Source organism: Hypomesus nipponensis, chromosome 7, assembly GCF_054491055.1.
Source record: "Hypomesus nipponensis isolate SF chromosome 7, ASM5449105v1, whole genome shotgun sequence".
Lineage (NCBI taxonomy): Eukaryota > Metazoa > Chordata > Actinopteri > Osmeriformes > Osmeridae > Hypomesus > Hypomesus nipponensis.
This window is the reverse complement of record NC_140367.1, coordinates 1,271,085-1,343,173: the sequence shown is the minus strand read 5'-3', so window position 1 is coordinate 1,343,173 and position 72,089 is coordinate 1,271,085. Positions and strand designations below refer to the sequence as shown.

Sequence of the window (72,089 nt, the reverse complement as noted above, 5' to 3'; positions counted from 1 at the left end):
AGACCCGTATCTGGCCCCACATCACAAATATGAACAAAACTGTCGATAACGCAGCGAGATGATTTATAGACGGCTGGTCGGTCGATACCCCTGAGGCCGTGGCTTAAGTCGTTTTGTAGGGTTAAGCAGGACAAGATCGTTTTGTTATAATAACAAACGAGCAGTTAGAATGAGCTTAACGAGAAGCTTATTTCGCTGTCATGTGTCTCATCTTGTTATCATACGATCCTCTAAATGCCCGTTTATTTCTGAAACATGAAGAAGAACGAACATTTTAAAAGGGATTTCCAATGGATAAGTTGCACGGTGTAAAGATATGATATTTATGAGCAAATCCCAACTGGTTCTAATGTTAACTGGACCGGCATGCAAGCGAAAGCAAGTACTTAAATTGAAGCTAATAGGCTAAACCACAATCAAAATCCACGGAGAGTAAGAAATCCACTTTTTTGTATAAATCGTCTTGACACGAGTGTAACGAAAAGATAAATGTGTTTTCCCTTTCCTAAATGCATAGAAATCGGATGGGTTAAAAGCAGGACCATATGTCTGGCGTGACGAAATTCAATGTCACCTTGAAAGCATTAGGCTACAGTTTAATATGATTGACCGCATGGTCTTTGCCAGGGATTAACTCTGCGATGTTTACCACACGCCGGTGAAAATGAGCGAAGCTAACTTTAGTTTGTAGATATAAAAAAGAGATGAAATGAGAACTATCAGAGGTGTTCTCGATAAGTAGCGCAAGGTCGTCGGTGTTGCGGTAATGAGTTAACGGTTGACGTGCGGTGCACTGGCAATCTGGCAAATGAGGAGCCCATTATAGGTTGAAAAACTCTGAGGTGAATTTGATGAGTTTAAAGCTCAATAATGCTGCCTTTCTCAACACCCCGCTCCACCCGGCGGGGTGGGAGGGGGGTTAACCACGGCTTTATACATGTCATCTGATTGCAGGGAGCTTCTCCAACGCCTCACATTCTACAGTGAAATTAATCTCTGACTAAAATATTGATGGTACACAGAACCAATCAAGTGAAGCAAAGCAATCAACCAATAAGGGAGGCAGTTCCAGGAAATAAAAAGCGCTGCAGATAAGCGCAATCAATTGATTTCACCCCTGGGTGAAGGAGTGGGGCGAGGACTGGGGCGGAGGTGTGTGTGTGTGTGTGTGTGTGTGTGTGTGTGTGTGTGTGTGTGTGTGTGTGGAGGGGGTTGGGTTGCCGGTAATGAAGTTTAAAAAGTAGAGTTACATGTGAAACTTAGAAAAGTGTGACGATATGAAGACAGTTTTGTTTCGTCTACCTTGATCATTAAAGTGAACGTGACGGCAATACGTGTGTGACCTTGACAAACCTCAACACAGTCGGATGGCAGTTTTTAAATACACTCCTCTGAGGAACATAACCTTGATTGAGTTTCTTCAAATACTTTGTACTTTTGATCATTTGTAGCCATTGCCTTTGAATAACAACCTTGACCATATAACACCCATTCTTTCTGCTTCTTCAACGCACGCTTATATCTCAAGCGTGCGTGTACAATATCAATAACATTATTTTTAATACACGTGACTCAGTTTTAATTCAATTGGACAAGCCTTAATCCCACACAATGACGGCCTACTTACAATCTCCAGTATACAATCTATGACCTCACGCGTTCACCTTACAGGGGTGAGGGGCGACTACAAAACAAACACATTTAATCTGCCCCCTCCCTTTTTATAACCCCTGAAGGGGTAGTCACAAAGGAGCTGTCAAAGCCCACTGTGTAAACCACAGGGCCAGTATAAAAGCATGGAAATAATATATTATAAAACATTCATCATTCATTTTGTAATGCCGAGTTGGGGGAAAGTCAGCCAGCAGCACACACTCTGACATAGAGTGACGGGGACTTTCATGTGGAAAAATAGCATTAATTCATTCCCTTGTAGTGAGGTTTCTGTGTGCAATATTCATGTCACCTGGTGCGATGGATGCAGGACAACCCTGGAGCAGCCGAACACTGAGAACCGACATCTCCTCTTCTGTTTGGGAGAGCAGAGGACTAGACTGACCCAGATAACACCGGGAAACTGCAGTCTGGAGGAGCAAACACAACTGTCTACAGAGGAACACGGAAGGAGAAGAAATGTGATAAAAAAATATCAAATGTTCTCCTGACAAAAAGTTAGCTGAGAAATGGAAGGGGGAGGGGACACATTGGGGAAGATGAATGTTTTAAGATGCGAGCTGTCTCGAAAGGAGAGATGGGGAGGATGGTGAAAGAGAGACAGCGAGAAATAAAAAGGGTGGAAGGGTGAGAGAAAGAAAAGGAGTGTGTAAGAGAGAAAGAGAGAGCAAGAAAGAGGATGGACAGAGAGCGAGAGAGTGAGAGCACAAGAGAGAGAGAGAGAGAGAGAGAGAGAGAGAGAGAGAGCAAGAGAGAGAGGAGAAGGGAGAAAGAGCAAACAAAACAACAAACAGTGCTTGCCTCGCTCAAAACGTTGACTTGCAAAACAGAGTTTTTTGGAGTGCGAGAGCAGCATCTGTTAAATCCTGCCTGTGTGTTTCGTTCTCTCTACCTGGTGGAATGCAACATCAGCTTATTGGAGTAATCATCTGAAAGAGAGAAAACACAAATATGGCAACCGGAGCCCGCTCCCTGACTCCTTCAGAACATCTGCAGTTGCAGTTCTATTTCCAGCCCGCGTTGCAGCAGTGCTGATTTCAGTGCTAAGCTGAACAAAGTATGCAATGCTATCCTAGAACTTGGCTCACACACGACCTTTGTCTCCTCAACAGGGTCAGGCCAGCGCTGTAGGAGGAGTTTGTGGTTTCAAGCAGGGTGCTTTTAAAATGTTTTACTCAGAGTAGAGCAGGCAAGTACAATGCTTTTGTAAATACAGACACGCTTGGGGTCGAGTGGATTCCCTGAGGATTCACGACAGCCTCAGGTTACATGCCCAGGTCTACAGAGCATTAGTGCATTTGGCACACTGTGCTAATTTATTCTGTGCTAACATGAGAATTGTGTTAATAAGATGGCAATGTGAGGCTATTTTATGCTCCTATGCTAATCCTCATTGAACCCCTCAGGTTTTCTCCTGCTAAGGCTGGGCCTTGTGAATCAGGAGCATCCCCACACTTTCCTGGGTCTCCTACCCCTTCTGAACACCCAGGGACATGGACTCTGGCTCTCGGGTGATGCCAGTGTTCTGGAAGTGATTATGGGCCCTGATGCTGTGGGATAGCAGTATTATGCACACACTGCCCTTTCTCTTTCTCACACACACACACACACACACACACACACACACACACACACACACACACAGCGCCCTTTCCCTAAAACACATTGGCTGCTTGCCACTCCCCCAAATCAGATTTGGCTCCTCACATTTCACACACTCACACTTCCACATACTCGGGCATGTAGAGCAGGCAGTGCTGCAGTTTATAATGTGTAAACCTTCATAACAGTTAATGGTGCCCCTCCACCCTGGAGCCCCTCCCCTCCACCCTGTAGCCCCTCCCCTCCACCCTGTAGCCCCACCCCTCCACCCTGTATCCCCCCCCTCCACCCTGTAGCCCCTCCCTTCCACCCTGTAGCCCCTCCCCTCCACCCTGTAGCCCCTCCCTTCCACCCTGTAGCCCCTCCCTTCCACCCTGTAGCCCCTCCCCTCCACCCTGTAGTCCCTCCCTTCCACCCTGTAGCCCCCCCCTCCACCATGCAGCCAGGGACCCTGAAAAACTTTTAATGAAACATGCTCCTTCTGCCTACACCTCTATTTTGTGGTAGAATTAAAGTGACTTTAATGAAATTTCTCACTTTGACTTTGTGGAGTGAAGGGGGGGGGGGGAGGGGAGGTAGGTGTCTGGAACCAGTCTCCAATAAATGATGAGACTGAGAGGAATATGCCCTCACCCCATCCGCTCCCCACCCCACATCGTCCTCCCCCAATTCTTTTCTTGCAATTTGGGAACTTGCCGATATGGTAACTTGGCAACATGGTAACTTGGCAACTTGGTGATATGGGAACTTGGTGACATGGTAACTTGGTGATATGGGAACTTGGTGATATGGGAACTTGGTGACATGGTAACTTGGCAACTTGGTGATATGGGAACTTGGTGACATGGTAACTTGGTGATATGGGAACTTGGTGACATGGGCACTTGGTGACATGGTAACTTGGTGACATGGGAACTTGGTGATATGGCAACTTGGTGATATGGGAACTTGGTGACATGGGAACTTGGTGACATGGTAACTTGGTGACATGGTAACTTGGTGATATGGCGTAGAGGGCCGGCCCTGTGCCAGGAAAACGTATTAGCCACTCCCCCCCCCCCCCCAAAAAGACAAAAAGATATTCCTGCAGCAGGCTGAGGAGTTACCGTGACAACAGGAGTGTGACTTTGGCGACACGTGGATTCATACTGTTCATACCTGGATATATGCCGTTACTTGGAACAGTCCTAGAGTGAGTCATGTGACCTTCCTGAGAAACTTTTCAGACTTACTGTCTGTCTGCGATACCAAGAAACCAAACCTAGGTCACGAAAACAAATTAAACCTAATGATCTAAGCGCTTCTGCTTTTAAACCCATCAAACTGTTAACATAGTCTACAAGTTCCAAACAAAAACAAGTCCATTATCTCCATCATAGTACACCCATGTTTCCACTGGGCGTCCTTGCACAGAACACAAGTTCCTCCATGAGAAAACAAAGTTAATGCGATTCTAAATCTGAATACATAACACGATTGTTTTCGCCCAATTGGTCTCATTAATCGTAGAGAGCTGAGGGGAAGAACAGCTCTCTGCTTCTATTCTCAGAGTTCAGCTGTGTGCGTCATCCCAGGCGGAGCCACGCAGAGACACTGAAGGGAGAGAGGGTGTGCTTGTGTCGAGGAGAGGGTGTATATCGAGGAACGTGTGTGTGTGTTGTGAAGTGTGTGTATCTTGTGGAGTGTGTGTGTGTATCTAGGGGTGTGTGTGGGTGTTTATATGTAGAATCTCCACTGAGAGGCCTTGAAGGTCTTGAAGGCTCTGTCCCATTTAACAGTGGTCTTTTGGTGATGAAACACATTCAAAGATAAAGATGTATTAATACAAGCTCAGACTAATCTGGACAGCACACATACAAACATATAGATTAACAATATAGGTAGACCAGTAACACTGCGGTTGCTCATAATTGACATTGTGTGGCAGCAAATCGGAAGAGAATACTTTAGCCATCTTAGCCCCTAAATGACCCTCCTGTATCCTCTGGTGTAACTGCTACCATACAATGTCACTGTGGCAAAAAAAACACACACACACACACGCACACACACACACACACACACACACACACACACACACACAGGCAAAAGCTGTCATCTACCGAGATCTTTTGGGAGAACATTTGGCCCCTCTTACCACGGCACATTCTCAAGAGATGGTAATGATCAAAAAAGGAACAACAAGCAAACTGATTCCACCGTCTTGGCAGTTGGGTAATTAAATATCAGCTCTTGGCTTCACACCAGTATGCAAATGCTGTTCGTTCGCTAGCCGCCATGTCCATATGCCCGCCTAAAACTCTCCCTCTGCAATCCGAAGCAGTTGAAAGGCTAACGCTGCCAACGACTTTTCTCAAAGACATTATTAACCTCATTTTGAAAGAAGACAGAGATCAGAGACGCCAGTGCATTGTGGCCTTCAGCTTAGCTTCAGCGCTAATGCTAAGGGTTGGCCTTGGAAAAGATACAAAGAGAACGGGAAAAAAGAGATTGAAAGATGAGGGGGGAAAGGGAGAACATTTTAATATACATGCGGGGATCAGTAGAGACTCGCTAGAATGAAAACGCGCTCGTAAATACTGAGGGATCATAATTTAGAAGCTGTCAAAGGGTGAACGGGTATTTTTTCTATTGGAAACGATAAGATATAGTGACAATACGAGGATAGGGTCTTATTAAAATTCCCATAAACCCTATCTTTGTGTGCCGAAGCAATGGGCTTTTGTTAACAAGCTGCTTTATGGACACGTGAATGGATGCATGGCTATGGCTTCGATATGGAGTCTGTCAAGAGCGATGGCGTGGGTCGTTTGTTTTGGTTTTCCTTTTTAACGAGTCTAAATTCCTGCTATATGTTGGGTTGTGTCAATTGCCTCCATGTTTATGACCTATAATCGCCTAGTGTGCGTCTTCTCAATGGACGTGGTCAATGAACAGGACGTAAACAGAGACCCACGACATTTCCCTCCGCATTTCTCACGGACAGACACTTTAAAAAAAAATCTCCAAACCGCTGACTAACGACAGCTCCTCCGAAACCACATACTCTCTAACCCCGTCCAGCCGCTCTGTTAGGATCGGGCTGGAGTGAAGCCCGCTCTCGGTGGCGGAGCATAAACACCAGGGTTTTCAGCCAATTTGGGCCATGATTGGGGCTGAATAGTCCCTCTTCATGGCGGCGAAATGACTTATCAATCAGAGCTGGCCTGGTGCTAGAGGCTTCTAACTCAGCAATCTTCTCCCGGGCAGAACGGAGAGGTGGTACTAGAGAACAGCAGAAAAATAGATAGCTTAGGAGGAGGAAGAGAGAACGAAAAAGAGGGAAATAAAGACGGAAAATGTTGAGGAGGCTAATGAACGGGGTTCACTCACAAAAACAACACAGCGTTAAGTAAGAAGTGGATTCCTTGACGTTTCAGAAAATTTCTGGGCTGAAGAAAAGACTCAATAATTCGTGTCTTCCAGCCGAACTGTAGTGAACATGCAATGACGCGTGAACTTTAGCATAACTTAATACGTGGTATAACAGGACCCGGCTGTCAGCAGGAACGGAGATCCAATTAATAATCATCACTTCCTGCTGTCACGCGACTGCATGAGTGTCCCATCTTTAGCATATTTTATGCATATGAAATGTTATGCATATGAATGCATTAAGACGTTCGTGCATAGATACATAATTTGTGCTGTATGTTAAGAGGGTTTAATAGGTGAATCCCTGTATTGTAATATTTAAAAAATATATTGATTTAGTGTCTGCTTCATTAATACGCTACATAACTTATTATAATATTACAAGCCAAAGTAATGTTATGTTGTAATGACCCTTATGAGTCAACCTGTTGGTGAATCAGAAGTTCTCAATGGATTAGACCACTGGGAAGTATTTATAAGAAAATGCTTCTCTATATCTACAAGGTGACACATTATGTCCAGTTATATTCCTCCTGTTTAGACTCAATTCTGTCGGTTGAGATACTTCTAATGGATTCAGATTAACCTTTAAAATGTGTCCGTGACTGTGGATTGGAGTGGCCTTTACACTGAACCACAAAGAGGCTTAGACAGGTGTGCAGTATAACAGCACAACCCTGTTAGACAGAACCACAAAGAGGCTTAGACAGGTGTGCAGTATAACAGCACAACCCTGTTAGACAGAACCACAAGGTCAGTTTTCTATTTGTTCCTTCTCCTTTGTTCTAAAGATTAGCTGGAAGACCTGATTGAAGGAGATGCTTAAAAACACAGCAATTTAATTCACCAGGCAGGGGGGGAGGGTCTATTATTGCGTAAAAGCTTTCAGACAAGAGGTGAACTTAAAAAATCAACAGCAGTTGGATTGATATTTTGAAGGCTTTTTAATTTTATTTTTTTGTTATTGATTGGACAGTTGGAGAGAGACCAGAAGGCAGGGAGAGAGAGAGAGGGAGGGGGGAGAGAGAAGGAGGGGGGAAGTGGAGCGAGAGAGAGTGAGGGGAGAGAGAGGGAGGGAGGAGAGAGAGGGAGGGGGGAAAGAGAGAGTGTGAGGGAGGGGGGAGAGAGAGAGTGAGGGGGGAGGGAGAGAGAGTAAGGGGAGAGGAAGGGAGGGAGGAGAGAGAGAGAGTGAGGGGGAGAGAGAATGTGAAGGAGGGGGGAGAGAAAGAGGGAGGGGGGAGAGGGAGGGAGGGGGGAGAGGGAGGGGGGAGAGAAAGAGGGAGGGGGGAGAGGGAGGGAGGGGGGAGAGAAAGAGGGAAGGGGGAGAGGGAGGGAGGGGGACAGAGAGAGGGGCAGAGATGGCAAAAGTATACACATCCTTCACTCAAGTAGAAATACAGATACTCATGTTTAAAAAAAACTCTGGTAAAAGTTAAAGTGCTGACTAAACTTTTTCACTCAAGTTAAAGTAAATAAGTATGGGCTCTGACATGTACTTAAATACAGTAGCCATTACTACTACCTGTTGGACCTCACAATATATGAATACATTGATACAAAAAGACACTGTAGACACGCAGCGCATTCGCCAGGAATCCTTTTTGACCATTTTGAACATGGCCATGAATCTTTTTTTCAACCTTGAAAAAAGTTTGTTAATCCTGTCAAAACATTTCGAAACATTTGTATATTTTTAAACCTTTCTAAACATTTTTGTGAAACCTTCCTCGAAAATATATTTTGAACCTTTAAAAAAGTTTTTTGGGGTGAAATATTTTTTCGAAAATTTTCGAAACTTTCTTCCCATTTTGCATCACGAGGCATTGCTGCCAAAGCTAGACTCAGTATTGTTTGGGAAACGTATAGACAGAGCGAGGCTTGGTGGTGCTCCCTGAGAGACCAGACCCCTGCTGTCGCCCGCGTTGACAATCCTTTGATGTGGAGGCTAAAGCCTCTGATATGTAAAACCCTGTCTCTGGATTTCGATCAGGTCAAGTCACCTGGATGCCTCCGTTTACTAAAGGCAGCGTTGTGGAGATGGAGAATGGGAATCACGAGAGAATGCATCAGTATTTGCCTGAACGCGTTCATTGAACGAAAGTTCATGAACTCGTTCGTAATTTTGGTGAACGTGAACTGAACGTACTGTATTACTGCCTGATGAACGATACTGTGAACGCGTTCATTCTGGTGTCTGTGAATGGCACGTTCACTCTTTTAGATTTTGTTCAAAAAGTTGCCAGATTTCTAGAAACTTCCAGGCGATTTTTGGGAGCTCTGAACTTTGTTCAAAATTTTGAATTATGAACTATGAACTGAACTAGTTCATGTAGAAAGTGAACTTTCCCAACACTGGAATGCATTATGTAGCAGCAGCAAAGAGAAGAGGGGGGACGGGAGGTATACAATAAAACCAGCCAGTGAAGTCCTAACTCCCTACAGGGTCTGTGTCCATTCAATATAGGAAATGAAGAAGGAGGTCAAATAGACCAGCCGTACCGTATTTCTAACTCAGACGAATGCCAGTCCCTGCCTATCGTGTTGTGGCTGAATGTTTCTGTATTTGACAGGCCGCAAATCGAACTCAAGCGAATACCGCACGTATAATCCAGTCATGGACAGATTCCCCCGAGGGATCCAGTCAGTCAGAACCAAATGTCTACAGAAGTCCCGTTCTTTAATGAACTTGTAGGCTATCAAAGACAAACCGAGGCCCCCGAGCTTCGGAACGTGAAGCTTTTGTTTTGCGTCAAGGTTTTAAAATAGAAGAAAGAGAAAATAGATTTTGCAACGCCGTGCGGAGACCACAAATAGTGCGATAGCAGAATACTGTTTCCGCTTTACAAAGAACATCATTGGAAACATGCTAATTAAGAGGACAGATATGAATAGAGATGAGGCCTGTTCCTCTGTAGGAGACGAATACATTTACCTCTCATCTGCATACATATACACAACACACAGTTGTTTGCCCATAGCACACCCTGCTATAAATCCTGTCAACAATGCATGGTGCCTGTCAATCAGTCGTATGGTATGGAAAACACTGTCCTTACCAACAGGTAGAGCGATCTGAAAAAAGATGTTGTATAAGGAAGTGAAGGCCAGACTCGAGAACCGTTCATACTGCATGTATGAGCAGCCCTTTGTAACATGTGTAAAACACAAAATGAAAGACCACAGAGAATTAGCTTCCTGTCAGTAAAGACGTTTATATTATGGAAAGGTGGAACAATAGAATCACAGGGCTGGTGACATGCTTGTGCAATATGAGATTAGCCTGTTGTTCTACACACATTCTCCTTATGGAGATTTACAGTTCGGCTGGAAAGTGATTTTGCTCGTGAAGGTACTGTTCACTTTAGAGTTGAGACACACACTGGCATGCAGACAGACACACTCGTTGGCGCGCAAATCAACCAGATATGGAAGATCCAAAATGTAGCAAAGTGCTTTATTCCTCCAGCTGCTGTTTCAGGTTCTTCCTCCAGGGCCTTGTAGCCATATTGAGCCATTTCTTTGTAGCTTCGCCCAGTCTGCCCAGAGACACAGGTCATCAGATGTTACTGTTGACTTTAAATCTGGTCATTTCCTCTCTCCTCTCCAGCTGTGGGTCCTGGGTCCACAGCAACAGAGAGCCCAGTCTTGTGACTGGGTTTTGAGAGCGAACAAGAAAAAAAAAATTGGGCTCAACTCACATCCCTGGGCTGCCCCCAAGCCACGATATGGTGGTGTGTGTGTGTGTGTGTCGGTGTGTGTATGACGGTGTGTGTGTGTGTGTGTGTCGGTGTGTGTATGTCGGTGTGTGTGTGTGTGTGTGTTGGTGTGTGAGTATTCAGTACACTGAAGTGCAGATCACACTAAAGAAAACCCACTGGAATGGTACCCATTTCTTTTTATGAATTTCCAACTGCTTTCACCGCGAGGCACAGAGGCCCCTGGCTGAAGGGCCAGGAACGTTCCAGAAGGGTTCGCTGACAGACACTCCACAGCTGCTTTGAAGGGTGAGTAGAACAAGCCCACAGATACCCAGAATCCTTTGAACCGGCAAACAGACAGATTGCCATTCTCACGCTACAGTGGATTATTTGCTTTACCTGGCTGGCGGTTTGGGCGGCAAGCCCATATTCAATTTATTTTCTGTTCGTCGTCGGTTGTTGTTTGTTTTGGCCCCGGAAGCGTACAGTGGGTTATTTACAGTAACGCTTTCGTTGGGGGCATTGGTATTCTGACTAAAACACCTCCGGCTATACTGCTGCATTCATTGGTGGAGCTCTTTTATTGTGTTTTATGCACTTTATATAAGCCAGTGTACTAAAGAGGACTCAGGAAAAAGCAATTCTTGTTGGCTGTAGTCTGTATAAAAAGGTAATTAATATTAAAAAATGCACAAGATAGTATATAGTCTCCATAAAACAGTAGTCGAAATAAAAACACTGGAAACAGTAAGGTTGAGTGCGTGCTACTAACCTTCACAGGTAGACGGTGAATGAAAACACCACTGAACGTTTGAATACCTCTTATCAGAGGCAAGCTGGGAGATGGGCCCATTGACATTGTCAGACAACCATGATAACAGGTTATTATGTTAACTCAAGCCATCTTTGCAAATCATGTTTCATAGAAGACATCTGACAGGTGGATATGCAACTTATTTCCTACATGATAGCCAAGTGGAGTAATGACTCTGGCTAGTATTTCCAGACTCATGTTCTTTTCCTGCTTAGTCCCTGATATAAGCACTTCAGAAAAGTAATCAGCCTAAAACGTTGATTCACTTCCCTCCATCAACATCGGCATTCAACAGGTGAGTGTGAATGGGTTGAGAGAAGGAAATGGTGGAGTGGAAAGAGGATGGGTGCCTGGAAGGGTCACACTGAACTGACTGGAGGTATTTTAGTGTCTGCTTAGAGGGGGGGGTGTCCATCCCTGCCGGAGCGAGAGCTGGACAGCTGGGGGACAGGAGAAGAGGATCGCTCTCTCAGAGCGACGGGGGACAGGAGAAGAGGATCGCTCTCTCAGAGCGACGGGGGACAGGAGAAGAGGATCGCTCTCTCAGAGCGACGGGGGACAGGAGAAGAGGATCGCTCTCTCAGAGCGACGGGGGACAGGAGAAGAGGATCGCTCTCTCAGAGCGACGGGGGACAGGAGAGGAGGATCGCTCTCTCAGAGCGACGGGGGACAGGAGAAGAGGATCGCTCTCTCAGAGCGACGGGGGACAGGAGAAGAGGATCGCTCTCTCAGAGCGACGGGGGACAGGAGAGGAGGATCGCTCTCTCAGAGCGACGGGGGACAGGAGAAGAGGATCGCTGCCGTCCTCCTCAGCAACTGTGCTGCAGGACGCCTGCTGGGGAAGCTGTTCAACTAATAACTCCCAGACACACACACACACACGCGCACACACGCACACACGCACACACGCACACACGTGTGTTTCAAAAGTCACTTATGGTTGTAGGAAGGCCTGTATGTTTGGATACAACACGTGTTTAATAAATTGACCTCTGTCCTCTGTCTTCATGTGAAGTTACAGGTACACTTGCACTTATAGCGTATCATGTTGTTTAATTGTAACACAACAATGCTCTTATGGTTCTTCCCTTTGGCACTTATTTTGGTTGTTCACAATATGTGCTTTATGTTTTGGCTAACTGCAATGTTTTTGGGGCTATCTTGTTGTTATCAGTGACCTATACACTTTGTAAAGCTCTCTCTTGGAAGTCGCTTTGGATAAAAGCGTCTGCTAAATGAATGAATGTAAATGTAAGTTTTATTAATAAGCCTACTGACTTGTGCTGCTCACTTGTTTCATGCAACCGTTTTACTGACTGAAATATATCTATAAAACTCTGAGGAGATATGAAGCTGCTGTGTCTAACTGCAGACAGGAAGTCTGTGTTGAACAGCACCCAGGCCCAGCTTGTGTTCGTTCCATCCAGACGAACGCACGTTAATATACATTATTCAACAATAAACTACTTGTCTGCATGTAAATAGGATGCTCTTATGACCTGCACATCAGATATGAATAAATAAATGAACATAATTTTACCTAAAGTACAAAAACACGGAATTACACCCTCCCCATCACCGTGAAAATGAAATTCACCCCCGAACACAGATGGTGCCCTCTAAACGTCCATCTTCAACAACCTTTGGTTATTTTCTGCCACAAATAAACAAACACTGACTGTCTACCTCTCTCTCCCTATTTCATCTCTCCCTCTCTCTTTTTTCTCTCTCTCTCCCTCCCTCCATTTCTCTCTCTCCCTCCCTCCCTCCCTCCATTTCTCCCTCTCTCCATCTTTCAGTATCTCTCCGTTCTCTCTCTCCATCCGTCTCTCTACTTATCTACCGTACTATCCCTCCCTTATGTTCCATGGTCTCTTCTAAGTATCCATCTGATTTAAAAAGTCTAATGAATATTAATGTTAATGTGCATGTCACCCTGTCTCTGTGGCAGGGGGAGTAAGGGGGAGGGGGGGCACGGGGGAGTAAGGGGGAGGGGGGGCACGGGGGAGTAAGGGGGAGTAAGGGGGAGCCAGGTGAGAGAGCTGGCAGCTCCTGCAGGAGGAGAGCATGTATAATTCACATCCTGAGAAGAAGATACGAGGGGGAGCTTATCTCTCTATCCTGAAAGGATGTGGGATATGGGAAGCAGATGGAAATAGTAACCAATTGCCACACACACAGAGAGAGAGAGAGAGAGAGAGAGAGACTGAATACAATGTTTCTACATTATGCAAACATGCAAGAGATTGCAGGCATGACAAATTACATATTCATGCACACGCATACATACATGTGCAAACACACGTGTGCAGAATTCACACCCAAACGAAGCATATCGATGACAGAGCCTGAGAAGGCTGATCCAGCCTTGTGTTTATGTTTGTGTTTCTCCACAGACAGTTGTCTCTACTCGATAATCAATCCAGCAGAAGACTGGAGCCGGGAAACACCCACCCTGTGCTGATCGATCCTGCTAGACAGGTGTCTCACACAGGAAATGACACACCTGTGACACCATGTGAGGTGGAGTGACATGGTGACATGTCCCAGCGTTGAGGTCTGGCTCTTTAACACGGGCAGAGTAATGAAGACTGGGCCTTCGTGTCACAAGGGGGAGGGTGTGGGTGTGTGTGTGTGTGTGTGTGTGTGTGTGTGTGTGTGTGGGGGGTGTTCTGGTTACATAAGACACACAGAGGACACGTGTGTTTGCGTGTGTGTGCCATGTGTGTGTGTTTGTTTGCGCCTTTGTGTTAGTGGGTGTGTGTGTTTCTGTGTGTGTTTGTACATGTGTGTGTGCATGTGTGTGTGTGCATGTGTTTTAACTCCTTCCTCCCATTCTGCCTTCATATCAACATCGATTGGAACCGACCTTTGACCCTGACATCTGACCCTGCAGTAGGACCCTGACATCTGACCCTGCAGTAGGACCCTGACATCTGACCCTGCAGTAGGACCCTGACATCTGACCCTGCAGTAGGACCCTGACATCTGACCCTGCAGTAGGATCCTGACATCTGACCCTGCAGTAGGACCCTGACATCTGACCCTGCAGTAGGACCCTGACATCTGACCCTGCAGTAGGACCCTGACATCTGACCCTGCAGTAGGACCCTGACATCTGACCCTGCAGTAGGATCCTGACATCTGACCCTGCAGTAGGATCCTGACCCTGCAGTAGGACCCTGACCTCTGACCCTGCAGTAGGACCCTGACCCTGCAGTAGGACCCTGACATCTGACCCTGCAGTAGGACCCTGACCCTGCAGTAGGACCCTGACATCTGACCCTGCAGTAGGACCCTGACATCTGACCCTGCAGTAGGACCCTGACATCTGACCCTGCAGTAGGACCCTGACATCTGACCCTGCAGTAGGATCCTGACCCTGCAGTAGGGCCCTGACATCTGACCCTGCAGTAGGATCCTGACCTCTGACCCTGCAGTAGGATCCTGAACTCTGACCCTGCAGTAGGACCCTGACATCTGACCCTGCAGAAGGGCCCTGATATCTGACCCTGCAGTAGGTCCCTGATATCTGACCCTGCAGTAGGTCCCTGACATCTGACCCTGCAGTAGGACCCTGACCCTGCAGTAGGACCCTGACATCTGACCCTGCAGTAGGACCCTGACCTCTGACCCTGCAGTAGGATCCTGACATCTGACCCTGCAGTAGGTCCCTGACATCTGACCCTGCAGTAGGACCCTGACCCTGCAGTAGGACCCTGACATCTGACCCTGCAGTAGGACCCTGACCCTGCAGTAGGACCCTGACATCTGACCCTGCAGTAGGACCCTGACCTCTGACCCTGCAGTAGGACCCTGACATCTGACCCTGCAGTAGGACCCTGACATCTGACCCTGCAGTAGGTCACCGTGCTGGAGGCTGTGCTGGATGAAGTGGGGGTCTGGCAGGATAGACAGACTGCTTCCTGGTTAGGAAGGAAACGTGTTCAGTGTTTTATACTGCGTTAGACCAAAACACACCACAGTCTGAAACACCTCAGAGGGAATGAAACATTTAGAATTCATCAGTAAACAGCTCTTCATGAAACAAGATTCACAGATATAGACGAGTGGATTCTGTGTGTGCGTGCGTGTGAGTGTGCGTGTGTGATTGATTCCATTAGCATATATTCGTTGTGCATGCATAATGCATGCGGACGTAAGTGCTGGCTCTGACAGCGTGTGTGCAGGTGTGTGTGTGTATATCGTACTTGCAGTTCAGCTCCACACATGAATCCTCCTAAATCTGCCGTCGCCCTTCGCTGTGCCTGTGGTGCCCCTGCAGCTCCCTAACCCAGAGGACAATCCTCCAGGCTGGGGATACGGGGGGCCAAGAGGGGGGCCGGGGGCGGAGGGGCCGGGGGGGGTCCAGAAGGGCCCGGGCAGGGGGGCCCGAACAGGGTTGACTGAAAGGTTCAGATTGATCAGAGATCCCTTCCCTCCCCCCAGGAGAGCCTCTGATGGAGCTGTCACCCTCCCCCCTCCTCCCCCCTCCCTCCTCCTCCCCCCTCCTCATCCCCCTCAGTCAGCTGGGAGGCTGTCATGACGACTCAGCAGGATGAGCTGGTTCACATTCTCTGCTGTGGTCAGCATTTCCAGGGGGCGGGGCTTCTAGGGGGCGGGGCTCAGAGTCTGTGCTCAGGTCTGGGTCGGGTTAGTTTAGTTTTTTTCCCTGATAGAAGGAAGTTTGTCTCTGTGTGGTCTGAACAGAAAGTTGGGTTTAGCGGTGTGTTCCCGTGTAATGAAGACATCTCGAGGCTTGTTCGCTGTGCTGAGCAGGAAGTCATCTGAGACGCCCAGGGTCGTGTTTGATGACTGAGTGTTTCTGCGGGGACTGAACCCACAGCTGGCAGTGCAGAAAGAGGTTTTATAAACAGCCGAGGAGATCTCGGTATGGTATTTAGCCCAATCCTCTGAGCTTGATTGCAGTTTAAGAAGGCTGTTTATCCTCAGCTTCCTGATGGTAAAGCATGTTAACCTTCCTCTGTCCTAGAAAAGTACATTAAGGGTTAGACACACTCTAATGTGTGTGTATATGTATGTGTGTGTGTATGTGTGTGTGTGTGTGTGTGTGTATATGTATTTGTGTGTGTGTCTGTTCGACCCTTTGTCCTTCAGGGTAATGAAGAGTCGACTCACCAGGTTACATGAACCTTCCCCCTGAGGACTCCAACTGTACTTTCTCCCACTCTCCTCCCTCCCTCCCTTTCTCCCTCCCTCCCTCCCTCCCTCCCTCCCTCCCTCCCTCCCTCCCTCCCTCCCTCCCTCCCTCCCTCCCTCCCTCCCTCCCTCCCTCCCTCCCTCCCTCCCTCCCTCCCCTCCCTCCCTCCCTCCCTCCCTCCCTCCCTCCCTCCCTTCTCTCTTCCTCTCTCTCTTTCCCTCTCATCATTAAAACGTGATCGCTAAATTTAAGTGTACTTAATCGCCTGCATATTCCCATATTACTAATTACAGGAGCCCAATAGACTATGAGGGGGAAATCTGTCCGGTAATGTCACCAAGTCATCTGTCTGTATCTGAGGGTTAGCGTTAGCATGAGCTAGCCCCTGGGCAGGAGAGGGGTTCTACAGAAGCCGTTCTCTCCGTCGCTATCTGGCAGTGTGGACGTCAGTTGACGTGTCACTGACACAGTGGCAACATTTCATGTTAACTGTACCAGCATTAGTCTATGTAGATAATTAGTCTGATAATTAGTAATTAATCAAATGAATTGTATAATAAGAAACCAAAATATATCAGTTTGTGATTCCTTAACTCTCGTATAGACTTAGTTGTTAACTAGCCTATATACTACAACAGCATAATAGAATTCCTGAAATTTAGTTATGGCTTTGGATTTTGGTGTGCCACCTAAGATTTTCTCCATCTCCCCCCTCCCTCCCTCTCCCTGTCCATCTCCCCCCTCCTTCTCCATCTCGAACTCCCCCCTTCTCTCTCTCTCTCTCTCTCTCTCTCTCTCTCTCTCTCTCTCTCTCTCTCTCTCTCTCTCTCTCTCTCTCTCTCTCTCTCTCTCTCTCTCTCTCTCTCTCTCTCTCTCTCTCTCTCTCTCTCTCTCTCTCTCTCTCTCTCTCTCTCTCTCTCTCTCTCTCTCTCTCTCTCTCTCTCTCTCTCTCTCTCTCTCTCTCTCTCTCTCTCTCTCTCACATCCTCCTAGCGAGCTTCTTGTTGCCAGGGAGATCATGGTATCTGTAGTGACCTGTCTCTCTCTGGCTCTGTTCTTCCAACAGACTCATACACACACACACTCATACACACACACACACACACACACACATACACTCATACACACACACACTCATACACACACACTCACACACACACACAACCCTGAATCAGAGAGCAGCTGAAGATGTACTCTGCTATAAGGAGCACTCAGGTTTCCGCAGTGAAACGTCAGTAGTTGTGTAAGTGTTAAGTTAGGAGATGCAGTTTGAGTGAAAACATAAAAAGTGCAGTTTGATCTATCCCAAGGTTACACTGATCGTTACACTGAAACACACAAGCCCCATACCACAGCTGAACTGCTAACATCTGTGGTGAAGTGTGCAGTTCTCATGCTCGTTAATGACATAGTGTTGTAAGTCAAAGTGATCTCTTTCTCAGCGCTGAGTTACCACCTATGAATCTATCTGAGGGCTCAGCAAGAGAGCAGGTAACACAGAGCCAGGCTGAGCTGAGGAGAAACCTGATCACTCTCATTCAAACTGAGAAAGTAGGCCAGCCACAGCCTTGAATTCTCGTTCTGGGGCTTAATGTGTTCAGCTGGTACAAACCAGCATGTGTCAGTCAGACCAGGGGGAAGGAGAGATTACATTAAGAATGAGAGGGATGAAGTGAGAGAGAGAGCGATAGAGAAGGAGACACACAAAGAGAGGGAGAAAGAGAAAGGGGGAGAGGGAGAGACAGCGATAGAGAGGGAGACAGAGAGAGGGAGACATGGAGAGAGAGACAGAAAGAAAGAGAGAGACCTAGAGAGAGAGAGAGAGATAGAGATAGATAGATAGATAGATAGATAGATAGATAGATAGAGAGAGAGAGAGAGAGAGAGAGAGAGAGAGAGAGAGAGAGAGAGAGAGAGAGAGAGAGAGAGAGAGAGAGAGAGAGAGAGAGAGAGAGAGAGAGAGAGAGAGAGAGAGAGAGAGAGAGAGAATGCTAGTAAATGCAGTGTGGAGGTGTGCTAGTGGTGTTCATCTTTGATATTCTTTTTCTCGTCTCGGTTATTTCTAGAAAGTTCTCTGGGAATGATATGCGACATGAGTGAAGTCTGCACATGTATTTATATATATTCAGGATATAATATATATTATGTGTGTGTGAATGAGAGAGAAGGTGGGGAAGAGGATGCGAGTAATAACAATTCTGCTTCAATATTATTCACAAAGGATATCATCCTGGAAGTGTGGTGTACTGAGGGTAACACACACTGTACACATACACTATACACACACACAGACACACACACACCAACAGACTGTACACACACACACTTTGCACCATGAAATAGAAATGAGATCTTATCCAGTTCCTACCTCCAGCAGCACTACATTTCTCCTACATTCTCTCTCTCTCTGTCAAACACACACACACACACACACACCACAACTGTATGGTGTGGCTGGTGTAAAGCCCACCAGGGTAAATGAGGGAGAATACACCTCAGCTCACCTCTCTCCGTCTCTCACACACACACACACACACACACATTTTGCACCATGGAATAGGAATGAGATCTTATCCAACTGTAACCTACAGTAGCACTCCCTCTCTTCAACTCCCTCCCTCCCACACACACACACACACACACACGACAATTTGCACCTCTGTTCAGACTAAAGTAACCATGCGGTTGATGCAACCCTAAGAATAAAAGGACAGGAAATAGCAGAGGGATAAATATACTTCCTGAGAAGCTCTGGGGTCGTTGGCCTGGGCTGTGTGGGTGGGACTGCACATTAACTGGAGCAGTGAGTGACTGTACCAGCCCCTCCGTAGGCTGGTGAAGAGGGACATAACCAACGCACACCACCAGCCCTGAACCATCAACACCTACAGAATTGTGTCATAAATGTACAGTAGCCTATATAAAGCGAGCAACAAATATAATTCCCACACAACATTTTCCATCCTAATCTCCAAGTTAAAAAAACATCTCACACACCAACTAAACATTAGCAGGAAATGGCAAATTAGCCAACACTTATCGTTATCATTCTTCATGGCCTGTCGAACACCGCACTCAGCACTCAGACCAACCACAGGACGCGTACAGCTGGAGCTGTTTTCCTGTCGTCTGAGTTCAAGTTGAAGGAAACTGAGATGCCATCTTCTCAGCACAGCTCCTCCAGAGGGGGGTGTGGTTCCAGCACTGAGCACACAGGGCACAGTATTGACATCCCATCTTGACGGGTCAGGGAGAGGAGGGAGGGAGGGGGGCAAGGAGGGAGGGAGAGGAGGGAGGGAGGCAAGGAGGGAGGGAGAGGAGGGAGGGAGGGAGGGGGGCAAGGAGGGAGGGAGAGGAGGGAGGGAGGGAGGGAGGGGGGCAAGGAGGGAGGGAGAGGAGGGAGGGAGGGGGGCAAGGAGGGAGGGAGGGAGGGAGGGAGGGAGGGAGGGAGGGAGGGAGGGAGGGAGGGAGGGAGGGAGGGAGGGAGGGAGGGAGGGAGGGAGGGAGGGAGGGAGGGAGGGGGGCAAGGAGGACTGAAGGGAAAAAGAGTCCCAGGGTGTTTCTGATTCCCAGTGTCTGAAACAGTGCCAGTGTGTGCTAGTGTGTGCTAGTGTGTGCTAGTGTGACCCAGCCCAGGCCTCCGTAGAGCAAGGTTCTGCAGCCTGTTCTACGTCCTGTTACATGGTCCCCCCCCCCCTCTACACCCTCTCCTCCACACACCTTTGTCAGACATCGGTGTCATGAATACCTCATGTAGTTAGGAATTAGTAACGCCAACAAATACAACCTTGAATCTTAAACGTCACTAGCCAGTCATGGAGTGGAACACGTGAACTCTTACGTTCATGGTTGGTTTACGATTCCGACGCCACTGTGACCGAGACAGAAGGACAAGCAAAGGTCCCTTCGCGGCCACAAAGGACAACTGTTAACTTCTGTAAAACGGTTGCAAGATGTTAGACAGATCGGAGTCGAGGTGAGACAATGATGGGGGGTGTCCAATAACATGCCTAAAGGAACTTAGCCGCCCCGAGACCGCACAAATCACAGGACTGTGTAATTACAATCGATAATTCATTTTCCCTTTTTCTGATAGCGTTCCATTCAAAGGACCCGCTCGCACGATCCAAAGAATTCCCCTCCAAATCTCTGCAGGTTGGTAATAATTGAACCAGATCTCCCTCCCTCTCTTTCTCCCTCTCCCTCCGTACTTTGTGTAATTGTCTGTCGCCGTAACGATGTGGCGTGAGCCACCGTTATCTGAGGTCCGTATTGTTCCTGAGTGGTTTCAGAGGCGGCGTGCAAGTAGGGGCAGGGTAAGGGCAGGATAAGGGCAGGGTAAGGGCAGGATAAGGGCAGGATAAGGGCAGGGTAAGGGCAGGGTAAGGGCTAGATAAGGGCAGGATAAGGGCAGGGTAAGGGCAGGGTAAGGGCAGGGTAAGGGCAGGGTAAGGACAGGATAAGGGCAGGGTAAGGGCAGGGTAAGGGCAGGGTAAGGGCAGGATAAGGGCAGGATAAGGGCAGGGTAAGGGCAGGGTAAGGGCAGGGTAAGGGCAGGGTAAGGGCAGGGTAAGGGCAGGGTAAGGGCAGGGTAAGGACAGGATAAGGGCAGGGTAAGGGCAGGATAAGAGCAGGGTAAGGGCAGGGTAAGGACAGGGTCTCTGTGTGTCTGGGCTGAACGAGGAGCAGTAACGAGGCCTCGTCCTTTATCTCACCAGGACCCCATTACGGCTTCCACCAATTACACCTAGCCATCAGAGCAGTGTGATGAAGTGCAGAGTGGCTTTGCTCTCAAATCCAACCTCTAATGTGGATCCAGCCTGGTTAAAGAGGCCCAGTGATCTGGGTTCATCCCTGGGAGAGAGGGCTGCTGAGTGGTTCAAATCCCCCTGGGCAACATTGTCAGTATTGGTTCCAAGCGCCTCAATTACCAGTTGCAGATGTAACGTGTGAGGATAGCAGATGTTGAAATCCATTTGGCAAATCGTCCTTCTCAAAATGGACGTAATTTGCATGATTATGTATGTTTCTATCACTGTCTTCATCACCATCACCATCACCATCATCACCATAATCATCACTTATCCTTAAACTATCCTAATATAGATTGTATTCAGAATGACACAGAACAGGATGCCTAGGACACTATATCATCTAAACAGCACCCACACCCAAAAGAACACTGTGTGTGTGTGTGTGTGTGTTTGTGTGAGAGAGAGTGTATGAGTGTGTGTGTTTGGGGAGGACCAGTCTTACTGGAGTGTGACACTCTTCAAGGGACAGATAGCGGCACTTCTGAATGACTGCTCCTGTCACTAGACTGTCCTCATCTCTGCTCCAGGATTTACTGTGTCACTTCCAGCACCTGCATGACTTAGCCTGGAGATAGGACGCTGCTAGCCAATGGAAATGAGATTGTCATTTGTCATCTACCCCGTCAAAGGGAGAAGAGAGGTGTGGGGGGGAGAGAGATAAAAAAGTGAAAAAGATGAAAAGTATTCCACATTACTGTGTTTGCCATCCACCCCCATCACGGAAGGTCTTATCTAGAAACAGCAATGTGACACAAACTCCAACGGCACGAAATCGAAAATACGGCCAAACGTGAATCAATCATCCCCGTTGGTATCGCGTGTATCTGTCCGTCTGGGTGATTTTTCAGCCCCGCGGTAAAATATGGAGAGAAAACGCGATCTGTTTAGAGTAGAAGGAACGTGGTTTCACGAGACTGGTACCAAAAACCAAAACAGAAAACGTTTGGGAAATAACTTTGAAAGAAAGAAAAAATACATGTAAATGTTTATAGAGCTAATGTCACCACTGGCTGTTTGGCATCGAGTGAGCTTACAATTCAAGTCTTCACGCTCAATACACAGGCCTACATTTATCTTTTATGTTTTTCCAGCCTTAAAAATTAAAAGAGAAGAAAATCGAGCAAGCACTTTGCTGTAGAGTGTCTCCAAGCTGAAGGAGCGGATGGAAGTGACTGTGAAGAGCAAATTGAAATCAAATTAGCGCTCCTATAAATCAGGGGAGGCGAGCCGGGTGCTGCGGTCAGAAGGTAAAGGTGGGGAGAGGACATAGATTTTCTGCCGCTGTGGAGTCGCTGCCAACCACTACTCACACGCGCGGTGTAGGACTCCCAAAACGACCGCTGAGACGCATTCACACAAGGGCGTAATTATATGGGGGGACAGGGGGACACGTCCCCCCCAATATTTAAAGAAGGACAATTTGTCCCCCCAATATTTGTTCATACTGTATGATTATGCGGGCAATATCGATGACTGCTAGCCTACGTCTTTCTTTCCTGCTCCGAAAATATCAAATCCCGGCCAGTCCATTCCCCAAATCCATTCAACTTGCCTTACACTATACATTAACAACCTATTTCTCCTGAAATCCATGTCACGTTTTCCCTATAGCTTATACGTCAATGAGTGAGTTAGCAGCAACATCAGACAGACATTTGGCAAGTATTTATGGATGGTATCCAGTATTTGGCTAACAAAATCCTTGAGATAAGGACAAGGTGAATTACACTAATTTTTTTTAGAAAATTGTAGAATTAGTGTGAATTTCGATTGCAATACTATACAGCTTACTATAAACCTATACAGGCTAGCATGTAGCCTGGCTTTACAGCAGACTAGGATAGCAGTCAAGCAGTGACAGGCTAGTCAAATGTACCAAAGCTTTGACAGCGTTTTGGGCTACGTTTCTGTTCTCTGAATTGGGCTATTTAGCAAGTTATTTTAGACTCCTGCCATTTGTTCTTTCTTACTTCATCATTTTCATCCTTATTGAATTGCATTGCTGTTGTATTTTGCAGTAAAGTGGCCAAAAATGAACGAGACTTCAGCAGCTGACGTCCATTATTTCTTTGGAAATAAAAACAAAGTATGTTTCTGGAGATGTTAGACTTTATTAACAGAGTAGTAGTTCATTTAACAATGTTTTAAGGTACAGGACACCAGACTGACATTAATAGCGCTTAACTGACATTGTGAGTGAATGTAGCCTACATGGGTAAAATGGGGGTAATAAGCCCAATACAGAAAGTCCCACAGCAGTCCCCCCCAATGTTTGATTGACTATTTCGCCCTTGTATTCACACACACACACACACACACACACACACACACACACACACACACACACACACACACACACACACACACACACACACACACACACACACACACACACACACACACACACACACACACACTTGGTCCAAAGATCAATGTCGAAAACATCTTGAGCCAGAATGAAGGGTTAGACACTCACCAAGACCGCATCAGCTGATGTTTTTGCCTGAGGGGCTGGAGACAGGGGGACAGATGCATCCTCCCTCTCTCTCTCTCTCTCTCTCTCTCTCCCTCTCTCACTCCCTCTCTCTCTCAAGGAGAGAAATGACTCCAGGGAGGAACACCCTCTACCTTAACAGGTCTGTGTAATTAGTCAGCCTCTCAACTGACAGCCTATGTTGTTGCAAACAAGGACTTTATTCTCACAACACTCCCCCCCCTTCCACACACACACACACACACACACACACACACACACACACACACACACACACACACACACACACACACACACACACACACACACACACACACACACACACACACACACACACACAGGGTGGTTTCTCCCTCAGCGTGAGGGCCTCATTAAGACCAGGGGATAATTGGGGAACCAGGGACTATTCATGTGTGTGTGTGTCTGTGTGTGTTTCATTGAGACGTTCAATTACTCAAAAGCAAAAGAACGTACACAAGCCCACTATCCCCCGCAGGGCCAGAGGGAGGGGAAGGGAGGGGGGCGGGGTGGAAAGAACAGAAAGAGAGAGAGACAGAGAGAGAGCACAGAGAGAGAGACAGAGAGAGAGCACAGTGAGAGAGACAGAGAGAGATAGAGAGAGAGCACAGTGAGAGAGAGAGATAGAGAGAGAGCACAGTGAGAGAGAGAGAGAGATAGAGAGAGAGAGCACAGTGAGAGAGAAGCAAATGAAAAACCATAGTTGTACCCAGACAGGCCTCAGATAACACGTTTCTCTCTGGCTCCGTGGAGGCCAGGGGACTTAGGGGACTCTGGGTAATGCGGTCCAATGGGCCAGGCCCCTGTTTCCGCCCTCACTGATGAGTTGGGAGGGATTCACAAGGTGCAAGCCGTCTGAGGACTACAGAAATTGGATGTTGGCGGTTCTGAACGCAGCCTGTGGGATTGAGGGAGAAGCGAAGTTGCTTCATGCCAGTTTATTACTATACTTGGCATTTCAAAAACATTTATCAGAAACAACAGAAAGATCTTACCAAACTGTACATTGTTGGCATTTCCAGTTTCAGAGTAGAGCTAGATGGAGATTTCTAGGTACAAAATTCCTTTTTTTTTTTTTTTTTTTTGCTTCTTCTAAGCTGTTGTCACATGTTCTGTTCAAGGTAAGATCATTTTGTCAAATGTTTTTTCCTTCAGAAATTCTTTGTGGCTCCAGGTATGTTTTGTATATGTAGTATCCTTCCTCCAGCTCAAAAGAAGGCTTTACAAAGATAATAACCTTCCAACTTCAGATAAATCTCCCTTCCCTTCCTCAAGCATGTTCTGTGGACAGTATGAGTGTGTATTCAAGGACATGCTTTATGAATACATGAACTTATTCATTCATCCTGATGTTAGTCATTCATCCGGTGGATGAAAAGACCCTCTCCCTCCCTCTTTCTCTCCCCCTCTGTCAGCTAAACTTCCTTTCAACCTGTCATGATTCAGTGATACAGAAAAAGCAACTTCAGACAGAAGTATAAACTATTAGAAACCTACAGGCCCACGACTTGACAGCCTTAAACTCCCACAGAGAGGACATGGAGTGATATTAGAGCTAATTCTATTCATGGTTCATTAAAACTCCTGACTCGACTGCAGCGGTCCTTGAGTTTAATGAAGATGTGTTTCCTAGTCTGCTGCCGTCATGTATCATGCATTAGAGAACACATTAAATGATAATAAGATCAAGCACAGAGTACCTGCATCTGCATCTCTCTCTCTCCATCTCCTTGCAGTCCAGATCAGTGAATCTCTCTCTCCCCCTCTCTCCCTGTCCTTCCAGTAGGATAGATCAGTGAATCTCTCTCTCCCCCCTCTCTCCCTGTCCTTCCAGTAGGATAGATCAGTGAATCTCTCTCTCCCCCCTCTCTCCCTCTCCTTCCAGTAGGACAGATCAGTGCATCTCCTGCTTCAGTGTAGATCAAGCAGGGCTTCTCTCTCTCTCCCTCCGTGTCATGCTCACAGTTTTGTGAATGTGAGCCACCTCCCTCCCTCCAAAAACTATTGATGGTGCAGTTCTGATTAAGCATCTCGCTCTCTGCGTTAACATTTCCTGGGTCTGTAATATTCAGAGGTTCTTCAATTATCACCTGGGAGCCCGGCTATTGTTCAGGTGGCACATACTCTCGCTAAGTGAAAGCTTATTCCTTCAACACAATGCATTAGTGCATATTAATTATGCAAGGGCCCGCAATTATGCATTTATGTATTCTGATAATTACATTTTTAATACAGCAGATGTCAACCTCGTTTATTGCAGTTAATGTAAATGAGTGACAGCTATTTTACAGTATGTCATAGGAGGTGATGAAAAAAAGGATAATGTTGAGGTCTGTGTTTCAGGACTGGGAGCTTGATGGCTTTGTGAATTAAATCGAGAGCCACTGAGTGTATCGATTAAGAAACGGTGTAGAAAGTATGTAAGTATGCTGGGGAAATGTGATCTTTGTGAAATTTAAAATTACAGCCAAAACGTGGTTGATAATGACATTTTAACATAACCTCTTTGAAGAACTGCAGCTTAAAATGTCTCCGGTCTCGGCTGTGTTCTCACCTGTTCCACCACAGTCCGTACGTTTAGCACCTACTCAACGAAAGTCGGAGGAAGTTGACAACGTACAAATGACCTTCTGACTGCGACGGTCTGATGGAGGCTGTGTTTCAGAGAGATCAGAGGTTAGGGATCTGACAGATCAGAGGTTAGGGATCTGAGAAGCGGATCTGAACTCTGTGCGTCTCTCCCGGCCGAAATCACTGGACAAAAAACAAGACAATAATTTCACTGCAATTTCCTCTGATTTGCAAGGAAGTGAATGCAAGTTTCTGTCCAGTCATTTGTGCTAATGCTACACTCATCACTGGGCCCCAAGGGGGATGACTAGATGCTAATGTGCTGCACTGATTCCCAGAAATATACAATTTTCCGACCCTCCCACAAACCCAGCTGACCTGAGGAGCAGGGGCACAAGTCCCTCCAGTATATTCAGTCCTCTCACTCACACATCTCTGCCGTTGTGAACCTGACTGCAGTACACAGAAATTACAGGAACTGCCAGCACGCACCACACACTTACACCACAAAAAACACACACACAAACACACACAAACACAGAGCCAGTAGGTGTGTGAATTATTTGGTGGCCATTAGAAAGGCAGCAGTGTTGTGTGGTGGTGATTGCTGAGTTGTCGTCTGTGAGGATCCTACTCAGGTCCACTCTAAATGCAGATTTTATGAGGGTCTGGATGTCAGGCAGGCGTGTGGAGGAGCCAGCCGGGAACGCATCGACCATAATCAAATAAAAACACCAGAGGCTCTCACTTCCACTTAGGCCCCCGACAGGTGACAGGCTGCTCCTCCATGGATCCTGTCAGCAGTTTCAGTTCTCCTGCTTCCAGAAGTTTCTTTGTGTGTTCTGGAAACTCAGAGTCACACTCCCGAGAGAGCAGGGTTGTTCTCAACCCTTACCCTGGCGCTAAGGTGAAAGGTCACCCTCGTAACGGCGGGATCAGCTGTTTAGGAGACGTGAGGCGCAAGGGGATAAACGGTACGTAATTTTGTTTACGCTGGGATGTCGCCATGGCAAGCTGAACCAGGAGAACAGGATGTCATGATTGCATTGGGAGGGTTCTCTCTCTCATGTCATTGGTCCACGTCCACACACACGCACACACACACACACTCACTCAGTGTTAATCAGGCCCCTGACAATGTGGTCTGGCTGTAAAGTACAGAGCCATGGTTTAATGCTCCATTAGGGGGCCTGACAGAGGTCCTCCCCAGAGCTGTCTGAGCTGGTCGTGGCTGTGATGGTCCGGAGGCTTCCAGCCCCCCAGGCTGGGTCTGGGCCAGGGGCTTACTGGGCCTGGTCACATTTATGGAGCATGTTCTCCCTCTCTCTCCGTCTCTCTCTTCATCGCTCTCTCCCCCTCTCCCTCTCCATCTCCATACCTCTCCATCTCCATATCTCTCCCTCTCTCCCTCCCTCTTTAGCGTAGAGGAACAGCGAGGATGAGAGAGATGCTAACGAGAGTAGTGCGGCCGTTTCCACGGCAGCAGGTTCCTGGCGTCAAGAGCCTTTCTGCCCGACACCCGTGTCACGCTGTCGACTCGCTTTTGGGTGTCTGTCAAAAAAACGGCGGGGGCAGTACTTGTGAAGTGATCACCCTTGGACGTTCTCTCAGCTTGGAACAGACTCCTACAGATCTTGGCTTGGGAGATGTTTGGACAGCTCCTGGCTATAAAGCAAATGTCCTTTTTTTTCTTGTTTTTTTCTTTAGTGCAAATCCAATATTCGTTTATGGAGTTTTCGATGCTGGAATTAATGACATCTTCAACAGCCTTAACAGTCTCCCTGTCAATCACTCACCTGCATCTCATGATGTATGGGCAGAGAGAGGAGAGAGATGAGAGAGAGAGAGGCAGAGAGAGAGAGAAAGAGAGAGAGAAAGAGAGAGAAGAGGAGAGAGATGTGAAAGAGAGAGGGAGGGAGAAGGAGAGAGAGATGAGAGAGAAAGAGTAGGAGAGGGAGAGAGAGAGAGGAAGGAAGGAGAGAGATGAGAAAAGGGGAGAGAGACAAAGGGAGAGAATGCCCCCTTTTCCACCCAGGCATTTCCATCACTCTCTATAGACTTTGCCCCCCTCCCTCCTTCCCCCCTCCTCTCTCCTTAAAATGAAAAAGACATCAGAAAAAACCTACACACTAGAGGACAAGTCAGTCAGTGAAATGACAGGCTCACGTCAAAACAAATCATGTGCCTTTACTCGTGAGAAAGAGCGTTAACTTAGCATCGTATTCATGAGGGAAGACCACTCTCCAGATGGGTTCCATGTGAGGTTTGACGGCTGACTGGTTTATAATTGTCTCGGTCGATCTATAAACGCTGTCCAGGACGAAAAGTTGTGTGATGTGGGAGAGAAAAGGGCTTTGTCCTTCTGTTCCACAAACCACACCGACAGACACCCCCCGTTTAAAATTGCTCGTGTTTTTGGAATTAACTACCAAAAGAGTCAATAGGCTAATCAAAACAGAGTAAAAAATTATGTCAACAAGCACTTAATCAAAATACATGCCCCCCCCCCCCCCAAGAAAAAAAAACTACCTGAAGTCTGAAGTCTAATCAAAAGTGTAGATGAGGGCTTTCAATAACAATTAACAATTTACCCCCAACCTATCTGGCCTAGCCTTGCAGCTCTTCAGAGTACATCTCCACAACAACCTGTTGTCGTGGAGACCAGGAGAACCCCAGAAGCTAACCCCTTCCAGAGGATGTGATCGGTGACACAAACAACACTCCTTAGCTTGCTGTTGTTGATAGACAGCTCAACCAATCATGTGGGAGCTGCTATTGTGTGATTGCTTGTGGATTAATCATGTCTAACATGGGGAACACGTACAACACAACCACACACACACACAACCACACACACACACAACCACACACACACACACACACACAACCACACACACACACAACCACACACACACCTGAGAATCACTCTTGCAGCTCAGACGTACAGTAATATCTAGGACATTGTTGATTACAGCCAAACGGAGACCCATCTACCAAAGGATGATGAGAAGTGTTTGGTATCAACCTGACCATTCACCTATGTGATGAGGTGAGGACAATCACTTCTGATTATGTGAAGAGCCTGGATGCTCTCCTGTGATTATGAGGGCAGTTTCTTCCTTGCTTAAGTACTATGATATAACTGTCACACAATGTCTGTGCCCAGAATACTCCCCTCAGCCTCCCTCCCCCCTCCTTGTCTCTCTCTCTCTCTACGTCTCTCTCTCTATGTCTCTCTCTATGTCTCTGTATATCTGTCTCTCTATGTCTCTCCATATATCTGTCTCTCTCTATGTCTCTCTCTCTATATATATATCTCTCTCTCTCGCTCTATATCTCTCTCTCTATGTCTCTCTCTCTCTGTCTCTCTCTATGTCTCTCTTCCAGGACAGCAGCTTAATCTGCTCCTTTACCCAACCACAAATAGTGCACGGTATCTTTCGCATTTTGCGTGGTATTTATCAAACCAGATCCTCGTCGGGCAATCAGCGCTCATTAATATTAGCGCGCCGTTAAAAGACAGGAAAATCGCCTGCATGTTACTGCCACCATGGGTGATACAAAGAAAAAAAACAGTTCAGCGAATAGGAGCTAGAAATATACACACCCACTTTCCCTTATACCCTCCCAGCAGCGGTAATCTGCGTTTTTACTCAAGTGCCTTTGTAAATACGGTGTTATGTCTTTACCCACTATTTCACACCTGAAATGGCCGCAATCCTGTTAGTAAATGAGGCCCTCTGTCTCATGTGTCTCTCTCTCTCCGTCTCCTCCCCCCGTCTCTCTCTCTCTCCGTCTCCTCCCCCCGTCTCTCTCTCTCCGTCTCCTCCCCCCGTCTCTCTCTCTCCGTCTCCTCCCCCCGTCTCTCTCTCTCTCCGTCTCCTCCCCCCGTCTCTCTCTCCGTCTCCTCCCCCCGTCTCTCTCTCTCTCCGTCTCCTCCCCCCGTCTCTCTCTCTCCAGCGAGGGCCATGCTGGTCTCCACCGAGGAAAAAACAGGAAGTTGATGGATGAGCATTGCGGAGCCCGCCATTTCCCAAATCCCATTCTGAGGATCTAGAGAGCGAGGGAGGATGAAAACAGTACAGGCCACAGGAAGGGGCTCAGCGCGTATCAATCTCCAGGCCTCCAGCCTTGACGGATGGCACAAGCCACTACCCATAATTACCTGCTTGTTAACAGGAAGGAGGGACACTGGGGAGAGGGGGAGGTTCCTCACCCCCCTCCAGGCTCATACACACTTCAATCTCCCCCTGGAGCTTGGTGAGAACCAGGACGTACACACCAAGAGGCATCCGTCACCAAACTTTAGCGAGGGGCCAACCTTGCTCAGGTCAGTGTAATGGACTGCCTAGCAGCAACTCTGTGCTCGTTGATTGATGCCTGGGTGTTGATTAATGCCGGGCCACGCCAGCCCAGGTTAGTGGAGCCCCGACAGTTTTATTGATAAATGAAACGCATGACCACATGAAAATCATCAATCTTTCCTCCTCTCTCCCTCTCTTTCTCTCTGAGCTAATCCGGACCGGGGAGGGTTGAAGTCATGTCACAGTTGAAGCGCCATGGTTTTTGTTGGTTTTATGGTTGGCTACGAATGTGTGATTAGGACTTAGAGCTGGACGAGAGAGTCTGTAAGAAATGAATCTCGTTTGACGTCACTGGATGTTAGTGAACGGTTCACAGAGCTGTTCCCTCTATTCTCCTCTGACCGCCGACCGCCCTGGAACCAAGAGGAGCCTAAGTGACACAGATGCTGGTTCATACGCCATCGCCACACTTCTTTCAAGCCCTGCAGTTCTGCAGTGAGACAGCTGGTCATATCTGCATCTATAAACGATCGGCTGCTATGTGGGTCACAGATTTCGCTTCAACGTTCGCTTGGTCGTTTTAGCAGCGCCCTCAAAACCAAACAGGGGGAAGACTGATCGAGTACCTGCTGCAGTTTAGTCCACCAGGGCTGAAACAGGGAAGAGGGGGAAGAGGAGGAGGAAGAGAAGAGGAGAGGGAGGAAGGATACTGAGGAAGAAGATGGGGCACAGGGGAGGGGAGTGGAGGAGGGGGGAGAGCCAACGTCAAACAAAATTAAATCAAACAACACAAAGACTGAGATGGAGCGATAATGTCCACTCCCCATCTTTTCATCCTCCCTCCCCCTCTCCCCCCTTCCCCCCCTGTCTCCCTCCCTCTCTCCCCCCTCCCCCTCTCCCCCCTCCCCCCTCCCCCCTCCCTCCCTCCCTCCCTCCCTCCCTCCCTCCCTCCCTCCCTCCCTCCCTCCCTCCCGGACAGACAGTTGACTCTTCAAGACGAGTCACAGTAAACTTTTAATGAACGAGAAGCTCAGAGAGAAGAGAGAGAGAAGTTTGAATTATCTCATGGTCGATAAGTGCCCAGCGGGGCAAATGGCACTTGGGAGTGGTTTTTTTCCCTCTTTTCGGTCAGATAAACAGCATCTTTTCAGGGCAAGAACAGAGAAAAAGCTGACACCCAAGGACAGATTAGTGGCGCCCCCTTTCAGCCTGTCAGCTGCCCTGGGAAGGAATCGAAGCTGTGGAAGTGAGACCCGAAAACAAACAAGAGGAAGGCCACTCATCACCCCTGCCCCCTGCCCCTTCCCTCCGATCTGGTTATCTCTGCCTCCCCTCTCTCGCTCACTTCAAGTCTGAAGGTTTCTCAGCTGTCGCGATGAGTCTGCAGATAGCCCCCCAGGGGGAGAGACAGAGGCAGCATGAGGCTCTCCTGCAGACACCTCCCTTTGTGCTGCTGGACACTCAGACAGATAAACAGATACGGACGGCACTTTGGAGAAAGCTAAACTTTGTCAAAGGTGACATATCGCTCCACCTTCCACCTCCCTTTTCCCCCGCAAAAAAAACGACACCTAAACAATCTTTTTCTCTTGCTCGCCGCTCCTGTTCCATCTTTTCCTTTATCCACCTCTCTCCATCTCAGACACATACAGAAGGGTTCAAGGCAGCTTCAAAGCACCAGGCTTATTCCAGCACATTATCTCACGCACAGAGGACATAAGACAATTACTCCAATTAGTACGAAATGCCATCATTATCATACACAAGCAGGGGCCTTCGGAAGAAAAGCACGGAGCTTTTTGTTGCTCTTGTCTGTTGGGTCTCTCCTTCCCTCCAAAGTTTAATTACGACGCTTCACAAAACACTCTCTCTCCGTCTCGCTGTTATTCTCTCCCCACTCTGTTAGTGTCCAGCCTTTAAAGGAACAGGCTCCATCGTGTATGAAGGGGTGAGAACCCCTTTGTGTCCTGTCGTCCAGGCGAGATCACGCGGAGAGGCCTCATCAGAATGAAGTGGACCAGTGGGGGACGGAGACCACAAGCTCCAGAAACGTGACCCGACGAAACCGCGTGCCGCCGTGGCCGTCGCTCAAGCAGATCAGAAGCAAACAGAGGCGTAGGGAAGAGGGAGGCGAGAGGGGCTAGAGAGAAACACTGAGTCACTTCCCAGCCCCCTTGGAAGATATGATCGCGTCTATGAAGAGACTTCACTTGGCGACAGAAGAATCTCTGTCCCTCTCTGTCTTCTTGTGTGTGTGTCACTGCAGCGCGGCTTGAACAGAGGAGATTTCCTTTCTTCTGAAATCGGTTGGGCGCCTTCTGTAACAGAGGACGCCCTGTCAGAAGTTTGTCAGATTTGGGGGGAGATGAAAAGCATGCAAATGCATCACGTTAGTGTAGAGTCCATAATACAACAGAGCTAATCTGCATGTTCTGTCCTAATCAGGTTAGGATTATGATGTTTTATTGCACATTATAAATTATACATATTGAATTATTTCCCTTATGAAACATGAATCCATTCATTGTTTTCATTTGATCTGTGAACATGTTGCTATAATATAAATTGGATTGTACAGTCGTTGAAAGACATTTTATTGGATTTTCTTTCTTCCTTTTATGATGAAGTCCTTGTCATCATTCTCAAGATGTCTGACTGTGTGTTGGAAGTCGAATGAACTTTGACCTTTCAAGATGTCTTATCCTCCTGTCAGATGACCCCTGACCCAGGCAGGGACGGAGGGATGTCTCCTCCAAGGTCGTCTGTCAAGGTCGTTTATCAAGGTCGCAACCTTCAAGCTGTGAGTCAGTCAGTCAGAGCGCACACAACCAGACAGGAGAAATATCACCGTCAACATGGCGCGCACACACATACACACACAGGCGCATACACACACACACACACACACAGCCGTACACACGCATATACACACACACATACATATACACACACACACACACACACACAGGCGCACACACACACACACACACACACACACACACAGGCGCATACACACACACACACACACACAGCCGTACACACGCATATACACACACACATACATATACACACACACACACACACACGGGTACAGACGCTGATGTCCTGCCAATTGTGGGGATTTTAATTTCATCTAGCAGGAATGGGAGACTCTAAAGCTCGTCTGTGTGTCGATGGGTATTTAGCATTGTGATGCAAGATGAAAAATGAACTCAACATAACTGTCAAGCAGATAACACAGTATTATGCATCGCCGAAAAGTAATACTTCCAAAGCTTTTCTCATAATCTTAAATATGCTTATGGGATGCCATTTATCAGAGTTAGCGATTATTAAAAACCGAGATGGAAAATAGGAAATGCGTAGTGACACGGTGCTTCTGTGAATTATGGAGAAGACATTTGAAGGCAAGGGAGGGGGAGAGGCAACATATTTCACTCTGACGGTGGGAGAGACGAGATCCAAATCTCCTTTCTCTAAATTCACTCGACGTTTCTCCGTGTCGTCGTAGGACCAGAGGTCATACGCAGGGCCGCAGGTTCCTTCTCAGATGCAGGCGAGACAGTTCTAGGTTATTTAAGGTTGCCTTTGAATATTTTTTCATTTTAGTTTTGTGTTTGGTTACTGCTGTATGTTATTAATTTTGTGTTTAGGTCTTTTCAATTGGTTGGCATGGGGGTTAATGTTGTATGTTTTGTGTTTATTCAATCTTGTAGGGCTTTGAGAATAAGAAAATTCAGAATATAAGGTTTTATTCATATTCTTACTAGCATCACAAGGTGAATCTTGATCAATGCTATGTGGCAGCATCAGACTGAAGCTGGGCTGCCTAAACAGATGCCTGGTATAGAAAATAATCATTTAAAAACCCATCTCAGTGAGACTTTAATATGTCATCTTGTGTTAAACACAGTCCTGGAGACTGAGAGAAGAAAGGAACACAAGCATGTGATGGTGATTGGTGACTCTGCGTGTTAATCAGATGATTTCATGAGGACGGTAATTGGATGTCAGGGTGTGAGCAGAAGAACATGGGAGAGCGATTAGAAAGCCTCCATAAATATTGGTGAGGAGACTTGGAGTGACATCCCAGGATAATCCTGGGGGAACGCTTCACAGAACAACGCATCGTCAAGACAACCTGGAGCTCACGTCTCACGGGGATTCTACCACGTTTTCACATTTAGATAGTTTGTTCATTTATTGGTAAGTGTTTTGTTTGGTCCTTTGTATCATTGTATTTTTTGTTGTTCAGTTTTTTCGCCTGCCTCTGCTGCTGTGGTACATTTCCTCACCTGGGAATCAATACAGTGTCTGAGATCTCACCTGGTCCCAGCGTACCGTGTCTGAGATCTCACCTGGTCCCAGCGTACCGTGTCTGAGATCTCACCTGGTCCCAGCGTACCGTGTCTGAGATCTCACCTGGTCCCAGCGTACAGTGTCTGAGATCTCACCTGGTCCCAGCGTACAGTGTCTGAGATCTCACCTGGTCCCAGCGTACCGTGTCTGAGATCTCACCTGGTCCCAGCGTACCGTGTCTGAGATCTCACCTGGTCCCAGCGTACCGTGTCTGAGATCTCACCTGGTCCCAGCGTACAGTGTCTGAGATCTCACCTGGTCCCAGCGTACCGTGTCTGAGATCTCACCTGGTCCCAGCGTACCGTGTCTGAGATCTCACCTGGTCCCAGCGTACCGTGTCTGAGATCTCACCTGGTCCCAGCGTACAGTGTCTGAGATCTCACCTGGTCCCAGCGTACCGTGTCTGAGATCTCACCTGGTCCCAGCGTACCGTGTCTGAGATCTCACCTGGTCCCAGCGTACCGTGTCTGAGATCTCACCTGGTCCCAGCGTACCGTGTCTGAGATCTCACCTGGTCCCAGCGTACCGTGTCTGAGATCTCACCTGGTCCCAGCGTACCGTGTCTGAGATCTCACCTGGTCCCAGCGTACCGTGTCTGAGATCTCACCTGGTCCCAGCGTACCTGGGGGCTCACAAGGCGCTGTGTCTGGAGAGACTGCCCCGAGAGCAGCTGTGCTTTAGGTACCTGACCAGATGTGGAGGAGGGTGGGGTTAAGACATGCCTGGAGGAGGGTGGGGTTAAGACATGCCTGGAGGAGGGTGGGGTTAAGACATGCCTGGAGGAGGGTGGGGTTAAGACATGCCTAGAGGAGGGTGGGTTATAGACATGCCTGGCTAATGTCCTGTTTACAGGGTCTTACAGTCTGTAAACTTTTTTTTTTTTTTTTACTCACAAAAACATTTACTTACTATGTTTCTTGTTATGCACCAACCTATCAAAGCAATTCCTCGTACGAGTAAAAGTACTTGACAATAAACCCGGTACAGAAGTCGGGAAGGAAAGGGAGAGGGGACAGGGAGAAAGGGAGGAGGGAGGGAAGGAGGGATATGGTGGAGAGAGAGAGGCATGTCGGCCAGGGCTGGTTGGAAGGCCATACCTATCAACATGAATCTGCTCGGTTAGAGATCCTACTCTGCCAGTTGACTGAGGAAAATGTGTCTGTGTGTGTGTGTGTGCGCATGTGTGTGTGAAGGGTATCTGGGATTCACTGTGGCTGGAAGGCTAGGCAACCAAGAAACAAGGCTTTGTTCCAGGGAGAGAGGCTACCCAGTTTCCCTACCCCAAGAATCAGTCACCATGCCTTGGAAAGGGGCATCAGGCAAGGCCCAGGATTCCCAAAATATCCAGGGCCAGTTTCTGCTTCCCTCCTCCCTCACCGATGGGACCAGGAACCAGGGACCAGCATACAAACATTAGTGTACTTTGATTTATCTACTAATTTATGAAGGAGGCAATAACCTTGAACTTCTCACCACTTAATAATGGAGGAAAACCAACAGAGTTTAATACACATCCAAGGGCAAAGATGTTAATTTTACCTCAGAGTGGCATTTTGGAGAAAAAGAGTCATGCTAAAGACCTTTATCTCCATGATGCCCTACGTGAAGAGTTATAGGTCCGCCAAGTACCTTTATGGAGTCTTCTTCTGTGGTGTGAGACCTAAATGTTATCAAGGTGCTATTTTACCTCAGGGGCTCAGCTGCCTTGTGTCTGTCTGAAGGAGGGAGAGAGAGAGGGAGAGAAAGAGAGAGAGAGATAGAAAGAGATAGAAAGAGAAAGAGAGAGAGAGAGAGAGAGAGAGAGAGAGAGAGAGAAAGAGAAAGAGAGAGAGAGAGAAAGAGAGGGAGGGAGAGAAAGAGAAAGAAAGAGAGGGAGAGAAAGAGAGAGCTAGAGAGTGAGAAAGAGATAGAGATAGAAAGAGAGGGAGAGAAAGGGAGGGAGAAAGAGAGATCACTGGTCACTGCTCTACCAAGAGGTTGGGCTGACATTTTGATGAACATTCTCACAAATTGTCCTTGCAGTTTCAAAATGTCCCCACGATATTTCCCAGTAGATGGCTGGGGCTACAAGAGACTGATTTTCATTCCAACTTCAGATATCAACATCGATCTGCTCCAGTTTCTAAGGGCAGCTCTTCAGCTTATTCTGAGTTTTTTTCCCCATGATGAAGGTTAATCATCAAAAAATCATAGTTACAACTAACATTTAAAAAATGTACGTCACCAAAAAACGACCGTTTTACAATGTTGCCCTTCTCATAATTTCCCTATACATGTCATGTCGTTTGAAATTATTCCACGCTATGAAACTGTGGTCACATCCATTATATATCATTATATATGGACAAACAATGTCTGCCCTAATAGGGACTGAATACGCCCCTGAACATGCATACCGAGAAGACTAGCGCCCAAACCAGCCCTGCAGTCTGCCAGACCCTGAACTCAGAGACCTCCATGCCTCAAATAGGCAAATAAAATATCTTCTGTTTTATTTATCCACTGACCTGCCATCTCTCATTTTAATGACTTAATGCAAACTAAAACACAGTTCTCTGCTTTTCTCATTTAGTTTCCATCTCTCTCTCTCCCTTCCTCAATCTCTCTCCCCCATCCCTCTCCCTCTCTCTCTCTCTCTCGACCTGGGGGCTCCTGCACTCTAAGTGCCCTCAAACTGAAAAAAAACAACATGCAAAATAGGATCCATGTAATGATCCAGTTCAAGCCAAACCACTCAGTGTGTGAGAATAACGTCTATCAGGAGAACAAGACAGGTACTGAACCTCTGTCATGCGTCTAGATGGCCACAGCTGTTGAAAATACGCATGTGATGATTAAAACACACTACGATTGTTAGTCAAGTGGGTCTGGCTTGAGGGATGGACGAGTCCGTATCTCTGAACGGGAGCTTGGTGCCCAGCTGATTATCTTTCCTTTAGTACTTTAAAGATAATAAGATAACTCTTCATACATTTAATAGTGTGAATATAGAGCATATGCTGTTTGGTGTTAAAACGTAGAATCGATCATCTGAGTCACGCGTCCCCAAAGCACACCTTAGTAAGGAGGATTGTCTGGGCAGCAGTGATAGCAAATTTTAATATTTTGGCTGTGGGGCTGAGGCTGTTACTGAAGCCAGACTAAGACACATCCACACGTAAACACTGACAGCTGAGGAATTAGTACAGTTAAACTCCCTTTCTCCTCTTCCTCCTCCTCTTGCTCCTCCCCCAGCCTCCTCTACCCACCTGTGCTCACAGGGCCAAACCCTGTGATGCACCAGTAGGTGCATCATAGCTCTGGATGTTGGCTGTCAGATCCTAGTGGAGGGATTTGGTGGCTTCAAGGTGTCTGCAAAAGCGTCAACATGATTTATGTATGTGAAGCACTTTATTCACTGGGCTGGCAGGCATCTGCCAACCAGGAAATGAAACTGCAAACATCGGTCGACACAGATCTGTGATACTTCCTGTTTACCCATAATCCCCAGCAGGGGGTCTTAAGTAGCCTTCTTTTTGGCCTCCTCCTTTAATTCCAGGATGTCTGTTTCCATGAAGCAGGACGCTTTGGGGGGGGCACTAGGACCCTGCTCTCTGCTACCTCCCCCAGGTCTGACCCTGCCCTGCAGGGGGAGGAGGGGGGAGGAGGAGGGAGGAAGGGGAGCAGGCCTGGTATGGAGGACTAGGGCTCCTCGTGGCATCTCTCTCGGTGACAGATGGGCAGAGCGCTGCACTGTAGCCTAGAGTAGAGCCCAAGCTGCTTACTGAGAATGTGGAGACGGAGAGAGAAGGGGAGAGGGAGAGAAAGAGAGCAAAAGGGAGGAAGAGAGAGATATATATAAGACTGGCATCGAGAGAATTAGCCAGTAAGCTTTGAGAAAAGGAAGATGAGGACTTCCATGGACATGAATAGAGACTACAGGAGAGAAGGATAAGAAGAGTTCAGGAGAGAGAGAGAGAGAGAGAGAGAGAGAGAGAGAGACTGAGTAAGTCCAGGGTGTGACAGATAGCTCCCTCCCTCCCTCCCTCCCTCCTTCCTTCCTTCCTTCCTTCCTTCCTTCCTTCCTTCCTTCCTTCCTTCCTTCCTTCCTTCCTTCCCTCCCTCCCTCCCTCCCTCCCTCCTTCCCTCCTCCCCCAGGTGACAGGGGGGATCGAGCACCACGTTGAGCAGGAAGTGTAGAGTGAACGTCAGATGAGGGAGTGTGTCTGGTGTCCAGCAGAGAAGCTAGCACCTTCTGGTCTGAGCCCTCACAGCCTGATTAGAAAGACCATGTTGTCTTCCACCACAGTGCAGGAAAACTATACACTGTTCTGAGAGCGTCTGCTAAATAAATGTTCTCTCACTCACACACAAACTCTGAACTGCATTAGTCACCCATCTCTCTTTTGACCCCTCTCTCCCCCATCCCCCTCCCTCTCTCTCCCCCATCCCCCTCCCTCTCTCTCCCCCTCCCTCTCTCTCCCCCATCCCCCTCCCTCTAACCCCCATCCCCCTCCCTCTCTCTCCCCCTCCCTCTCTCTCCCCCATCCCCCTCCCTCTCACCCCCATCCCCCTCTCTCCCCATCCCTCTCTCTCTTCCATCCCCCTCCCTCTCTCTCCCCCATCCCCCTCTCTCCCTCTCTCTCCCCCATCCCCCTCCCTCTCTCTCCCCATCCCCCTCTCTCCCCCTCCCTCTCTCCCTCCCTCGGCCCAGTGCTAATTAAGCAGCTCTCTGCCTGGATACTTCTTGTTCTCACAGCGCCACCAGGAGAGACAAGAAACTGTCTCACCGTGGGCAGCAGTCACCAAGAACTTTCTATTATTTTCTCACGACATTCATCTAGAAGTTTCTTGGTAGTTTCTTGTGGGAGTGAGTCAGACGAGGGGTGTCTGGCGAGGAGGGGGGGTGGGGGCGTGTGACAAGGTGAGCAACAGTAGCGAGGGGGCTGGCCGTCACAGTAGTGCTGATGCGTGCGCTATCCTTGCACCCCATCTTTCTCTTTTAACTACGCTGCGTTAAATCAAGATTTATCTCTACTAGTGTTTGTTTGCCCAGTGTTTTTGCCGATGCCAGGGAAACGCTGGACGTGTGAGTGTGTGTCTGTCTGTGTGTGAGAGAGAGGATCTGTCAGGTGTGTGTGTGTGTCTGTGTGTGTGTGTGTGTGAGAGAGAGGATCTGTCAGGTGTGTGTGTGTGTCTGTGTGTGTGTGTGTGAGAGAGGTAAGTAATTCATGCTGTCAGGGTGTCTGTTTATGAAGGGTTAGTATGTGAGAGTGGATCACATACCACACACCGGATGAGTGTTAGGGATTGTAAGTGTGTGTGTGTCTGTGTGTGTGTGTGTGTGTGTGTGTGTGATAAGAGAGGGATCTTGATGGAACTGACTACTTAGTAACATCAGGTGTGATCCAACAGAGGCCGGAAGCCTTCTGGTGACAGAATCAATACATCCAGAGCAGGAATCAGACCTCTGCCCTCACACGCCCTCGCTCGCCTCGCACACCACGCACATGGAACACAACGAACACAATGAACACAATAGCCCAGCATAAATAAACATGCTGTCACATACTGTCCAGTATGTGAATACACACAAACTCCCTTCCCCAGACACACCAACACTCTTAGTCACCACCCACCCACCCACCCCCCCACACACACACACCATCAGACCTCTCCACATCTCTGGACTCTATGGAAGAGACTTCACTGAGCTCCCAATTTCTGAGTATTAGCTGAGCTGTGTCACTGGAGGATGGACACACACACACACACACACACACACACACACAATGATCCAGTTCTCTCACTTTATTTACTGACTTGCTCCCAAAGCCTCAGAGAGACAAATCACTTTCTACACCTTGCCCCCTGCTCCCACCCACCCCATCCAGGCCTAGTAAAGAGAGAGAGAAAGAGAGAGCGAGAGAGAGAGCGAGAGAGAGAGCGAGAGAGAGAGAGAGAGAGAGAGAGAGAGAGAGAGAGAGAGAGAGAGAGAGAGAGAGAGAGAGAGAGAGAGAGAGAAAGAGTGACAGACAGATCGCCCACAACCTTCATCTTCTCTCCATGCATTGCAAATCACGTCAGCATTATGCACTCATCATCCTTTATGCAAATATCTGGAGTGCTGTTCTGTAGCCCTCGTGCATATGCATGTGTGTGCTGTCTGGGCACCTGTCAGGCAGGTAGAGCCAGGATCAGACCATATGTAGAACAGGATGCTTATGCATGGCCAGACCAGAGGCTGCTTTCAGCTGATGAAGTTGACACTTCACACAGTAGATCTTCCAGTTTGCTGGTTGAGAACAAAGCCACATAGTTTGCGTGGATTCATTTAAATATAATCGACCCGAGGACTTAAACAAATAGGAAGACTCCCACAGGACACACTACCAGATCTTAAAACGGAAATCTGAGTTTCTGCCGAGGATCCTTGACCAAACATTCAGCTACTGTTCTGCACTCACATCTCAACGTCAAGCAGCTGAACACCACTTGATGACGACGCTGATGAAAAACACACTGTACAAGCCCACAAACACTCACACACGCACACCCTCTCTCCTGTACCCAGTCACATCATTACAAAAACACACCTAGCAACAGACCGTGGTAACACACCTAGCAACAGACCGTGGTAACACACCTAGCAACAGACCATGGAAACTGACAAATGAGAGCTTGGGGGGAAATAGACCAAAGCATGTATCACATTTTTTTTTTCCTCCTTCCTCCCTTCCTGAAGCAAAAACTGTCTCTGTTAAATTCCCAGGGCTGTATAATTATCCCCCTGTGTTTCAGAGCACACATTAGCAAAGACATCCAGCCACTCTCTTATAGGAATTCTATTACGGTGGGAAATTAGTGTTGGGAAGAGACAGAGACAGACAGAGAGACAGAGAGAGAGAGAGAGAGAGAGAGAGAGAGAGAGAGAGAGAGAGAGAGAGAGTATTCCAACAGCCTCCGCGGTGGAAGCCCAAATATGGGTGATAAATCTGCTCGTGGCTGTGTGCAGGGTTAGCAGAATTGGATTATTCAGGAGCCTGACTTGGCGAGGCCTGTGTTACACACATATGCTACAGTTACAGGGAGGGGTGGGAGGGGGAATATGTAACCTACTTTCCTGTGGTGAGGAGAGAGAGTGTTGGTTGTGGAGAGTGTGGGGATGGGTAACATTGTGTCCTCACTGGATGTGATGCAAGCGAACATCAGTGACAAAATCAGTTTGATTGCCGTGTGTTCTGTTGGAAAGACTGGAGTGACGATGAACAGAGAAGCGCACCATGCCGATTGGTCGCAATAGTCAAAGGCAGTGGGGGTCACGGTTATGCATGACCTTTGACCTCTGAACTCAAAGATAATAACACACTTCACATCCATAAAAATAAATTGAAGGTCTGATTTATAGTCTATCTTTTAGGATATTTCACCTAGCACAATCTCCTTGCTAGAGTGTATTGAACCCCTCAGTAGTCATTATTTGCCTTCCCGGCAGGAAAAAATAAAATCTGCATCGATGACAAGGCTCCCTCCAATTGGAGGATGACGCAGTACTTGGGACAGAGGACGGCCAGGTATCGATACGAGCTATAAATGAAACCCATCGATACTGCTAAACATGGCGCAGGAAGCCAGAGGAGATGGACTTCCTATCCAGGTCCCTACAGCAGATCTGGAACTGGAGGAGAATCGAAGCAGTTCGAAGGGTCCTGAGTCTAGTCCTCCCTGAATTGAAGAGCCAAATTTGATTTTTATTTGGAGAAGAGGATACTGTGAATCCTTTTTAACATGGACGAATGACTGTCATCATTTCCCCCTCTATCAAACACACAGAGGCTGCACAGACAGACGCCTTGAGAACAAATCTGGTTCTAGAGGTTTCTCTCTCCTCTCTCCATCTCTCTTTCTGTCTCTATTCCTCCCTGGCGGTAGAAGTACCCAGGAGAGAGAGGGATGCAGCAGAAGAATAGAGGGATGCACACTTCAATTTAGAAAGCATGAATAAACAATGGAGTTTCCATGTGCTGGATAAATTTCCCTTGGCGACATGCACACTCACACACACACACACACACACACACACACACAGGCTACTTCAACAGCAGACACACTCACTTAGACTCTGACATTGTGATACCAGTTGTTACTTAGACATATTAACACTGACACAGAAAGTAAAAGACTCTTATGAGCTTTCATGTTCTCTGTTTCAAGTACACACTAAAGCAGTCTGGCATTCACATGCAGCTGATGAAAGCGACTGCAGTACAGTACTAATGGTATTTCCTGTCTCTGCCTGTCTCTTTCTCTGCCTGTCTCTCTTTCTATCTGTCTCTGTCTGTGTCTCTTTCTGTCTGTGTCTCTCTCTGCCTGTCTGTGTCTCTCTGCCTGTGTGTGTCTATCTCTGAGTCTGGGGTCTCAACAGACAATGTTCAGGGCTTTACTTTTGCATGCTTTTGTTTATGTGGAAAAAGGTGTTTAATCGATGTGTACATTCTGTAACTGCCTAACTCACGTACACCGGTTTGTATATATGTGGGGTTATTTTGCATGCTTGTGTGTGTGTGTGTGTGTGTGTGTGTGTGTGTGTATCCTCTCGGTCCCCAAGCACTTTAATTCAGCCAAGCTAAGATAATGAGAATGTTATCTGCAGTTCCACTGAGGAGAAAGACACTGATTGAATGGGAACACAGTGTAACGGATGAGACGAGAGATAGCAGAGTGGCTAGGTTACACACACACACACACACACACAGGACACACACACAGGACACACACACACAGGACAAACATCCACCCACATACACACACATGTAGGTATGCTCAGACACACCCACCCCTACACATGTCATTTAGCCTTTATTAACTTCACAATGAATCGTTTTACTCCAAATGATCTCCATCACTAGCAGCAGACACAGTAAGGATGATGTCAGATCCAGTTTTGGCCTCAATAGGTCTCGTCTCACAGGTACTAATTAATCACATTTTATTAATTTGTATCCCCCTCAACGGAATGAAAGATAGACTTAGACAAAGCGTGTGTCTGCAGTGTACGGTGAACATACGGTCTATCACGAATCACGTCTGAAGTAAAGTAGAAAAGCAACACGAGGTCTTTCTTCACGGAAATAGCTCTGCTACAACCGTACATGTTCCGTTTATCTACAAACCTCACATTCCCCTCTGTGTTTTACTAAAAAATATAGCAGTCTGGAAGTAAGAAGGAGGTTCTCTGGAAATAACACAGCAGTAGGCATCGCTGAGGGGGCGAGAACCTGTAGAGGGCGGTTATATCTACAACCTAGGGCGGCCTCTCTATCCTGGGCCTGGAAGACACCCCACGCCCAGCATGTTCGAGATATTTCCCTCTACCCACACACCAGGTGTGTTTGAGGAGGGAATGGGTTTAAAAAGTGCAGGGCGGGGAGTCTGGTCTACGGCAAGCAAGCCAAGATCCAAACGGAAAACTTTCCAAACGGAAGACAAGAGGGAAGATCGGAGAAAAATGCTGCTATGACATGTTGGAACCATAGTCGGCGGCATGGATTTTACCAATAATTTGCTTAACTCCAGTCAGAAAGGATACCAAAAAAATCGGATTTAACTAGCGAGACAGGCAGGCAGCCAAGGGTAGAAGCCAAAATAATACACTGTTTGATATTCAGTGATGTTAGATGCCCATATAGCCACAATGCCATGCCAACACGATCAGGCCACCTGCCGTTAATACAATTACCCAGACACAGCGGTCTGCAAAACACAAGACGCCATACACACGCGATTTTGGGAGGAAAAAAAACAGCCAGCATCTCTAACAGACAAGTCTGTAATCCCAAGTATGTGTGATTATAACTATAGAACAAGAATATAACAACTTACCATTGATGTTTTCGTCCAGCGGCTGTGAGTTTAAATCCAACTTCCTACATAGTGACCACAGCTAGCTGCAGCGAGCAAGCGGCGTGCTCGACAATAATTAGCTTTTTTGTTCAAACATTTGACTTGCTGGGCTAGTGGTGGAGCTAGCTCATACAGATGTTCAAAGTTACGTTTGAGAGGAACACAAGGCCACAATATTCGACATATGCTGCTTACACCACTGCGGTAGTCTAGTAGGATACTTTTACTTCATTTGTCCAAAACAGAATACGGCTGGTTAGCTTTCACACTACTACACACAAGCAGGCACCCAAAACGTATGATGCACACCTGCACTTCAGAGGCCAAGTCCTATGACATAATGCAATGACACGTACACGCAGACTGACAGAATGACAGTTTTTTTTGGTACACTTATTTTCACGAAAAACAGCGAGGAAACGGTGATACCGCAGCAAACACATGGCATACGTGGACTGAGACAGACTTTGTATTATTGTTTTGCCGCAATCAAGACACAAACTTTATTCAGAATGTCAAACTAAATAACAAAAAAATGCATATTCAGTCAGTCAGGCAGATTGGGCCCGCGGTGAGCTTCTTTGTAACTGTTGGCCCGGGGCAGTCGCCCCCTCTGCACGCCCGCTTGCCCCAGTAGTTATAATGGATGAAACGGTAGCTAAAAAGCTGGGTCCCATTTGAATAGTCTATCCTGCATCTATATCTCAAACCTGTCTCTCCTGCTAGACATCCTCAAAGAAAGGAAATGAACACACTCCCAAACTGAGTAACATTATTTTATGTTGAAGTGCATCGTAATCAGGCAGTGTGGTGTGAACAGTAGGAGCAATACCAGGTCAAGAAGCACCTTTTCTCAGCTCGAGGAGAGAAGCTCGAGCCTCTCACCAGCGAGGACCCCATCTGTGTCAGGGCTGCCTCTTTCACGCCTGTTTGGAAATTAGTCTCTCATAATAAACTGGGGGAAAAAATGGATGAAACAAAACACCCTAAAAACTAAGTGAAGCATCCCAGCTGACTGGTAGGAGCGTCTGCTCTGTGTTTCTTTGTTTTTGTTTTGTATTTCGACGGCAGCTTTAACCCCACGGGGAGCCCAGCAATCATCCCCTCGGCTGCGATTCATCATTAACGACTGACTTCACATCGCAAATGAATCCGCCTCGTAGTCATCATCAGCGAGACTAAATATCCCCCTTTAATTTGGGTTTTACCATCAATGGATTAAAGAAAAAGAGAGGAAAAGACGGCGGGTGCGGGGGGGGGGGGGGGGGGGGGGGGCTTACTGATTTCGAAACAATTGTATAGGATCTCACCAGAAGACATATCGACAGGTCGTGCTAATGGGAAACAAATGAAGCGAATGCTTTCCCTCCTTAGGACAGAACGATATAACGAGAAACCGATGCGATGTGGTCCGTGGGTGGGGGTTAGTGGGGATTGAGTGGGGGAGATAATTTAATCCTGCTTCTTTGACCAACACCAACAGCCATGTTTTAAACTATAGGCCAGTCATGAACAACTGACATCCTGAACACAAGGTTCCGAGGCCACGGAAGATGCAAAATATTGATCGCTTCAAAACCAATTGAGGTGTAATATATCCGAGGTATCTATTGGCCACGGATGGGAGGAGACTTTAAATGAAGGGGGAACTTGTCAGCCCTATTTAATGTCCCGTTTCTAACCGCTGTACTCCGACACTCCCGAGAGACATGTCAACAAAGATCACTCACCCAAATTGATGCAGGCACCCCGGTGCCACGAGCTGCCACGCATGCTTGTAGCCACCTTTAAAAAACTGCCCTCATGTATAAGGGATAAGGGTACTTAAAACGTTTTCAGTGTTAGTCAAACTATTGTGTATGTGTACACTAGCTTGTCATTACAGCTCAAATCTACCGTTATATCTATGCCATGACATATTTAGCGTATGTTGTACTTGGGACCGAAGCAGGCACCATTGGGATTATCCATGCGTAAAACAAGGAACTCTTACATGGCAGCACTGATGGCATTTCCATCCCAATACGGAATTTAAGATTTACCAAGATAAACTTCCTTTACAACCACATGGGAAAATGTTAGCTGAAAGCAACTCTGCCTCACATGCTAAATCCATTCCCTCTGAGAAAATCTCAATTTACTTGTATTTTCTACCTCGATTCAAGTCTTCCATGTAGCCTATTGACATTCACAAAGTTCAATTTAGATCCCCAGTTCCCCACGCGGAGGGGATTTTCTACATCCTTAGATGTATGCTGGTTGATATTGCTTGGAAAGGTATAGATATTGATCAATTTTGCTTTGTTTTTTCCTCAATCAAAGCCCTCCGGTACAGAGAGGTAGCAGTGAATGTGTCTGTCTTGAAGCTGTGGTGTATTTTCTGTAGGCATGAAACCATGTTTGTGTTCATCAGTCTCCCTCAAGCCAATTCCTCTCATTTTCCCTGCTCCACCATCTCCCTCTCTCACCCACCTCCCTCACTTTTACCTCATTCCTCTCCGTGGTCACCCTCTCCATCACCCCCATCTCTTTCTGTATCTCTCCCTTTCCCTCCCTCTCTGTCTGACTCTTTCTCTCACCCCCATCTCTCTCCCTCCCTCACCCCCTCCATCAAACACATCACTCCCTCTCCATCACCCCCATATCTTTCTCTCTCCCTCTCCTCACTCTCTGTCTTCCTCCCTCGGCCCCATCTCTCTCTGTTTCAGTCTCTCTGTCTCCCTTAGCAGCCCGCGCTGCAAAACCTCATCCCTGCATGAGGACAATGGCGGGAGGAGTGGCACATTAACTAGGCAATCAGGAAGCTGCCGCAGCTGAAAGAGCACAACCGCTGGGATTTAACAGAGCCACAAAAGCCCGCCGTATCTCCACCGCCAGCACAAAGATGGGGAAGCATGCTACACGAGGAACTTGTGTCTCTTTTTCACAGGGGAAAATGTTTCCTTTTTTTATGATCTATTTATTATTCCTTTCATTACGTTTCACTTTTTAGAAGTGGAATTTCATTGGGCAAGAAAAAGAGACTCGATTACAATACAGTTGCCCCAGTTTGGTTCAAACAAAATACTACCGCAGTTGCAGACTGTTTTCCAATAATCTTGAACCAATTCTAACCATTACATTTAACACATCAGGACCGTTCTAATTGGTAGTGTTTGTTTGAGATTCTGCCGCTCCATGATAGCCTGGGTATCGTAGGTAACGAGGTTAACGTTTCAGGAACGTAGGACCGTAATCCTCAGGTTCAAGTCTCATAATAAGGTGACTAGTCTGATCCGATAGATATCATGGTAGATATTGGGTTTTTATGGAATATTTTTTAGCTGATAATAAAATGATATTTCTAAAGTAGGCTACTCATCATCTCCACAATTGAATAACTAAATATCATGAACTGATGAACATTCTTTGTGTGAATTTCTTCACATTAAAATGCTACTTTATTAGATATGTAGATTGGTAATTACTAGAAAATTACTAATCACTTACTGATACGGTTAATGAAGCCTTCAAAATCGGCCCGCGTTAAGTTATCAGGACATAGCTACACGCATTCCACATTATCGAGCATTATTAAATGTGTTAAATCGCACTCAAATAACAATGAAAGCATTAATTCAGTGTCGGTTTCATTGTTGCGTAGGACAGTTTTCTTTTTCACTTGAAGATTTGCGTAATGAGCTCGAGGGCTCAAATCTTCTTTTAAGCTAATGAGTGGTGAGGAGTACCTTCTGAGATCCTGTCATTCAAGTTACGGATTGAAATGTCTGGTGCAACCGTGAACTTGATATGGATGTGAGTTAGGCCGAGGTTTATGTCTTAAATCAAGGCCTAATGTTGGTAGGCCTATTTATTCCTGTTATACGACGTGCAAGATTCTTCCTAGTTTTTGACTCTTCACTAAAATGGTTCCGTTTGACCGGACTCAACCCATCACCTTCAATAGAAGAGGATAGTGTTTGTTTGTTTGAGTATTCGTGACGTAGGACCAATACTAATAACGGGGCTATTAGCCGGTCGTCTTCCTTGATGGCGTGCACTCGCGTGTACACCTGCCTCATCTTCTAGACAGTGTTTGGGCCCGTGAAGACTCCGGGTGCCAGTTTTTGAGAAGTGGGTCGATTCAATTGGCTCGCGCCTGCAATCGCAGATGCCTCGCGCCTGGGCCAGACAGGCAGACAGCCTCGCTCCTCTCTTCCACACGCAGCAAAATGATCTGCCACTCCGAACACAAATTTGCGCTACAGGGCGTCAGTTGGCGTCAGTTAGTATTCATTTATCAGCAGAAGGCTCATCCAGAATATTGTCTTCCCTTCTGGCGAATAAAAATCAGACAAAACTGGAAAACAAATAGAGAGAAGGGCGGGATAGACGATGAGAGAGAGCGGTTAACAGATGTAAAGACAAAGAGATCAGGAGATTTTAAAAACGAAGATGAAGGCTATTGATACCGATGAGAGAAATAGATGTGTGGACTGAGCGATAGCGGGAACAGAGGGATGGAGACTGACTAGCAGACGAGGAGAGAGAAAGAAAAGCGATAGGATAGAAAAACAGATTTGATTCGCTTCCATCTTCGCCTCAATCTCTTCAATCAAAATAGCAGCTACATACTGACAGAGGAATGATCCCAAAATAAAGAACTTATACAACCATCACTTATGCGGAATCAGAGAGCCGACCTTTGAAAGCCTCTAGCCAATCTCTTCCTCTCCATCCCTATCTACTTCACATCTTTCTCCCTCTCATTCATCCCGTCTTTTCTTACCCTCTACCATCCCTTCCCCTATCTCAGTCCACCATGTCTCCCTCCATCCTGTCTTCAACACCCTCTCCTCCCCTTCCTGGGCCCGACCATGTCATCTGTTCAGCAGGCGGTGGTCATTACCCTAAGCACATCTCGCAGAGGTGATCTAGATTAAGAGGAATGAATAAGGCTTTGGAGTGCAAACGCCCCCCCACCTCACTATAAATCACCTTTAAAACCCCAGCGAATGACTCCCCTCCCAACTGCAGCTTTCCCCTCACTCTTCTCTCTCTGTCTTTCTGTCTCTCTGTTTCCCCCCCCTCTCTCTCTCTCTCTCTCTCTCTCTCTCTCTCTGTCTCTCTCTCTCTCTGTCTCTCTCTCTGTCTCTCTCCGTCCCTTCCTCCTTCTGTGGCACTCCTCTCCTCATCTGCCCGCCTGCTCATCTGCCCGCCTCCCATTCTCTCTCTGTCTGTCTCTATCTCTCTCTGTCTCTATTTATCTCTCTCTCTGTCTCTCTGTCTGTCTCTCTCTCTCTGTCTGTCTTTCTCTGTCTGTGTCTCAGCCATTGTCTCCCTCTAGCTGTTCCTTATCAGCTCCGTTATTCTCTCCTTAATCCTATCTCTCTTTTCCCATCTCTCTCTTTCTCTCCCACTGTCTTGCTCTCCCCCCATCTCTCTCTCCTTTCCCCATCTCTCTTTCTCACTGTCTTGCTCTCTCTCTCTCCCCAATCTCTCTTTCTCCCTCTCTCCCTCTTATCCATTGCCCCAATTTCTTATTTTGTCTCACTCCTCTAATCTTCTCACCATACCTCCCTGCCTTTTCTCTCTTTTATTTCCCTCCCTCCGCCTCCAGTGGACTGTGCAAAGGGACAAAAGAGGCCATTTGGGCTGTAAAATCAATGGCACTTTGGCTGTGAGTGATAGCGTCGCTTCGTGAATGGTTAAACACCTTGGTACCACACACTCTCATCCAATGGCCTTGAGAAAAGAGAAGGATGGAGAAAGGGAGTGAGAGACTGATGAACAATACATAAAGGGAGACAAAGTATAGGAGCATAGAGATGGCAACTTTCCATCATCATTCAGCACAACAAACACAGTCAAATTGAAGCATGTACACTTGAAGAATAGACCCTGGTTAAATGACAGCCTGCTGGTCTTGTCAAATCAAGATATGTTCAAAATATGTTATTTTGTTGTCTAGAGTCCCCAAAAAAAACCCACATTAATGAGATCTGACAAAACTACGGTATGATGGGTATTAAAACATGATTGATTGTTACTTGCAATACTCATGTAGATAGAAACTGGCACAATATAATAGCTAGTTAGAGAACAGGTCTCTAGATGTCTGACAAGTGCTGTGTGATTTTGTATTTAAATATGAATAATTATAAGTTTCACTTTTAAATAGAGTAGGATTTGTGGTTAATATTTTCAGACTAAAGTTTTATTATTTAGTGATAATACCCTTCTTCCTCCCACACACACACACACACACACACACACACACACACACACACACACGCACACACGCAAACACACGCATGCAAACACAATTGCACACAAACAGAGAACAAATAACATATTATAATTTTTAAGATGGTATAATGAGATAAAAGTAGGCTCCTGTATTTTTTTCAGAACAAAGTCAGGCTGTCAGGGACGTGCACAGGTATGGGCTATTGTTGCCCGGGCAACAGCCCATTTGCCCTGATTGGCTGATCTGCGCTTCTGGAGAAGGAGCCTAAATAAACCTTTTTGTGGCTGCATCAATATGATAAGCCCATCATTAGTACAGTTGAATCTAATTCAATTGGGATATCATCCAGTTCTGTGCTCATTTATTTTGCCACCATAACATCAGCGCTGCCCTCTGCCTCCAGTCACATGACATAGTCACATGACATTGTTTGTATTCTCACGCCGGTGCACTGCGAGTGAAGGAGAGGGAAAACCCTTCCACTTTCACGTGACTTTTTGAAGTGATGGAGATAATGTTGATCACTTTTTTAAAATCTTTTTTCATGTTAGAGCAATAGCCTCTCCAAATGTCTGTGCAAGTCCCTGCTGGCTGAAGTAGTCTGAATGAGTAAGAGAGAGGGGGAGAGCAATGGGAGAGAGGGGGAGAGAGAGAGGCGAGAGAGAGGGGGAGAGAGAGAGGGGAGAGAGAGGGGGAGAGAGGGGAGAGAAAGATGGGAGAGAGAAGGGAAGATAGAGAGGGAGAGAGAGGGGGGAGAGAGAGATGGGAGAGAGAGGGGGAGAGAGAGATCGGAGAGAAAGATGGGAGAAAGAGATGGGAGAGAGAGAAGGGAGAGAGAGAGATGGGAGAGATAGATGGGAGAGAGAGGGGAGAGAGAAGGGGAGAGAGAAAATGGTGAGATGGATGGATGGATGAGGCATACACAAAAATGTAAACAGAAAGACAGAGGGAGAGAGTCCATAACCCTGATAGTTGTGTGTGTTTGAGCACATAATGTGTGTTTTTAATGGCTGAATATGTGAGCATACCTTAACCCCACTGTGTGTGTGTGTGTTTGTGTGTGTTAGTGTGTATGTGTAAAAAGGCACAGTCTTCTCCATCTGGGAGTCTGTCATCAATATCAGCAAGGCAGACAGAGCTAATTGCAATGTGCCAAGGATAATGAATGCAAGGGCCCCACAACATGTAAAGAGATGTGACAACTGCTTAACCAGACCGAATGGGCAGTGCCACACCATGGGGAGTAATAGAGATGGGTTGTAATTGCGTTCCGGCTTAGTAATGACGTGCCACGTTACAGCTCCAAGATGGATGCCCTGGTGACAGGGCCACGAGGCCTCTCACCAACTGCCATTTCTCCTCAGCCCTCATTTAGACAGCGCCCCCTTCTGTTGGGAATGCATCCCTGCAGCTGATGGGTCTGGCTAGCCTCCAGAGGCTCACATGCTCCGTGATGCCCTCACAGCGTCCTTGACGTGTCTGTGACTCCATCACAGCACATGGAGACAGGGACAGGGGTAGGTCAGATCTGGTATTCACTCCGCAATCGCCTCTTTGCTCTTGTAATGCCACCTTGGGGCATTGAGCAGCCAGCCAATCAGAGCAGGTCTTCTAGTGCTACGGCGCTATCCGCTGCCTTGTTCTTATCGAGTGAAAGGTTCTTGGCACCTCACCTCTATTACAGGGAACATGACAACACAATGAAAGCTCTCAACCACTCCCCTTCTCTTCACACAAAGTCCCTCTCTCCAAATTCAAACAGCAGCCCAATCATCCCAACGTCGAATGACTGTCTTTGTGTTCAACTGCCAATCAGTGGAAGCTTAAGACGCCCTCATCTGTATTGGTGCGGAGGGGTGTTTTGCTGCATTAGGCTCACAGTAAGTTCATTAAAGGGGAGTGAGATGAGGCCGGCGGTGTGGGGAAGATAGGCTTTCTTGATCAATGAATGTTCCGCACCACTACCCAGGAGGAGGGAGATAAAGTTGAGAGAGGAAAGAGCAGGGTGGAAGAGCAGGGTGGAAGAGCAGGGTGGAAGAGCAGGGTGGAAGAGCAGGGTGGAAGAGCAGGGTGGAAGAGCAGGGTGGAAGAGCAGGGTGGAAGAGCAGGGTGGAAGAGCAGGGTGGAAGAGCAGGGTGGAAGTGGAGTTTAAAGCGATAGAGAGCCGTTGGTTGTCGAAGTGTTGCAGAGGCCAACCCACACAGCAGCTATGCTAACCTGCTGATTCTGCGCAACCCCCCTGCTGCTAATCTGAGCCTGTTTGGATAACAGCAGAATTAGTGGTTGACTGCTGTGGAGGAGGTTGGTTTAGAAGGGGACCACAGCCACAAGCGAGCGTTCCATTAGAAGCCACCTGACCGTGTTTGCTCTGGTGAGCTGGCTCAGTCCATCCCCACAGATGGGTATCGATTCAGGGGTGGGGACGGCGACAGCACGCTCCACTGGGGAACAGTCCTGACATTTGATCACGACCATAACACAAACAACAACATATTGTGGCTCGCTCCCGGCCTCTCCATCATCCCGGCGCCTGGTGACAGACACGTCGACGATGCGTGGAGAGTAACTTCATTCGCTTGGCGGAGAGAATAGCACCTGTCTCGAGTGCTCTCCTGAGGCTTCGCCCCGCTCCCGGAATTAGAACACCTCAGAGAGGAACAGGGGGGGTGGGGGGTGGGGGGAGGGGTGGGGGGTGGGGGAGGGTGGGGGGAGGGGTGGGGGGTGGGGGAGGGTGGGGGGAGGGGGGGAGGGTGGGGAGGAGGGTGGGGGGTGGGGAGGAGGGGGCACCGCCAGTTTGAAACTTGTTCACCGTAGAGAGAGAGAGAGAGATGGAGAGAGATGGGAGAAAGAGAAAAGATGGAGAGGGTGAAATTGAGAGAGAGGGGGTGAGAGAAAGATGGAGGGAGAGAGAGAAAGATAGATGGAGCGAGAGAGTGAACAAGGGCCATCCATATTCCGCACATCTGATTTGTGGCGGAAAATCTCCCAAACAGATGCCGGCATATCATTTAAATGCATTTGGGTGCTGACTGGCAAGGCCGATAGCCTGGCACTTGTTGCTCGCTGCGTTCAGCTCTCCCTCCTGATCACCACGCTGTCTTCCTCCATCCTGTCAGCCTGCTCCTCTCCTCAATCTGTTGGGTTTTAGTGAGAACGTTTTGTTTGTTCGTTTTCTACGTCTCTGGTGAAGTGCTTGAGGAGGCAGTTCCCGAGATGTGGAGATGTAAATGTGTTCCCTCAGAGTATTCCCTGTTCGCTTTGAGGTCAAATCTCTCAAGTGGAGATATGTCAGAATAAAATAATGAAAGCGAATAGGATTATTTATGGTTATTTTTTATGTAATCACTTTATATGTAGTAAACATGCGTTGGGGTTAAGTTGAGTCTATACTGACTACTCCACTCAATATAAAACACATGTTTGTTCTGTCATCAAACTACCAAGCATTTTATTCAAGGAAGACTCGATCAGCTAAACAAAACAGCTGGCATTATTGAATTCCAGTTGCAGCATATCTTGACCCAGTAAAAGGAACTGAATAAATCATGGTCCATTAAATGTCATTACGGCTGTTAGCGAAATCTAATTCTACTAAAGTTCAGCAGCCGTTTGCAAATGAAATGTAATTTCCCAGAATGCAAATTATGTCCAATGTTTATCTGGATGGGCACAGGGGCACAACATCAGAACCCCCCCCCCTCCTAAAAGCACGTCCATGATGAAAAGGAAAACTACTTTGCAGTTTTCTTTACAAGTCTAGGAGGCTACGACACAGGGGAATTGCCAAGCGTCAAAGCTTTAGAAAACTGATGGTTTCATTTTAGAAGACGACGAGAAGGAGAAATGTAATTATATGAGAAGAGATGTGTGGGAGGTTTTCTGGTTTTATAATGATCCCTTAAAGGCATACTAAACTTTTTCAGCTATCATTGCGAAACTCCGGAGTCCTACAATGAGGAAGAAGACCCCCTCCCTGCCCCAGGAGTCCTCTGACCATAAAACAGTCCCACATGCCCAGACGGTTTAATAGACTTATCTGACTTCAGTTCTTGTCCTCAGAGAATGACTTATCGCCTCGGTAACGCACAGATTTGTTTCCCAAAGTCGACATTAACAGCTTCTATAAAAGAAAACGGCTGGTTTTATGTGGAAACCGTGTATTTTATTTTTTTATTTTTGGTGATAGGCATGTTGAAATTCTCCCATGAGAGCGATATCAGAGCCAGTAGATATCGCAGCTGCTTTTCTCTCGTTTCCGATCTCCAACAACAGACCCTCCTCTGCTGACACGTCCAACGTCAACAAGCACGCGGTCAATAATCAAAGAATAGATTGATGTGTTCCCAGCCGCTGGACTGGAGTGGACCAAGCATGATAGGGTGCATGCGTGTATGTGTGTTTTGTGTATGGGCGTGCGGCACTGAGGATAGCCAGCAACACTTGCTTCTACCTCATATAATGTTGTTTAGCCACAGAATGTTTACAGCCACTCAGGAAGGTACACAATACCTGCATAGCTCCAACAAGTCGAGTCAATACTCCTCCCTCGGCTCACACAAGCAGAAGTCTCTCATCGTGTCGGTGGAAGCGACCACGGCCGTCACAGGATCCTCTCTGTGTAATAAAAACATCCCAAGTGTCGCACACACACACACAGCAGCAGTGGACAAGTAAACAACTTTTCATTTTCTTTGCAGTTTCCTCCAGGTGAATTGTACAAATGCGACAAAGCCTCTGAGTATTTGGGGCATGTTAGGTCATTGGAAGAAAACGCAATAATCAAAAAGGTCTGATGTAAGGGCAAAACCCACTATTGTGTGTGTGTGTGTGTGTGTGTGTGTGTGTGTGTGTGTGTGTAAAAAGAATGAGAGTATATATAAGAGGTAATATATAAGATTATATAATACCTTACTTTACCATTCAGTATATATGAGATCTGAGGGACACGATGGGGCGAGAGACATTGACGGGACACGATGGGGAGGAGAGAGGGACCTTCAGGAGTGCCTCCTGGTGTCCAGGTGGATTCGTTATGTTGGAGAGAATCTTGTATTTATAGAAACGTAAAAAGGAAGAAGATGTACATGGAAGAATGAGAGGAGTCAGAGGGAGGAGAGATGGGAAGAATGAGAAAGACTTGGAGGGTAGCAGACATGAGTCCAGACTGAGACAGAAAGAATTATAGATGTTGGGTGGAAGGAAAGTAAAGAGATACAGTGAAAGAGAGACAGAGAGAGGGAGAGAGAGAACAGTCTTACACCACAGTGGGTAGGTCAGAGAAGAACAGGCAGATGTTTGGAGGATGTCCCAGTAGACTTCTCTGCTCCACAATCTGTGTTCTCTCACACTGAACAACAAACCAGCACCTCGCAGGCAGGCAGAGAGAGACAGAGAGGATGAGAGAGAGAGAGACACAGAGAGAGAGAGACACAGAGAGAGAGAGAGAGACACAGAGAGAGAGAGAGAGACACAGAGAGAGAGAGAGAGAGAGAGAGAGAGAGAGAGAGAGAGAGAGGCTGAGGACGATAACTATACAAACACAAGCTGTTTCACATTCTGTATGAGCGGCTGTGACTTTAAAGAAGGATTAGCATTAGAAATACAAACCATGTCCACTTAAATCTTAAGCAACATAAATCTTAAGTTTGTACAATAGCTTAATGTACAGTGCGAAGTATTAATGGTATCAATTGTTCCAATATATTAACAAAACAACAAATTATTTTACTTTTCCATTCCTAGTATTTAGACTTACTGTACACATACATGGACTGACCTAACTAGCTGACTAACTAACTAAACTAAAGCAATGTTGGCTACACAACCGCAGACCTGAGCGTATGTCTGTAAATGACTCAACACTTTTCCCCATTTATCATCCAGCTGTAGCAGCCTTGGCTGAAGCTGCAGCCACCCAGTCCTGCAGAGAACTCAGTTCTCCACCTCTTCACCCCCATCATACCCTCTCCACCCTGCCAAATATCTCCATCAGGCACACACACACACACACTGATACGCGTTATATACACACGCACACTACAGTCACTTTTCACGCACAGACACACCCTGATAGTCTCTCTCTCTCCCTCTCTCTCATGTTTGCATGGACATGTCAGTCCGACCCAAGGACAGGCTTCCTGTCCGGTGTGATTAAGGCCCTGCCTGCAGACTGGACACCCTGGCAGAGCGGAGCAGAGGAACGCCTCACTCCTGTAATAAATAGCTTCAGGCTCCACGCTCTACAGAGCTCTGCCCCCACCGACCCCAAGCAGCTGCCAGTCGGTTCGGCTGGCAGGGTCCGAGACAAGCCAGGGGGGCCCTGGGGGCCCGGGGGGCCCGGAGCCATGATGAGCGATGGCCAGGGTCCAACCGAAGGGGAACAGGGGGGGGGGGGGGGGGGGGGGGGGGGGGAGTTGGACAACAGGCGCAGGTGCCGTTAACACTGAAAAACAGAGGCGAGGGCGGGTGGGGCGACAGAAGTGATATTGATGGGAGCTTCAGTTGGCCATTTCCTGGTTGGTTGAGCACGTATGAGAATAAATACAGCCTTTGGTTCAACGGCTGATTTCGTTCATTTGAGCGGGAGCTCTGAGTCGACGCCCCAGGTCGATGTCCGCCTTCTGTTGGCGATTTCACGTTGTTTTATTTTGACGGGGTAAAGTTTGCTTTGTTACCTGGCGCTCTCCGGAACAGTCCGATTACGTTAGTGTTTTGGGGGAGTTGGTAGATTATCTGTGGACCTGCCAAGCTGAAGACATGATCAGATGTAAATGAATCCAGTGAGGACTGTTTGTGTTTTGGCATCCATGTTTTTTTTATCTTTCTGATTGGTCTGGCAAAGAAGGGGAATTGTGGTTGTCTGGGGAAAAACAGAAGGCTTCTGCATACAAAATAACTAAACAGAAAAAGAGAAAAGGCTTGAAATGAATGAAATGAATTGGTTGGTAGCCAGACATCGGTCTATGAAACACCATGTAAGACCTTCCAAATTGATCTAATATCCACCGATTTCACAATGGCAGTCACTTACTGTCGGTTCAATGATTCCCGCACCGCGTATTCCAATCTGCCATTTAGTCCAGGACGTGGAAAACACTCCATCCATGTAGCATTGCGTCAATTTTCTAACCTGGCTAGCCATCTAATATTCAATACATCAGCACACCCATAGTTTCTCAAAACTCAACCGACTGTCTGTCTCAGTTTGAATAACGAGAATAATGATTTTCATTTCTGGTGTGTTGTTCTACCAATTTCAGTGTTTTCAGCTCTGGTGTCTCGAAAGTTTAATCTATACACACTAACACTTTTTCAGTGTCTTCATCATGTATTGACGCCGTGTCAATGTTTTCTTTGAGCTACCCTTTGCTTTCATAAGGACCTACCGTCTTTACTCTCTGTCTGTCTGTGGTGGAATGTCTTTCTTAGGTTATCTGGTGCAATGTAATTTCCTTAACATCAGCATTCATTCAGTCATTATAATCGCAAAATGACACTCGGTCTTTTTCATCAGATCCACAAGCAACTGCCTTCACCGCACCGAAGGGTGCACCCTTCTCTATCGCTATTCATCCCTGCCCAAAAGTCAATCTGCAACAGTAACGGCACGCCAGCCAATCTATCTCTCCTTTACTCCCTCTCGGTGTTTTATCACTTTATCGGTTTGACTCGGTAACTCCCCCGACACAATTACAGCCTACTTGGCCCTCCTGTGGGTTTCGACAGCAGCTTGTTAGTTTGTTAGAGGCGGCGTCGCACGTTCCTCTACTCCGCTACCGCCGACCTCATTAGCCGGTGACGATCACCTGGTGACCATGCTCGATCGAGTCGTCCCGGTCTCGGCGGCGGTTGTCGATGATGCCGCGCCGGTTCCATTAATGCTGTTGAGGGACCGTGCGCCATCACGTAAACGTGTTAATGCTAATGACCTCGCGCTGACGGTGAAATGCTAATTCATGCACCTGTAACGGTATGAATATAGATAGGAATGAAGCAAGAACTCAAGTACTTCGTAAGTTGTTTGAGGCAAAGCACCACCAATGTTCTGGATGACTGACAATGGCAATTAGCATGGAGGGCAAAATAAATAGGATTAATGCATTATCAAATAATGAAACGGCTGTCTTTTTTCACTTTATATATCTATACATTTCAGTGTTGTCATTACAAAAATACATTCAACAGCTAACCAGTTTTTTGGAAGGAGCAAAAAAAAAGGTCAAATAAGAAAAATGTTTATGCCGTTAAATGAGCAATTACACTTGATAATGTCCGTGTAAATGCAGGATCAATTTGTCTTATATTTCGGTTTAATAAATGCCGTGATGGACTTGGCAAATAGAGATTGCAGGGTTGGATAAATCCCGACTTGTGCTTTTTGCGAGCGTCTGCATTCCTCTGAAGTTTAGTGAAAGCAAGCAAGCAGACACACTTTCTTTTTCTCATACGCACACACTCACAGTAACAAAGAAACACACACACACACTGGGAAGGATGAGTAATGATGCTCGGGAGAGAAAGAGGAAGTGAGCACAGAAGGTTGTTGTTTCTATTGGACAGTTCCCCCCAGGGCCAGCGTCATGGCACCCCTTTCCCAGGTGATATATTATGGTCTGTTCAGACACCCTGTTGTCTATGTCGGCAGGCTCACTCTCCCTCCCGATGCGAGCACTGTGGGTCGGAAGCTTTCTGGGTAAATTGAGGGCCGCTGAACCCTGTTCTCTACCCTCTCCGCTCTCTTTCCTTCCCCATTTCCTTCAATCTCTCCTGTCTGCCCTCCCTCCTGTCTGTAAAATGTGGGTCTCTCTCCAACCTTCCCATCTCCCTCCTCCTGCGAGCGCGGGTGTGCAGTGAGTGGTTTCGGGCGGCTGAACCTGATCATTACCCGCAGGGGGACACATCACCCAGGGAGACAGGAGGGAAGCACAGCTCTGTCTCCCAACCTCACAATCTAGTCTACTTGATACATGAACAAGCACTCCCCCATCCCCCCACCCCTAGTACTCCCACTCCATCTGCAGAGTCCAATTTGAACAACTACTTTCCTAGCCCTTTGACGCTAGGAGGCTAAGCCACGATGCTAAGCTACGAGCCTGGCTTAGGCCCAAGGCCTTGAACAAAGCCTGGGCTTCACCCCAAAAGCGACCCACGGCCGAAGGTCCCATGCTCCCTGGCAGAGGCTCAAGCATCAGCCCCCCACCCCATCTCCACCCCACCCCCCCCTCCTCTTACCATCGTCACCTCTTTATTCCTCTCTTTGTTCCTCTCTTTCTCTCATGGATTTAAAGGTTATCATCTCCCATCACTCTCTGGCCTGGGGGGGGGGGGGGGGGGTGGACAGGGGTCCCACCAGCCACAGGTGTGAGGAATCGTGATAAGCTGAGAGAAGGAGGAATGGAGGGAGAGAAGGATGGAGGGATGAGGAAGGACTGAGAGATATGGAGGTCCAGCATGGCCCGAGACTGACCTTCAGTCATGCCGCGGTACAAAGACCGCTCGCCACTGACAAAACAAAAGGCCGTCACGCTCGGATAAACTGAGGAGCTGTAATCTCGCCCGGCCAGCAAGCCTCCTATTGAAAAGCAGCAAAATCTGGCAGAGTTCTATGAGGTATTCATCGAGTGGCAGTGTGAGAGATGAAACACGAAGCTGGTTGGCGCCATTGAAGCTTCGCTGCACACTGAATTACACCTAGACTACACAAAGCCTTTTGTATTCATCTCATCTTTGGTACTGGAATTCTCCTTTAGACCCTATCGTCTCCATTTACATCAAGTGAAATAACACGCCACAGGATCCAGGGCTCTCCCAGCCTCACAAGCTCACTTTCAGCACAGCCTTTTTATGAATAATTAATAGACGGGGCATTAGGGGGAAATGAGGAGAGTGTCTTGAGGGCTGCATTAGTGCAGGATAGCTTGTGTAGCATGTCCTTATCTCCCACAGTGGGGACTCTAGCAGGGAGAACGGACGTGCTGGCCCTACGATGACCCTCTGTCCATTAGCCCCCTACAGAACACAAGACATGCTGTGGCAACAAGACACGTTCGTGAGGGTAAAAGCACTACAAAACACGTGTGGGTCACGTCTTGGGGGTTTGAACTGTATGTTGCGTACTATTTAGCTATGCTTAATACATTCACAAAGGCACCCTGATAAGAATGTGCCTGTGGATACGCACACAGGCCCGCATTTACACACACACACACACACACACACACACACACACACACATTTCAAAGAAGTATTGTGGCTGTGAGGTGAACATGAAAGGTTCATTGATTGAGGAAAAATTCCAATTTACATGAGTGTGAAAAAGTGAGATAACAGATGAAATTTCCTTCGTCTTTCGCGGAACAATATTACAGCAAACAAGATTATACAATATTACAGCTACCTGCTGCCCATCAGATGTGAGGCATTGAAATGGAAATCGTGGCACAAAACCGGCAGCCATCTTGTTTCCTTAAATTCCAGTCATTGAAGGAACAATAGTACTCCTTTCATCATCAACACAAACAGTCCAGCTACTAGCTTGCTAGCTTATTGCAATTTAGCAGGGAGGAATTAAATGAATAACCTAATCATACAGATTAATTATGGGAATAATATAGGCCTACAGTAATGGATGTTACAAATCTAAGACTAAAATCAATACCTGGCCATAAACCTAAGTAATTACCCTTTGACAAACGCAGTAGACAGCCAGCTAAACTTCATCCTGAGTCAGGCTATCTTGTCCACTTCCCCTTTCTCATTCTATTTAGAGGGAATTCAACGGTTCTCTAAGTAGAACGAGATGGTAACAGCAGGGGTCAATGGAAGTCAAGGAAACAGAATAACCAGCAGAAATAGCAGCTGTAATTGGTGTTGTCGGGAACGGTGATTTATTCAATTGGGAACATGACTAAAGCCTTCTCTAAATTCTGCATTGCACTTTTCTACACAAGTTGGCAAAAAGACATGAAAAGAGCATGAGCGTGTGTTGACCGGCTAGGTAATATCTTAACGCTTTAGCTAGTTTTCACGATTTAGAACAGATCACAAATCCATGCGTAGGGCCTGTATAAGAAAAGAGTCCAGGTGGATTCACTTGCTACTCAAACCAACACATTCATTCATGAAGCACCCACTACTGCTCAGAACGGGAGGAGGGCTCCAGGATAATGATCATAATACGTAATGATGATTCATGGTGTGTTTTCGTGGGTTCAGCGGTGGAGGGGGTACGGCTCCATGCACTCAAACAGAGGGGCGTCCATTTTAAACACACACAAAAATATAGGCTACACACTCACGCCTACACACACACACACACAAACACACATTTAGACTACACGTTCAAACATACACACGCCCACACACACACACACACGCAGAAACCCCCTATCCCCGGCTAATTTCAAGCCCTGGGTACGAAAACACCATTAATCAAGCTGACTAAGATTAGTCACTGGTGAGCTACCCTTCTTGTTTATTATAATTAAATCGATGTACGTGTCATTGGAGGCGGGGACCCAACCGCTGTAGAGCTGGTCATGCTTAGCACAGAGGTGTTATGCTAACAACAAACTAGCAGGAAGGAGAAAAAAGAATAAAGAAAGTGTGTGTGGAGGAAGAAAGAGGGGTGACTGGAAGGAGGAAAGGAAGGATGGAGACTCTAAGGGGAAGAGGTATAAGCGTGGGAGTAATGTAAGATGGAGAATGCTGTGGCTACCTCTCCTTAAACTGATATTTATCAACTCTGAACCAAGTTGAACACTGGATTTTGGTTTTTCAACACCCATTGACACTTCCCTGCTTTATGACTATGTTCAGCCTGTGTACTGCACTTCTCTTTCACTAACCGTCTCTGGAGGAGGGGATCCCTCACTGAATTGCTCCTCCCAAGGCCCTCCCCAGGTTTTCTCCTCTAGTGAGTTTTTCTGGGAGTTTTTCCTTGTCTTCCTTGAGGGTTTAGATTGGTTGAGGGGCAGTTCTGTGGGCGTATGTGAAGCCCTCTGTGACATTGCTTGTAAAAAGGCTTATACAAATACATTTTGATTTGATTTGATGGCTGGGCTGGTCGTCTGATGAAAAGGTGGTGGTTTGGACACGCAGGTGAGAGGCTGCTTTGGAGCGTTTTAGTTGATGGATAACCTCCGCTGCCTCCGTAAGAGGACCCGCCAAAGGTTCAATTCAATAAAGTTCAGACTGAATAACCTCCGATTCAAAGTCGCGTAGTACCACAGAGAACTGTTTACAGAAAGAGACATCTGTTCCCACCCAGAAACCAAGCTTTGGGCGTCTATGGCAAGAAAATTACATTTTTCAGGAACTACGCCAGATTTAAGCCAACCTTGACAGTTTAAAGTAAATACTCCCTCATTGTGAGATATGGAGGGCAAACACTGACGTGTACTCGGGTGGATTTCTCCCCTTTGCTGTCTCCCTTCCATATCTCAGTACTTTATCAAAGAAAGGTCATGATTGAAAGGTTTTGGGATTGCACGGAACACCGCCTTGGTCACAATGTGAAAACACTGCATATTCCCAGAGGGAGTTATAAAGGCTAGCTTTGAGCTAGCCCGTATCACAGGAGCATGCGTTGTTTTCACATGCATTGGGTTATCACTGCATTGAAACAAACCTTTGGCTGGTCCTGTTACAGAACACAGGCATGGTCTAAAGCACTGCTTATTTTCTGGCATGCTCAAAGGGAGCTAGCAAGACGGCCACGATAAATCCTTCTCCTTCACACATCCGACCTGCAAAATCCTGTAGATAAGAGAGGGGGGCGAGGCAGCAGAGAAAGCAAGGAGGCAGATATTTGATTTGTGTGAGATACTGGGAGACCACACAGGAGACAAAGTGGACTAAACCCACTAAAACTGTTGCAGATAAAGTGACTAATGACTCATAAAGGGGAAAGTATATTAGGGGAGCCAGGTTGCCCAGGGGAAGTTTATGAGCATGGCGCAAGGGTACAACGTGCCAACAGACAGAATGCCAGCGTGAAGAGAGTCATATCTGTGAGGGATGTATGAAAACCGAGGCTCTCTGGATCCACTGAGGACACTTTGAGTCTGGTAACAAGAAGCAGGATCCCCCCAAGGTTGTGAATCCACAGCGATGACTTCAGAATAACAATCGCCAACGTTTGGAGAAGAACCTGCCAAATGGTCGAGACAATGTTTATGAGCTGTGCTCAGATATTGAACCTGGTCTGTCAATATGTCTTGACCATGTATGCTCTTCTAAAGATACTCTGAGACATGATTGATTTTTTTTTTCCTTTCTGGACTTGGACAGGCTGAGATGACGGTTGGACGTAGAGGAGGATATGATTGGCAGGTGAACAGATGTAAAAGTGCACATGACAGACCTAGAGAGAACTCAACAGTCCAACAAGCTGACAGGCAGGACTGATCAAGGAGTTGCACCATCAGCCACATTTCTCTTCGATCAAACTCGTTTTACAACTTGCACACATTCCTATATTTGAACACATGGTCCAACGTCCTGCTTGTGGACGGTTGACATGGCGAACGTTGTCGATATTTCGTCTCAACACCTGTTTTACTTCAGCTCCTGAGACTGGAGCCTGTCTAGCTGTCCACACCCACAAACCATCTCTCTCCTTCTCTCCTGAGACTGGAGCCTGTCTTGCTGTCCACACCCACAAACCATCTCTCTCCTTCTCTCCTGAGACTGGAGCCTGTCTTGCTGTCCACACCCACAAACCATCTCTCTCCTTCTCTCCTGAGACTGGAGCCTGTCTTGCTGTCCACACCCACAAACCATCTCTCTCCTTCTCTCCTGAGACTGGAGCCTGTCTTGCTGTCCACACCCACAAACCATCTCTCTCCTTCTCTCCTGAGACTGGAGCCTGTCTTGCTGTCCACACCCACAAACCATCTCTCTCCTTCTCTCCTTCTGTCTCAGTCTACCCTCCTCTTTATCCACACTTGGATTTACTGCGTTGGCTCACAAGACTGGGGAGAGGGAGGGATAATAGACCAAATGGGACACAGGAGAGGGCAGGGGAGAATATGCTTGCCGCTTTCAATTAACTTCTCCCGTTGGAAGAAGAACTGTACAGGCCCCGCGTGAGTCTTGTCCCTGGGAGCTCCAGGCTAGGGGCGGCTTGGCAGCCGCCCATGCCCATGACAGAGAGCCTGACCTGGGCTATAAACCACCGAGGGTAGACTGCAGCTCCCGGAAACTGAACAAGACTCGTGGGAGAGAACTGAGCAGTGTTGCTAATTTAGCGAATTTTCATCTTCCCTAATGACAGAAAATCTTATCAAGCGTTTAGCATGTAATTTCACAACTTTCCACTACTTTGGTAATCTTCGTTTTCTTTGTTTCAACCTTTCGAAACCTTAATGAGAAAATATTTTTCAAATTAAAATCAAAACTTTTTTTTCAAAATAGTTTATATTTTAAAATATTTTTCACACGTGAAGTGAAAGGAGAGGTGGTTTCCTCCCCTTTAAGAGGACTTCAGAAGAGAGAGACGATTTTGCAGCACTCTTGCAGTTTTGAGTTGTGGCAACCTTTTGACTTTTGTTAATACACCTTTCAACACTGCTCACTATCATGAGACTCTCACACACATGCACACCACTGACTTACTGTCTTACATACCTTACATACCCGAGCCAGGTTCGTGACAATAGGAGAGAGGAGGGAACACAGACGCCTAGCGCAGAGTAAAATAGAGTACAGTAGAGTATAGTAGAGTACTCTTCAAGTAGTACATCAATGTTGCAAACTTTTGAAAATATAGTTTCGACCTTTCATAACAAATATTCCTTAACTTATTTTCAACCTTTCCAAAGTTTGTTTTCCAATTATTTATGTTTTGTTTTTTTCAATCTTTAAAGAATCAAAAACATTTTTGAAAATATTTTTTCAAACTTAAAAAAAGTGAAAGGAGTGTATAGGAGAGAGGAGATGAGCAGAGGGGAGAGGAAAACAGAGAAGCCTAGAGCAGAATACAGTAGAGTATAGTAGAGTAATACAGAGTATAGTAGAGTACAGTAGAGTCCTCAACAAGTAATCATCAATGATGCAAACTTTTTTTCAAAAATACTTGTTAAACCTTTCCAAACGTTTTTTTGAATGTGTTTTATACGTATGTTTGTTCAAGGACAGTCTGAATAATTTCCTAAACAGCCCCTAATACAAAGAGGTGCTGGGAATGAATCAGATATAGAGCAACTGTACTGTAGCCTTGATAGCAAGCTTTAGGAATCCCTAGACTAGTTAGCTGGTGTTAGCAGAACTAGCAGGAACATCTAGACTAGTTAGCTGGTGTTAGCAGAGCTAGCAGGAAGACCTTGACTAGTTAGCTGGTGTTAGCAGAGCTAACAGGAAGACCTTGACTAGTTAGCTGGTGTTAGTAGAGCTAGCAGGAAGACCTTGACTAGTTAGCTGGTGTTAGCAGAGCTAACAGGAAGACCTTGACTAGTTAGCTGGTGTTAGTAGAGCTAGCAGGAAGACCTTGACTAGTTAGCTGGTGTTAGCAGAGCCAACAGATCTACATATGTCCACCAGAAGACCAGTACACAGACTGTAGCTTTTAACTGACATCAGTACCGTCTTTAGGCTGATAGCAACATTAGCCGCTATCGCTGTTCAAGATACAGCTTAACCGCTGCGGTCTGCCCAGCTTATAGACAGACATTACCAGGTCTGGTCAGTCCTTGCTAGCTGCAAGCACTGTTCCTTCAATTGGGCAGAGCTGGAATTGTCTCCCTGCTATAATTAAAGGAATGTCTTTCAAACGCATGAAATAAACATGAGCACGACTTTATCAAATGGCAGCAGAGGAAGAAAAAAAATAAGAAAAAAGCTGGACTGTTTGTTACTTCTGAGAGACAGAGATAAAGAGACGAAGCGCAGTGCCCCCTCCACTTACTGTGTGTTGTAATGGTTGCCTAGAGCTCCATGGCAACAGGAGTGTGAGTCTGGGGTTCAAGGACTTCACTTGTTCCTGCAACATTTTAATTACATTCTCAGCAGCAGCGTTTAGCGAGACAGATGCATTCTGGAACATTCTGTGTTCATGCTCGCACACACACACACTCAAAGTCAACACTGTGTAAGACGATTTTGTGCACATACTGCACACATCCACACACATGTTCATTCTCACACACACACGTGTAGCACACACCCACACACACACACACACACAAACACACACCCACACACACCCAGAGAAACTCCCTGGAGACTGTAGGGTTTCAGATTTGCACGTTTGACTCTCATCCTCTGGAAATGATGGAGTCAAACAGAAGCCCAGGAGACCAAACGAGAATCAGAGAGAAAGAGGAGTGGAAGAGAGGCAGAGAGAAAGGAAAAAGAGAGAGAAAGGGAGGGAGGAGAGAGGGAGGGAGAGGGGGGGAGGGAGAGGGGGGAGGGAGAGAGAGAGAGAGAGAGAGAGAGAGGGAGGGAGGGAAGGAAGGAAGGAAGGAAGGAGGGAAGAAGGGAAGGAGGGAAGGAGGGGTGAGGGAGAGTGAAGGACAGTAAGACCCTCCTGGTGATTGCTGTTCCTGAAGGAACACGCTCAGAGAAACTTCTGCTTGTCTTTTAGAAACACAACCTGTGACACGTCATGGCAACCGCTCGCTCCCGACTTCAGGGCGGGGGAGAAGGTTTGTTTTCAAATGTGAGTGGAACAGCTTCTTCTTTTTCTTCAACTGACGATGTAATCGTTAAATATGATTTTCTTAATAACCAGGAGGGGACAGTTTTGCTGTTTTCAAAAAGTGGGTGGGGCCTGTCCATGTCTAATGAAACGTGTTCACAAACAATTTCTCCATGGTCAGTGATTGGTTCAGGGCCTGGAACACGCAAGAATATCACCATGGGGTCCATGAGGGGGTACAATGTGCTTGAGGTAAGTCTTATGACTCAACATGACACTTTAATCCATGACGCCCGTGTTTATCAAGCTAAGCGCCACCAAACCTGACATCAGGACAAACCTGTGTCTACAGTAATCCCCCTGCGTGGGAACACAAGCAGGATGTTTAAGCACCAGGAGGGGGTCGTGTTAGAATCCCCCTGGGACACACCGGTGGATAAAAGCCCCTGTGTGTTTGGCTTTAGTGTGTAATGGATTATTTCATACAAACATGCAATTGGGCTGAGGTCCTGATGGATAGTGGCCATTGTTATGGTATAGTCACTCTATCCTATTCTCTGGCTACGCTATTAATCTCAGTCAAGTCAATACCACCATTGTGAAGAAATTTCCCATTACCAAGCGCACAGCGGCTACAATGGGAAGTGTCAATGCGCTGGATTTCTGTCTCTTTGGTGTAGGGGGGGAGAGAAAAAGAGAGTCCGGTTTTAGCTACAGATTAGTGCAAATTAATCAAGCATTCTGAGCACAAACGCTGCATGTAAATGTCATGGTTCAGGAGTGTAGTGTGAACAGCCATGTGTTGCTGTGTCAACTTGTGTGTGTTTGTCGGATTCGAGAAACTGCAATGGCTGCAGTGTGGTTTTGTTATTCGGAAGTTCGGCTTATATCAAAAAAGTTTTATTTTGTAAAGCCCTTCTTACAAGCAATGACATAGAGGGCTTCACACGTACGCTCAGAGAACTGCCCCTAAGCCAACCTAAACCCTCGATGATGACGAGTAAAAACTCCCAGGAAAACAAGAAACAAATTGTAGAAACCTTGTGAGCAGGTGTTCGGTGAGGGATCCCCTCCTCCAGAGAAGGATGGTGACAGAGAGGTGCAGACCATAGTCTGAACATAGTCATGCATCAAGACTAGATCATTTAAATGTGCCAATGGATGTTGAAACACAGATATTCAGAGTTCCAACTCTGTGCTCTGTAGCAGCTGTCGTGTGAACTAAAGGAACTAAAGGTTAAAGGAAGTGACCTCATTTCCTCTCTCAGGGCACACCTGGCTGACTGTGTGTGTTTGAGGACATGGGTTCATTTCCTGTACAGGACGAGGAGGAGGAAGTGCCGTTGTCCTCAGTGACCAGGCTGTGTCAGGACCTACTTCCTCTGTCTCTCTGCCTCGTGTTCAATTTCTGTCTATTTAGCTGTCTCCGTTTTCTCATTCCCTTTCTCATTGTTCTGTCTCGGCATGCCCAGACAATTGGAAAGGTCCCACATATTTACTCTCAGACACACAAAAACACACACACACACAGCATTTTCCTTCACTGAGCTCTGACACAGCATGATCTAGCATGGTTGACGAAGGCACGGCAAAGTGGTCAAAACTGGGGAATTAGCCTTTGGGTCCTTACAAACACTGTTCCTACACCCCTGCACATCGCACACACAAACACACTACCGAGTGTCCTGTGCAAACACCCACATACACAAACTGTACCTTCATACACACTTTATGTTCTTGAATCTCATCTGCACAAGCCTTGAGGCCAGGGTAACAGACCACACATACCCCCATGACCCTGACCCCACCACCCTGACCCCTGACCCCACCACCCTGACCCCACCACCCTGACCCCACCACCCTGACCCCACCACCCTGACCCCACCACCCTGACCCCCTGACCCCACCACCCTGACCCCCTGACCCCACCACCCTGACCCCACCACCCTGACCCCACCACCCTGACCCCCTGACCCCACCACCCTGACCCCACCACCCTGACCCCACCACCCTGACCCCCTGACCCCACCACCCTGACCCCCTGACCCCACCACCCTGACCCCACCACCCTGACCCCACCACCCTGACCCCTGACCCCACCACCCTGACCCCCTGACCCCACCACCCTGACCCCCTGACCCCACCACCCTGACCCCACCACCCTGACCCCCTGACCCCACCACCCTGACCCCACCACCCTGACCCCACCACCCTGACCCCACCACCCTGACCCCACCACCCTGACCCCATGACCCCACCACCCTAACCCCTGTCCAGACCCACGAGGGTGGCCCGTCACCCTCCCAGGCCATCGCATCCACATTCCCCTAAAAGGACATGGACCTCTTAACAAGCCCAGCCAGCCATCCATTCTCTCTCCAGATTAGCAACTCATTAGACAGAGCAGGAGAGAGCAGTGTGTCTGAGTGTGTGTGTGTGTGAGAGACAGAGAGAGAGAGAGAGAGAGAGAGAGAGAGAGAGAGAGAGAGAGAGACAGACAGACAGACAGAGACAGAGAGAGACAGAGAGACAGACAGACAGACAGACAGACAGACAGACAGACAGAAACAGAGAGAGACAGAGAGAGAGAGAGAAGAGGAGAGATTACTGACGTTTACCAGGGTTCAACGAGAATGGCCAATAGTCAGATTCCTCTCAGGGAGTGATGATGAGAGGAACCCCGATCTCAGAGTGCTGATGAAATCTCTGCTACTCTCCACACAGGAAGTGGATATAGAGGGCTGATTGCCATCAATGATACAACACCTGATCCATCAGAGCCTCTGTAAGAGGCTGTTAAGTCCAAATAGGTTCCCTGTTAAAAACTGCACCTGACAGGATCATAGATCTTGTTCAGAGATGGCGACTTCAGCCCTGTGGCTGGTGGTCAGGGTGGGTGCGGGTGGATTTGAGGAAGGGACCTGATCTTGTCTTTGTTAAAGCTGATTTAGGGAGTTCAGCAGATGCTTGTCATGGACTGGATGTTGAGCAGGAAGTAAAGCAAAGCTTTTGGGATGTTAATGCTGCTGTGTAATCTACACATGTGGGCCACGTGGAAACACGTGACCCTCACACGCATGCAAATACACATGTATGCACACACACACACACGCACACACACGCACACACGCACACACATACAAAAGCAGCCCTGCTTCATTAAAGCCCTGGAGCTATTATCAGTCACACACACACATTGCACCAGAGAATGATGACATATAGCGTCACCCACTGCAGTCAGGGACCCTAGGGGTGCATTTCAGAGCACACACACACACACACACACACACACACAAAGGCACAGGCACACACAAAGGCACAGGCCCACACACACACAGCTCACACTCACACGCAGATGTACTAACTCATTTCTCCCATTGGAGGAGGGTGTTGCTATGAGGTGAAGCCAAGTCTGCAACAGTAATGCAAAAGATACACTGCCAACCTCCATCAGTGCAACTTATGAGTGAGATGTGTCCCACCAGTGAAGCGAAGGAGAAGATTGGTTGAGGAGTTTCACCCTGATGCAGATCACTAGCATGTGCCTTCTTATCAGCTGAACATGAGCAGCAGGAGAAACAGACATACATGCAGCAGGGAGACTGGGATCAGCAGAGATGGAACATCACATCTGACTTCAGCCATCCCATTATTTCAATGTTCCCGAGCTACTTGCATTACCAAGATAATGATGATCGCGAAGGAGGAAGAAAAAGGGTAAGGAGGGAAGAAAATAAGGGAGGTGTTGAGCGAAGGAGGGTGGTGAGAGAAAGTTTCTATTCTGTGATTTTGACATAAATAGAAAGCAATGAGTATACAACGCGCATCCAAGTGAATCCGTCAAAATTCCACCGACAGAAGAAATCCTTCTCTAATTTCAGGCTGCGTTCACATTGTTGTTGTTGCATTTTTCCCCCAGACTTCACAAGTGTGGGGCCTTTTTTTTTTTTTTTTTTTTACTCCTATTACACTTCCCTGCACCTCTGTGTCTGCAACAAATAGCCTTGGCATTCTGTACATGCCTGAGCCATCTACCGTCCCTGAGTCACTGATGGCTCCTAAACGAGGCCCGCCGACTGCACTGCGGGAAAAAAGCGGGTTTTAAAACAAGTATCACAGCGCCTCAATTCTGCTCTAACCACAAATGAAGAGAAAATAAACTGCTTCGCTAGGCCTAGCCTGGGCTCAGTGCTGTCTGTTTACCAGACGCCTCCAGGTGCCTGGAAATCGTTTTTTTTTACTTTCTATTTTTTATCTAAGAGAAAGCCTTCAGCGACAAGTGAGAATGGTTAAAGGTAAATATTCCTCGTACTGTGTCGGATTTAATACTTGGTTACAAACTTGGAGGCAATCTGTTCGGGAGTGGAGTTTTTCCCCCCATGTTAACTCTTCGTAGGGGGGGTTGGTATTCCACAGCAAT

At 47.2% G+C, this 72,089-nt stretch overlaps 1 long non-coding RNA gene across 3 annotated transcripts; it reads right to left on the bottom strand.

Moving 5' to 3' along the window:
* Nucleotides 1-35,362: 35,362 nt before the first annotated feature.
* LOC146276286 (uncharacterized) lies at nt 35,363-45,276 on the bottom strand. Of its 3 annotated transcripts, XR_014762481.1 has the most exons (4): nt 44,784-45,276; nt 38,400-38,685; nt 38,171-38,273; nt 35,363-36,637 (listed from the first exon to the last, which is right to left on the bottom strand). It is a non-coding gene; the product is annotated as an uncharacterized LOC146276286 (long non-coding RNA). The 3 variants fall into 3 exon arrangements; XR_014762480.1 differs by having other exon boundaries at nt 38,171-38,685; XR_014762479.1 differs by lacking the exon at nt 35,363-36,637 and having other exon boundaries at nt 36,886-38,273.
* Nucleotides 45,277-72,089: the final 26,813 nt, after the last annotated feature.